General features: G+C 41.4%; 6 protein-coding genes and 1 long non-coding RNA gene across 18 annotated transcripts; 4 read left to right on the plus strand and 3 right to left on the minus strand.

Moving 5' to 3' along the window:
* Positions 1-3180: 3180 nt before the first annotated feature.
* On the minus strand, positions 3181-6390 carry LOC107280674 (uncharacterized). Its single transcript, XR_001545197.3, has 6 exons — positions 6094-6390; positions 5269-5329; positions 4255-5153; positions 4027-4156; positions 3756-3882; positions 3181-3619 (listed from the first exon to the last, which is right to left on the minus strand). It is a non-coding gene; the product is annotated as an uncharacterized lncRNA (long non-coding RNA).
* A 6881-nt stretch (positions 6391-13271) lies between these two features.
* On the plus strand, positions 13272-19358 carry LOC4336359 (receptor-like serine/threonine-protein kinase ALE2). Its single transcript, XM_015780514.3, has 8 exons — positions 13272-13490; positions 14476-14604; positions 14764-14856; positions 14959-15330; positions 15414-15665; positions 16112-16495; positions 16620-16860; positions 18363-19358. The coding sequence occupies exons 1-8, from the start codon at positions 13442-13444 to the stop codon at positions 19111-19113; spliced, it is 2271 nt and encodes a 756-aa protein (XP_015636000.1). The 5' UTR covers positions 13272-13441; the 3' UTR covers positions 19114-19358.
* A 666-nt stretch (positions 19359-20024) lies between these two features.
* LOC4336360 (uncharacterized) lies at positions 20025-28385 on the plus strand. Of its 6 annotated transcripts, none has more exons than XR_010740699.1 (19): positions 20025-20384; positions 20495-20553; positions 20722-20803; positions 21168-21235; positions 21430-21499; positions 22127-22208; positions 23136-23200; positions 23618-24685; positions 24761-24823; positions 24927-24973; positions 25111-25156; positions 25248-25327; positions 25427-25543; positions 26219-26300; positions 26533-26658; positions 26792-26866; positions 27101-27245; positions 27476-27580; positions 27919-28385. XR_010740699.1 is itself a non-coding variant. In XM_015780508.3 (19 exons), exons 1-18 carry the CDS (start codon positions 20055-20057, stop codon positions 27539-27541), a joined length of 2652 nt encoding a protein of 883 aa, XP_015635994.1. In that variant the 5' UTR covers positions 20025-20054; the 3' UTR covers positions 27542-27580; positions 27919-28385. The 6 variants fall into 6 exon arrangements, 5 of the variants coding, with proteins under 5 accessions (XP_015635994.1, XP_015635995.1, XP_015635996.1 ...); XM_015780508.3 differs by having other exon boundaries at positions 27120-27245; XM_015780509.3 differs by having other exon boundaries at positions 27120-27245; positions 27912-28056.
* Positions 28386-28485: 100 nt separating this feature from the next.
* LOC4336361 (uncharacterized) lies at positions 28486-31363 on the minus strand. 4 transcript variants are annotated; one of them, XR_001545438.3, is made up of 7 exons: positions 31007-31363; positions 30030-30162; positions 29741-29866; positions 29597-29661; positions 28981-29068; positions 28723-28893; positions 28486-28632 (listed from the first exon to the last, which is right to left on the minus strand). XR_001545438.3 is itself a non-coding variant. In XM_015780516.3 (6 exons), exons 1-6 carry the CDS (start codon positions 31199-31201, stop codon positions 28817-28819), a joined length of 684 nt encoding a protein of 227 aa, XP_015636002.1. In that variant the 5' UTR covers positions 31202-31363; the 3' UTR covers positions 28486-28816. The 4 variants fall into 4 exon arrangements, 2 of the variants coding, with proteins under 2 accessions (XP_015636002.1, XP_015636001.1); XR_001545437.3 differs by having other exon boundaries at positions 29597-29664; XM_015780516.3 differs by having other exon boundaries at positions 28486-28893.
* A 2535-nt stretch (positions 31364-33898) lies between these two features.
* Positions 33899-49010, minus strand: LOC4336362 (endoribonuclease Dicer homolog 4-like). 3 transcript variants are annotated; one of them, NM_001402397.1, is made up of 25 exons: positions 48716-49010; positions 47570-47747; positions 47151-47261; positions 46673-46813; positions 46251-46326; positions 44925-44989; positions 44691-44825; positions 44450-44578; positions 43614-43749; positions 42534-42627; positions 42117-42309; positions 41497-41657; positions 41185-41391; positions 40812-41077; positions 40462-40736; positions 39960-40384; positions 39680-39780; positions 38993-39204; positions 38683-38892; positions 37847-38305; positions 37466-37738; positions 36675-37004; positions 35917-36253; positions 35392-35506; positions 33899-34321 (listed from the first exon to the last, which is right to left on the minus strand). In NM_001402397.1, exons 1-25 carry the CDS (start codon positions 48808-48810, stop codon positions 34150-34152), a joined length of 4896 nt encoding a protein of 1631 aa, NP_001389326.1. In that variant the 5' UTR covers positions 48811-49010; the 3' UTR covers positions 33899-34149. The 3 variants fall into 3 exon arrangements, 2 of the variants coding, with proteins under 2 accessions (NP_001389326.1, XP_015636294.1); XR_010740491.1 differs by having other exon boundaries at positions 33905-34321; positions 36675-36967; positions 48716-48955; XM_015780808.3 differs by lacking the exons at positions 47151-47261; positions 47570-47747; positions 48716-49010 and adding an exon at positions 46457-46504 and having other exon boundaries at positions 33905-34321; positions 46673-46693.
* A 2898-nt stretch (positions 49011-51908) lies between these two features.
* On the plus strand, positions 51909-52927 carry LOC4336363 (uncharacterized). Of its 2 annotated transcripts, XM_015778753.3 has the most exons (3): positions 51988-52129; positions 52245-52401; positions 52531-52927. In XM_015778753.3, exons 2-3 carry the CDS (start codon positions 52280-52282, stop codon positions 52736-52738), a joined length of 330 nt encoding a protein of 109 aa, XP_015634239.1. In that variant the 5' UTR covers positions 51988-52129; positions 52245-52279; the 3' UTR covers positions 52739-52927. The 2 variants fall into 2 exon arrangements, with proteins under 2 accessions (XP_015634238.1, XP_015634239.1); XM_015778752.3 differs by having other exon boundaries at positions 51909-52401.
* A 7395-nt stretch (positions 52928-60322) lies between these two features.
* On the plus strand, positions 60323-62437 carry LOC4336365 (ammonium transporter 1 member 1-like). The gene has a single exon (NM_001402398.1). The coding sequence runs from the start codon at positions 60405-60407 to the stop codon at positions 61899-61901; it is 1497 nt and encodes a 498-aa protein (NP_001389327.1). The 5' UTR covers positions 60323-60404; the 3' UTR covers positions 61902-62437.
* Positions 62438-69609: the final 7172 nt, after the last annotated feature.

Genomic DNA, 69609 nt, shown 5'->3' on the forward strand with positions numbered 1-69609 from the left:
AGTTCATGCGATCTGTAAGTATTTATACTATAAATTCATCTCTATAGTTTATATCATCGACATGGTTGACTGGTCGACATCGCATCTAATGCGCGAATGTATCCATGTCTCATGTGCCACGCTTTTGTTATACAGGTGTCGCTGATAATATCTTCGACAGACTTTGCAGTACTAGGTTCCAATGCTGCAGTTCCACGGTTGTTGTTCTGTGCTTCTGTTGTAATGCCACTGATGACAGCTAAGCTAGGACTAATCCTAATTCCAATCAAAACCTTAAGATGTTCCTAGTTTCCTACAGATCAGCTAACTTCAGAAGGATGAAAGTACAGTCTGATATTTTCCATGCCTCTTGAAATGTGCACTTCATCTTCATGCATGTTCATCAATCTGTTATCTGTGAATAAACTTGATGCATTCTTCATCGCATTGTGATCCTTGACTTATGTTTAGAAGATTTTCATCTCTAGACTTCGGGGTCTTTCTGAAGATCAGGTAAGGCCGAGTTTAGTTCTAAACTTTTTTTTAAACTTTTAACTTTTTTATCACATTAAAACTTTTCTATACACATAAACTTTTAACTTTTCAGTCACATCATTTCAATTTTAACCAAACTTTTAATTTTGACGTGAACTAAACACACCCTGACTTCAGTAGGATGAAAGTAGTCTGATATTTTCCCTGCCTCTTGAAATGTGCACTTCATCTTCATGCATGTTCCTCTGTTATCTGTGAATAAACTTGATGCATTTTCCATCACAAGTATCATTTAGGCCTTGTTTAGATCTAAAAAATTTTAGCCAAAAACATCATATCAAATGTTTGGACACATGCATAGGACATTAAATGTGGAAAAAAAATCAATTGTACAGTTTGTATGTAAATTGCGAGACGAATCTTTTAAGCCTAATTACGCCATGATTTGACAATGTGATGCTATAACAAACATTTGCTAATGACAGATTAATTAGACTTAATAAATTCGTCTCGCAGTTTACATACGGAATTTGTAATTTGTTTTGTTATTAGTCTACGTTTAATACTTTAAATGTGCGTTCATATACTTTAAAAACTTTACACTCAAATAAAAACACATCCTTAGCTTATGTTTGGAAGAGTTTCTAGACTTTGGGGTCTTTCTGAAGATCTCTTCTGGCAATCGTTGAGAAGCACAGCAACCTCTGTGCAATAATAGGCCTGGAACTATGCGGTGATGTTCTTTTCTCCTTTTCTCTTAAAGATAAAGATGAAAATTAATTTTTTTACGCAAAAACGAGATGATATTAACGTATGTTGATTGAGTTTTAATTATTACAAACTTTAAAAATAGATTAATATGATATTTTATAGCAACTTTCATACAGAAAGTTTTCGCACGAAGCGCATCGTTTAGCAGTTTGAAAAATATGCCACGAAAATCTTAATCTTCATCCTGTTGTGTATGTCAATCAGCTGTACTAGTCATCTCCTTTCAGAAATTTTCAGAGCAGCGTTTGGCTCTTGTGTGTGGTAGTCTTGGGCTATTGGCTCTCTTCAGAAACTTGCAGAGCAACTTCAATTCGTACAAGCAGACTGTATCAATGAGCATAAATGGTTGGCAGTACTCTTCCAGCCTTTGTCCTCAGCTGCTTATCCATGCTCATTTTCCACACATAAACCTATCCCTCCTCCTCTTGCAAGTTCCCTTCCTTCGGCAACCGTTTCTGCAAATCTGCCAACCACAGGTCAGACCTTGGCTCTGCATCAGCCTCCAGGTCCAGGAATTCAATGTCCTCAAAGATGTGTTCATCACCAGTGTTGGAGCGTCCCTATTGCAGACAGTACAACTGATGCCCCGTGTGTTTTTTTCCGAGGACTTTCCCCCTGTCACATCGAACGTTTGAACACATGTACGTATTATTAAATATAGGCTAAAAAATAACTAATTACATAGATTATGACTAATTCGCGAGACGAATCTTTTAAGCTTAATTGCTCCATGATTTGACAATGTAGTGCTACAATAAACATTTACTAATGATATATTAATTAGGCTTAATAAATTCGTCTCGTGGTTTACTGACGGATTATATAATTAGCTTTTTTATTAGTGTCCGAACACTCCATGCGACACCCTATATAATACCCGATGTGACACGCTAAAACCACCCCTGATCTAAACACCCCCTAAAACTTATAATAGGAGTATTTTCTAAAAACATTCTAGTAGGAGAGTATGAGTATTTCATCTTCTAATGAATTGACGTGTAAAACTTTCTGATTATGGCTTACACTTAAAAATATGACTTAAATATTTCTTTTTACTTCTTATTAGCTCTCACTGAAAAACAAACACCTACACAATAATAGTAAGATATGATTGTATAAAGATAAATCGATGACTGACAACTGATGATATATAAATATGTTATATTAGTTATTTAAAGTTGTTTGTTTAAGCTTATGATATGTGCAAAACCACCATCCAAAACTATTTTAAGGGCAAGTGGATAGTATGACAAAGTTCAAACTTTAGAGGGTTGGATGTCCGATTTCAAAGCTCAGGGTGTTAGACGATCTTCCATCTAAAGTTTAGGAAGTATTTGGATTCTTTCCCTTCATCTTATATCAACACTAGGGGTGGCGCGCGCCGTTGCCGCGCTGCCGGCAACAAGACAGGTAAAAAAACAGAGGTTACATGAAAGTTAGATATGTATAGAAAACAAGCATGCGAGAAATAAATTAAACAAAGGCAGGTAGTCATACATACATAAAATAAAAAAGAACACATTTTATTACAAATAAACCCTACGACCTCAGCAATAAATACTATATTTTGTGGTATAAATTTGGTTCTAGTCTGGATATAATAGTCATGGATTTGACTAAACATCTTGCAGAATATCACCAAAAAGATTATATTGACCAATGGAACAGAACTTGTCGCTTGCAGTTTTCAGTAAAGAAAATCTACAATTCTGAGCAGAAAACCCAAGGAAATTTAACACTTGAACCACATCAATGAAAAACTGATATAGAAACTTTGAAACCCACCTATGCAAGACCACCACGCCACCTTTTTTATAACTCTGCATGATCAAACTGTGGACAAATGCAATGCAGTATATTATAAACTGTCACATACAAGATAAATATGGTGCTGCATGGAATTAATCAATTACCATTAGGCTGGCCAGTAGCATCTAGCAAACAGAGGAACACATCTCTCTTATTTTCAGAGGAGTGTTGTTATTGCTATCAGTTAGTAAAACTCTGTCTAACAGCCCATATTTAGAGGGAAAAAAAGAAAGTGAAAAAGTCTTCTAGCTCTAGCCTTTCCTCTCTGACCAACTATTGTACATAGTGCATAAAAGGAGAAATCCAATAAAATATAATACATGTGCAACCCAACATCAGGATGGCCTCAATTCATTCATTGTGCCTTGTTTATATCATCTAACTCATCATATCCCTCAATTATTAACATCCATCATTGCAAAAAATACACCCATGTAAAAAAATTTACTGCACTCCTAGCACTGCAATCAACATACATGTGTACTGCATTTTGTTCTATAAATGGTGCTTCTTGTTGTAGAAATTGTTGTAGCATGTCCACTTTGTCAGTTGTGTGCTTCAAAATCTTTGGTGTTGGCATTTTCAGAAAATAAACATGAAGCACCATGGCCATGTGTAGATATAAGCAAAATAAGGGCAACAAATGATTAAAGATAGTTGTGGTTTGTAGAGTATAAAGGATTTAAGGTGGGGATTTCTACCAGATCATTTGAAGTGTGCATCTCGATTTCCTGAGTTTGTTGCCTGGTTAAAACAACAACAATTAGGCATGACATTCATGACTTGTTCCACTTTGTTTATTATATACTTTAAGCCCACCTGTAAGATCTGCAACAAATGAAAGCAGTCACTATACAACAATAATTAAATTCTGTAGAACAGAGATAACATATCTCAGAAAAATATAGTATTGTAGTGCCAGCTAATTAAGATGAGTTAATTAGGATGTTGATGGTACTAATAACAACGTACATGGTGATGTCTAAGTTGATTCTCTAATGTTTTCATGACCAAAGGCTGGCAGTGTTGTATTGGCACCGAAAGTTCTTGCTCTTAGTTTTGTACCATTCTTAGGCATTCCAATATCTTGCCAGTTATTTATCTGCACAAAAGGGGAAAGCATACAAGAAAATGCAGATAGAGAACATCAAAACGTGCACTTATGCTCAAGAAAATTATCACAGAACCTCATCTACTCACAGAATTAGTTTCACATTTAGGCTGTGTTTAGATCCAAAGTTTGGATCCAAACTTCAGTCCTTTTCCATCACATCAACCTGTCATACACACACAACTTTTCAGTCACATCATCTCCAATTTCAACCAAAATCCAAACTTTGCGCTGAACTAAACACAGCCTCAGGCTATAAAAGCTCGCTCTATGTTTTGTTTTTCCTATTGAGGTAGTAAAATGATTATTACAAATGAACTTTCCATCGTTGTAAGAAGATCCTGTGGCAATTTCTATTTATCCCTTGGTTGTTAGGCCAATTGAGCAAAAAGAAGGCATAGGATAAAAGGTTTTGCAACATGAAAAAGGGATCAGTATAGCTGATCAACAATTGTTTGGGGCTGAACAGCCCTACCTACCTTCCCAAAGACATCGTCTTCTAATTATAGCCTCTGGCTAACCATAAGAATCTACAAAGGACATAATACTTTTTATGCATAAACATTCATGTTGAGTGTTCAACTGTTCACTAACCACCAAATCAAGATTCAGTTTCCTTTTAAATAAACAGATTATATCTAAACAGATTATATCTGTGTGCACCAAGGTAATCAAGAGGTCTAATGGCAAACAAAACCAGCAGTATCTACTGTTAGCCAATCTAAACTGCAGGAAAACACATTGGCGCATTGCCAAATACTTTTTGTGCGTAAACACATTCATGTCGAGTGTTCATCTGTAAAGTAGTCACCGAATCGAAATTTAGTTTTCTTTCAAATAAACAGATGATATCATGTGCACCAAGGTAATCAAGATGACTGATGGCAAACAAAACCAGCATCATCTACTGGTATACAATTGCCGCTAAGCTGTGGAGCTTCATTCGTGGCTCGTGTGAGAGGCAAAGCAACTATAGATGGTCGACCACCTAAAAGAATGAAGCAAACAAACGTATGAATCTCGGTAACTAAAGATTCACAAAGACCAAATCTAAAGAATGCAGTACATCAGTAACAGAGGTTGAAACAAAACAGAAAGCCAACCTCTTATGCTTTTTATCCTGAAATGATATGCTCAAGGAAATCTGAGTTATTTGCTAAGAACCTGCACAAATTCAGAAATACATGATAGTGAGAACCTGCAAGGCTGCAACACACATACAAAGGGAGAAAGAGAAAGCATGACAAAAAAGGAAAGGAGTGGTGGTAAGAGGCAAGCAGGCAGCCATCTGAAACATTGTCTGTGCCGCTGCCCACTGGTCACCGTCACATATGAGAACGACTTCATAACGGCGGCAACGACAGCAAGGGACTCAGATACACATGAATCCTGTATGGCTTTGGCAGTGGAGAGGCACATGGAGACGACCTTTTTTGGCCGCATACAATGCTACTCTTGCTTGATGCCGTCGCCGCCGGTCGGAGCGGCTTCAAGCTTCCGTGCAGCACCGTATTACTCATCTCGCCAAATCTAGCATGGTGTTGGAATACTCAGAGTAGCGTGCAACCAGACAGAGAGAACCGTCGCTGGATCGACGAACTCATCATTGACCGCCCAACACGCCAAATCGAGCTGTGCGGCACCGGATAGAGCACCTGGTCATGGAGCTCCAGCGCAACCGCCGAATCAAGGTACTCGTCGTTCGCTGACTGAGCGTCTCACCATTGAGCTCAAGCCAGCAACACCGATGACACGAAATGTCTGAGATTGGTGCCACATCGCCGCCGCCAAGATCAACAGATCCAGTGGCTCTGGATCTATCGCCGTCTCTAGATCAAAGAGAGAGAGAGAGGGAGGGGGAGGGGGGGAGGAAGGAGAGCAACAAGAAAGATGAGGGTGGGGAGCAGAGATTTCCCCATGGAGCTTACCGCGACACTGCCGATGAGCCTCATGTGCTAGCCCTGCCCTTGCCTCCGGGTGACCGGATCCGCCGGCAAGGAGGTCGTGGCTACCCGAATCCGGCGAGCACGGTCTACCCTCCGCCGGAACTGGCCTCGCGGTGGCAAGGGGGAGGTGCGGCGATTTGGCTGGGTGCAAGAAGAGTGGTCGGAGGCGGAGGCGGATGCGGCGGTGTGGTCTAGGGAGAGCGAGCGAGAAGAGAGAGGTGACGGAACGGCGGCGGCTAGGGTTTCGTGGGGTGAGGGACCGGGATAGGGATGCAAGTTGTTGCAGAAAACCCCCTTAGTTTCTATGTTTTCGAGCGCAGTCCTATTTTCTGTTTTTTGCTTCTTTGATTAGAATATTTCTTTTTTAGAGGTCCTATACGTAATAACGTAGAACGTAGAAACTGTATACCAGAGATCTAAAACCAAATTATCAATTAGTTTAAGGGCTTTTTTGCAAAATGATCAGCGTCGGGCAGGCATGGACGCACGATGGGCATCCAACGACGGAGGAAGCAAGCAACGCGCAGCCTCCAAATTCAGCTCCGGAGAAGGGCCGGACGACGTGTCACGCCCCGGCAAGGGCCACGCCAGCGGCAAACGCTGATTTGAGGCTCAATTCTTGGCAGCTTTGTATATAAGCGATTTGTAAACGGACCCTTAGTCTGCTATATAGAGACAGATATATACGGAGTACTAGTACATACAAGATCGATACGGTTGATGCAGGCATATAGCAACTGCACCTTAAGGCATTGGATCGAGCAAATAAAAGGAGATATCTGTGCCCACAGTGGAAACAAACAGTAATTGCCACGGTACATGTTTGCAGTGTTGGCTACTTTCATGAGCAGTACAAGCAAGATCTGCACCATACAACCAAGATCCAACGGTGGCTAAAGCAACCGCTAAAAGTCGCAGTTGCTAGTTGCTACAGCCACTGTACTTTGATCCTGATGATTCACATATCATGCATTCATGCTGGCCTGGGATGCTACAGTGGGTAAACTTGTGGCATCTTTCACCGCTGCCATGGTCTTCGTGTCTATGCAAGATGACTTCATAACGAAACGGCAACAGAAGCGTGTGATGGCCTACAGCAATTAAGGCCTCACATGACGCTGCGTTTTGTACTTGAGCTCCCAGCGCTGGCCATCTTGATCTGGCCGTTTAATCCACTCGCTACTGGTAAACGGTAGTAGGAGAATGATTCCATATTAGTGTATCAAATGATGATCAATCCAACCCGGTGATGAACGATCGATCGTTTGGTGATTTTGTTGCGGTTGAAGTGCTCTCGGAGGTTCAGAGTTCAATGCGTAAAGCCAAAATTGTTTTCGATCCTCTCAAGAAATCATGACGATGATGCGACGCGTTTAACTAGGGATCGCACTGCCGGAAACCATCCGAAACTGACTGATTGGCACCTTGTACCATGGGATGGCACTTTATCAGAAGTTGGTTGGCACAACGAACGATCTAGAAACACTTTATCGAAAGCGAAAATTTATGGACGATAGGCAATGACCTGATTCCTATTCTGGGCTGTGTTTAGTTGCTTCTAAAGTTAGAAGTTTGAGTTGAAATTGGTACGATGTGATTGAAAAATTATGTGTGTATGACATGTTGATGTGATGAAAAAAAGTTAAAAGTTTGGATCTAAACACAGCCCTGATATCTGAACATCTGTTCCTTTTTTTTCTTGAATAACAGCTACCTCGCCCAAATTCGACAGAAACATAAGCTGTGAATTATCCGCATCCCCGTAGGCAAGCAAATCTAGCTTGCTGCCGTACAAATCCACTGGAAATTGCCTTTTGTCCTGATCGCGAGCAGCGCGGCCACCGCCCGTGTCCCACTTGCAATTTAATCCGCATCCGCGGGCGGCGAGATGGACCGAGGAAGAAGTGAAGACGAACCAAAAAAAAAAAAACACGCATTTCCTGCCTTGTAATCCAACCATCCCATCGACGACGCAACGCCTTTGATCGTCGATTGCTTCCTTTCTTTCCTTGTTTTTCTATTGAATTGCTTGCTTTGGCTGAGTTTATTTCCTAACTTTTTCTTTAAACATTTAACCTTTTTATCGCATCAAAATTTTTCTACACACATAAAAACTTCTAACTTTTTTTTTAAATTTTCAATTTTAGTCAAACTTTCAATTTTAACGTGAAACTAAACACAGCCTTTGTCGCAGACGAGATATCGGAGCGGTCGACGGCGGTAGTTGCATATATACTCAAGCTCTATTATCTCCTGCATTTCAGTTAAGGCCGAGTTTAGTTTCAAATTTTTTTCTTCAAACTTTCAACTTTTGCATCACATTAAAACTTTTCTACACACATAAACTTCTAATTTTTTTCGTCACATCATTTTAATTTCAACCAAACTTTTAATTTTAGCGTGAACTAAACACACCCTAAGGGACGAGGCTACTGGCTACGTACAAATGCACAGGCAGCACAGTACAGGTCACTAGCGGCAATAACCGGTGACGGTGACGCGTAATGCTTTTCTTGGCCTGTCATTCACTCAGGTTGCCGGTGTGTTCCTCGACATGTAGTCATGTTGCCGATCTGTCTAAGAGAAAAGCAGGGAGAATAGAAGAAGGCAACTCAGAGACCAGAGTACAGCACGGTGAAATTCAGAGTTAAGAAGGCGATCTGTCTAAGAAAGGGGAACGGAAGATGGAGATTCAGAATTTCAGAAGTTATTGAAGTGTTAAGCAGCATGGTGAAATCCAGAGTTAAGAAGAGATGGCAGTTGTGGAATTCGACCAATGTAGGGTCACAAAAGTCATAACTAGTCGTAGGTCAAGTGAACATCAGAATAACATTTATGCTCACAGTTCATGTTCATGCTAACTTCGGAGTAGTAGTACTCTACTTTGGCCCTGTTTAGTTCACACCAAACTTCTAATTTTCCATCACATCACGTCACATCTAAAATTTTTCTACACATATAAATTCTCAAACTTTTTTTTTCCAAACTATCAACTTTTCCTAAACTTCTCTCCAATTTTAGAAACTAAACACAGCCTTTGTTGTAGATATACTCATATCTACTCCTACTAGTAATGTGGCTATGTTTTGGTGTAACCGAAAGATGATCAAAATTTATTGCCCTTTTTACCAGCTTTGTGCCAATGGATGAGGTGGTGGGCCTGGGGATTTTCATGCTCTTCCTTTAAGCTTACTCCTCTCTGGTCTGCGGTGTATGCATCGGCCGGGCAGCCGGCTGGATGGCACGATGGAATTTTAGTTGCCACTGCCCTGACTGCCAGCACGGGCGGCACCGCTGAATTTTGTTTGTCTCCCGTGAAAGCTTGTACGTAATCTTTGCTCTACGGCCACCGTGTGGCGTCACCCAGTCGTCAGCCCGTCACACACAGCGTCTGCAGTTCTGCAGTTTGCGCTAGTAACGATTGGCCCATTTCTCGGGTTACCTGATTCACGTTTTCAGCAAGGTTAAAAATCAAATAAATTAAACTTAAAATATTAATTACTTTTAAATTATTCAGTTTAAAAACACTAGAACCTGATATATGGATTAGTCTTAATTTTTTTAATAAAGTTAAATATTCATTTTTTAATATCATAATAGAAAAATACTGTTAAAGATATGTTTTGAGCACCGTGTTATTGATCAAACCATCAAGATTATGAAATCAGAAAAGTAAGTTTTAGTTGTAGAGTTCAAAATAATTTACTAGTTTTAGTTGAAGTGCTCCCTCTGTCCTAAAATTTAGCAATCTTGTACTGGATGGGACACATACTAGATTTGTTGTACTAGAATGTGCCCCTATCTAGTACAAGGTTATTATATTTTTGGGACGGAGGGAGTAGAACCGTTAAGTACGGGTTGACATGCACCCATCGTCAACACCCTATGACAACTCAAAGACTCGTATCTTTTTTGAAGTAATTGTACATCAATACTCTTTTAAAATTATACAAAGAAAAATCACTTCCTTAAAATAGACCCCTTTTTGAAATATATGCAGTCAAATAGCAAAATATAACTCCCTACCACTCCCTCCGTTCCATGTTACAAGTCGTTTGACTTTTTCTCAGTCAAAATGTGTTAAGTTTGATCAACTCTATAGAAAAAATTAACATCTAAAATATGAAACTAGTTTTTTTTATTAAATCTACCATTGAATATGTTTTAATAATATATTTATTTTGTGTTGAAAGCACCACTATACTCTATTAAGTATTTATCTACAAACTCAGTTAAACTTAAACATATTTAACTATAAAAAGTCAAACGAATTTTAATATGAACGTTGCAATGTGGGCTACAACATGGAGTGATCAATTTTGTTCCTGCATACTGCAAGTAGTGTTTAGGGGATTTCATGATTTACCGCACTTTAGTCATTGACTCAGAGGGGTCTCATCACCGCGAAAATGTCACGTGGAGTAGCCATCAACAATCTACTACCTCCATTTTTTTAATAGATAACGGCCGTTGACTTTTTCTTACATGTTTGACCATTCGTCTTATTCAAAAATTTATGTAATTATAATTTATTTTGTTATGAGTTATTTTATCACTCATACTTTAAGTGTGATTTATATCTTATACATTTGTATAAAAATCTATTATATTATTAAAGGAATAGAAAAAAGAGCCTCCACGTTCGCTCTCATGTCCTACAAATTCTTACATTAATCGGAGAAAAAGAAAAAACATAGTTCATATAGAAATACAATTTAGAAATAGCTGAAATTCGGAATTAAAAAATAAGTAATATTAGAATAGGAGACTAGAGTCCATATAGAAATACAATTTAGAAATAGTTGAAATTCGGAATTAAAAAATAAGGAATATTAGAAGAGGAGACTAGAGTCCATATAGAAATACAATTATGAAATAACTGAAATTCGGAATTAAAAATAAGGAATATTAGAAGAGGAGACTAGAGTTCATATATATAGAAATACAATTATGAAATAACTGAAATTCGGAATTAAAAATAAGGAATATTAGAAGTAGAGTATAGAGTCTGACGGAGCGTGGGGCTCCTCACCGGGAGACCGCGCAGGCCCCCCTTTGCCGGTTCGGCCGGGGGCGCTAAGTGAGGTTCTTCGCTCTCGATCTGAGGAACGTCAGCGGGAGAGGAAGTGCACAAGACACGGGCGACGTAGACAAGTTCGGGCCGCTGAGAAGCGTAACACCCTACTCCTGTGTTCTGGTGGATCTGTATGTGAAGGAATACAAAGAACCGGAGAGCGAGAGTGAGTTCAGGCTCTAGAACCCCTTCCCCAGAGTCCCAAAACCCCCCTTTCTCCTAGGCCTGGGCCTCCTTTTTATCTGGTCAGGGGTCACCACATGGGCCTCTCTCTGCCTAAGAAGGGAAACATGCTTTTTACAATGAGGGCTAGTCTACAGCCGGAAGTGACCTCTGACAAGCAGAGCACACGCCTCCTGCCCTGCTCGCCTGCTTTTCCGGTGGACGCCCCTTTCAACCTTCATTTAATGGCCAGCGACTTCATTGCCATACTTGCGCTGAAGTCTGGAATGGATCTGACCGGGACTAACATACCAACTCCAGGAGTTAGCACGCCGGCTCCGGCTAGGGACGAGAGCCAGGAAACTCTCATCATTCCGACGGGACGGGGCGAGGCGTGTGACAGGCCGCCTGTTGCCACCTAACCCGCGATCTGACCGGTCTGTGACCGGTCACACACCGCGACCGGTCACGGACCGGATAAGCGTGCGCTGCGCCGCATTAAATGCGGCGTGGCACGCTCGTCCAACCTGCTATAAATGCGGTTAGTGAGCCCCGCTGTGCTCACCTAACCCACACACGTGGCGCCAAAACCACAGGGGGTCGGGGCGCCCCAGCCCTCGGGGCCGAAACGGGGGCGCCCCAGCCCTCGGGGCCGAAACGGGAGCGGCCCGACCCCTCGGGGAGACAGAGGGAGGGGTGGCCACGTCACCTTCGGGCCCGACCCCCCCGAGGGGGTCAGGCCACGTGGGTGACCGCGGCTACCCAAGCCTCTAGTCACGATACCCCCGGCCCCATGTCACCGACAGAGTCCATATAGAAATACAATTAGGAAATAATAGAAATTCAGAATTAAAAATAAGGAATATTAGAAGTAGAGTATAGAGTTCATATAGAAATACAATTAAGAAAAAAAATAGAAATTCGGAATTAAAAAAAAAGGAATATTAGAAGTAGAGTCTAGAGTCCATATAGGAATTTAAAACTAACTAAAATTCAGAATAAACATAATAAAATGAAAAGTAGTGTTTAGAGTCCATATAAAAATACATTTTACAAATAACTAAAATTCAAAATTAAGAAAAACATGGGAAGAAGAGTTTAAAAACAATATAGGAATACAATTTAGAAGTAACTGAAATTTGAAATTAAAAATTAAAGAATATTGAAAAATGAGTTTACAGTCCACATAGGAATACAATTAGAAATAATAAAAATTCAGAATTAAAAAATATATTAAAAGACGAGTCTAGAGTCCATATAGAAATATATATAATTTACAAATAACTAAAATTTGATATTAAAAATAATTAATAACTAACACGTATATAAAATACAATATGAATATTAAACATTAATAGTTTCGTAAAGTTATTGTAAAATTTAAAATTATGTTATCATTGTAATATATTTTAATAATATAATGAGAAAACATATATGCTATTATATGAGAGAAAATATAATGATGCTAGCCGTGCAATCTGCGTGGGCCATCATGCTAGTTTTGAATAAGACGAATGATTAAATATATAAGAAAAAATCAACGGCGTCATCTATTAAAAAACGGAGGGAGTATTTGGCTTGATAACACAACACAGATAGCAGCACGAAATGGAAACATACTGTACAAAGCAAGAAAAGGAAAATTTTGTGTGAAAAGGGTGCATCACTCACACGACACATGTTACTGTCAGTTACTTCCCGAAGTATACTACAGTACACTTGGAGAAAAATACATGTTATGCACGGATGAAGGAAAAAAAAATACAGAAACAAAAAATAACCCGAAGACACACTTGGGAGAAAAAGGTTTCAAAGACCCAGATGTATCTCCCACCCGCCAATTAATGCTCCCTCCTCGGGACCAGCGTCATCACTTCAATACAAGGAACCAAAAAAGAGAAGAAGAAGTAAAAAAAAAAACCTTGGAAGAAAGGCACAGCAGTACAGCAGCCAGCAGCCTCAGCTCCCTCGCCAAGCAGAGAGCGCGAGGAAGAAGAAGGAAGAAGGCGCGGACCGGGATCCCCCCGTCGGGCCCCACATGGCCGCGCCTTGAGCCCCGCCCCGTCCCGCCCACTCCGGACCCAGGGCACCGAGATGCCGCCGCGGCGAGCGGCGCTGCTCCTCCTCGCTCTCGCCGTGTATGGTATGTTCCTTCAAGATTGTGTGTTTCTTTTCTTTTTTTTTTCTTTCTACCCGCTGTTCTTCTTGCCCGGCCGGGCGGGCGATTTCTTCGGGGTTTGAGGTTGCAATGCGGAGTGGAATTGTTGTCTGGTTTGTTTCGTTGCAATGGGATCGCCGGCCTGGAAGAAGAGCGGTCATGGCTGGCTGGCTTGCGTGGCACGTTCCCCAGGGGTTGTGGAAAGATGGTTTCGCCTTTGCTTCATGGAGCTGTTCCTCCTGTGATTCGTCCGAGCGCATCGGCATCTGAATCCAGTAGGCGTGGACATGGCGTAGATTCCCGTCAATTTTCTCCTTTTGATTCTCCTCTCTTTCCCTTTCTTGAATCAACCCATGCCGAGTCTGAGAAAGTTTGGAATTTTTATGCAAATCTGTTGTTAAAAATTTGCTGCATTGGCGCTGCCCGCAGCGATTTTCGGTGGGCTTTTACTACGCTTGATTTGCCGGCTTAAACCCACCGCGTTTCAGTACTGCACCAGCTGTAGTGGTTGGTGTGCATTTGCCTTTCTGTTGTATTGAACCGAAAAAGTTAACAAGCTTTTGGTGCAATGCTCGATTAGTGGTCAAGGTTTTTGGCGAGGTTCCTGCTGTTCTGTTCTCGTCTTGCAATCTTGCAGACACATAGTTTTCGTTGCACTCTGCATTGCTCATCTATAGTAATTTTCTTGTTTTTAATCAAACTGTAATTTTGTAGTAATTCGCACTCATTCGTCCTGCATTATCTGTAATATTTGGCTGTAGTTTCTTCAAAACAAAGGCCGGAATGAATTCCATTATCTAAAAAAAATATATACAGTGGCGTGCAAAACCGTGTGAGTTACTGCATTAGTATTCCAGTTTCCACTCCATGAAACATATGTTCATTGTAGTTATGCTGAAGTAATAGTTAAGAGTATACAGATGTTATGTATCATATGAACAGCATTTTTTTTGGGTCAATATCCTTGCAGTGCCACTGGGAACGGCAAGCTCAACAACTATCGCGTCGTACTTACTTGGGTTATGGAGTAGAGCACATCGGCATTCTCTTCCTGCCCCTGCTCCAGCTCCAGCTCCAGCTCCAGCCCCTGAAACTCACCGTAAGTAGAAATACTGTTGAAATTTGTACACTTAAATAGTAATTCAGGTGTAACATGTTCTGCAAACTTAAATATTTATTTCATCAGTATTCTTACATTCAATGATTTTCTTGTTGTCTTGAACCGTCTTGTAATTTTGTCGATCATTTTGGTTCTCAGGACCTGGTATTAGACACCCAGTGCCTAGGCATCACAGGAAAAGGCCTCATGTTGCCCCACCACTACCACCACCATCATCATCAGAAAGACAAGGTTCTACTTTTCTCTACTGACCAATTGAGATTGCAAATCTTAGTATTGTTAGCACTGAAGGACACAACAATAATAGACGCGTTTGTGCCTGCAATGTAACAGATTGCAGTGGGATTTCCTGTACTGCTCCACTCACATCTACTCCAATCGGCTCCCCCTGTGGCTGCGTATATCCCATGCAAATTCAACTTGATCTTGTAGTAGCACCATATCAGTTGTTTCCAAGAATTGATGAGTTAGAAATTGAGATTGCAGCAGGAACATTTCTGAAACAGAGTCAAGTTCGGATAATGGGTGCTGGGAGTAGTCTTCAAGATCCTGAAAAAACTACTGTCACCGTTGATTTGGTGCCACTAGGTCAGAAGTTTGATAGGACTTCAGCCTTACTGACTAGCAACAGATTTTTGCAAAAGAAGGTGCCAATAAACTCGTCCATATTTGGTGATTATAACGTAATATATGTTCATTATCCTGGTGAGTGACATATTTTTTTGTTGACATCAACTTCAATAGTATAATTCCCAGTATTGCTGTATGTAATCATAGAAATTTTGCAGGCCTGCCTTCTTTGGTCCCTAGTGTTCCAGGATCCTTGGGCCCAATAAGCAGTAGCCAATACCCCTTTAGTGCAAATGTACACAATAGAAGACATCAGAAGATTAACTCTAAAAGTGTTGCCATAATTGCATTATCAGCTGTTGTGCTTGTATTAATGAGCTTTGGCATTTGCATCATATGGAAATATAAAGGATTTGAAAAGTCTCGTGGCACTGGTCGTGTTTCGAATTCGTCAGCCACAAGAAAAACAGGTAACTTTTGGCAGTCCTGGTACATATGCTACCGTTATAATATGTCCTGTTATATCCATTTTGCATTTAGACACCCTCTGTTCTCGAATAACTAATACTGTTGAACTGTTGACTATTGGCATCTCACTTTGATCACAAATTACTTTTAAACTATGAGATTACGATGAATGAAATTTGTATGTTTATACTTGTGATGCCACACACTTTGACAATATAACATATTTTCAAGTATTTATTTTATTTTATTTTATTTTTTGCTAAAGGAAGAAGTGGTCAAAGTTTGAAAATAAATAGTTCCAGTATCAGTTATTCGAGAATGCAGATAATGTTAATTTGCAAGTTCAATTTTGGCCCTTTTTTTGTGTGATTCAACATGAATAGTAAAACCTTACTTTTTGACTGTGTAATTCCCTTGCTGTTTGTATAACATCTTGTTTCTGTTTCAGGTATGAGGTCATCATTCTCCAGTATGACCAGCTCGACGGCATCTTTTGTTTCAACAATTGCAACATGCCCACCTACAGTTAAGACATTCTCTATTTCTGAGCTTGAAAAGGCCACAGAAAACTTCAGCTTCAACAAAATAATAGGTGAAGGAGGGTATGGCCGTGTTTATCGAGGTACAATTGATGATGAAGTTGATGTTGCAGTCAAATTGCTTACAAGAAAACATCAAAACAGAGATCGTGAGTTTATTGCCGAGGTTGAGATGCTAAGTCGTTTGCATCATCGTAATCTTGTCAAGCTGATCGGTATATGCATTGAACGGAGCACAAGGTGCTTGGTGTTTGAGCTTGTTCCAAACGGAAGTGTGGAGTCTCATCTGCACGGTATGTACACTTATTTAGTCTACACCATTGGCATATAAGAATCTTTGGTACATTTTCAGCACTTTCCTATGCTTCATTATACATTGTTGTGATCTGCATATTTACTTCTGTTTTGATGTTTCAGGTTCTGATAAAATATACGGCCCACTTGATTTTGATACTAGAATGAAAATAGCCCTTGGTGCAGCAAGGGGTCTGGCCTACCTACATGAGGATGCCAATCCCCATGTTATACACCGTGATTTCAAGGCCAGCAACGTTCTTTTGGAAAATGATTTCACTCCCAAGGTTGCGGATTTCGGGTTGGCAAAGGAAGCCTCAGAAGGAATGGACCATATTTCTACTCAGGTCATGGGGACTTTTGGGTAAGTCGCATTCTTACCATATTCACCTGTGGCTATTATATCACCCCAAAACACACTAAATTTGTAAGGAGAAAAAGAAGAAGATAATTTAGTCATACACTAGTACACCACAGTAGATTATCAATCTTGTAGGATCGAATCACAAGAACTAAGCCAACCAGAGGGGGGGCGGGGGTGAATGGTTGGTATACCCCAAAACCCAAACTTTTAGCGGAAATAAAAGTTACCCTCAAATTCGATGTAGATCGGACTGAACGAGGTTGATCCGCCGGTCTGACCGCGCTTGTGCCGCTGGTCTGACCAGTGTTGATCGCCCGGTTCAAAAGCCTGAAGATCGCCTGCCGCGCCTGAAGTCGTAGCAGGTCTGACTGCCTCTCCTCCGTCGGTCTGACCGTCGCTATGTCGTCGGTTAGACCGCCGAACCTGATGAAACACAAATCGAAGAACTCTTAAAATAGATGACAACTTTATTGCTTCCCTCTGTGTTTACAAAGTGCACCAACAACACTCCTTACAAAAATTTCGACTAAACTCGAAACCCTAACTAAACTATCAACTCAATTGCTCTCAACAGCGATACCGGGAAACCTCACACTCCCTCTCTATTTATACCCAAGGTAGGCAGCCTAAAGCCACGAACCAAATTCATACTAGAAGTCCTAATCACCTTAGGAAACCCTCTAGTACAAGAAACAAACTTTACATAACCAATCATACCAAATTTGGACTCCTTTCAAATTCGACTCCGCATCCCATACGCACACAATACCTCCATCGTATGCCATATGGAATCTTTACCAACCACGTGCATTGAACTCTAGCCTTAGTATCTCGCATGATATCTGACCACCACGGACATCGCCTTACCACCAAGTCGACTCCCGGTCCAACTTGACTCTCTCGAGGCATCGAGTCACCTACACATGAAACAAACAAAGAAACCATATTCCGAGACCAAGCTATCCCCAACTTGACTCATTAGTAGCAAACAACAGTATTACATACGCATAGTATCCTTCTAGAAGCCATAACCATGAAACAATCACGGATATCCAAACAAACAAACTAAAACCGACACAGTGTCGGCCGGCCAGACTGCGGGCTAGCCGGTCTGACTGCTCAATCATCACCGGTCCGACCGGCACACACTGCCCGGTCTGACCGGACCCAAAACACAGCAGATCACCTGTGAAATCCAATCATCTTCAAAACCACTTCGTAAATAAATTTCAAATATCAAAACCAATAAACGTCAATGCCAATTGTTCATCACAGAATAACAATCAAAAACACATTTGATTTTACAAATCTTGATTGTAGTGATAAATTAAATATTTCAATAAATAAATTAATAATTAATAAAGCTGTGATCTAAACAATACAATAGACGAAAGCTTTCTGAGAAATCGTATTAGCAAATAATTAACGGCGATGATATTGTGAATAATAAGCTGAAAAGAAAGTTTAACTTTTGATCGATTTCTTTTTGTCATGGTCTTCAGGTACGTTGCCCCGGAGTATGCGATGACCGGGCATCTCCTGGTGAAAAGCGACGTGTACAGCTACGGTGTCGTGCTGCTGGAGCTCCTCTCGGGGAGGAAGCCGGTGGACATGACGCAGCCGCCGGGGTCGGAGAACCTCGTCACCTGGGCGCGCCCCCTCCTCACCGACCGGGACGGCCTCCAGCAGCTGGTCGACCCGTCGATGCCGGCGGCGAGCTACGGCTTCGAGAAGCTGGCCAAGGCGGCGGCCATCGCGTCCATGTGCGTGCACGTCGAGGCGTCGCACCGGCCGTTCATGGGCGAGGTCGTGCAGGCCCTGAAGCTCATCTACAACGGCAACAACGACGACACCTGCACCAGCGGCTCGTTCGGCGGCGGCGGCGGCGAGGAGTACGAGGACGAGGAGGCGTCGTCGCCGTGGAACAACCGCTCGTGGAGCCACGACTTCGCCGCGACGCCGCCGCCGGCGTCGCGCAGGCTGGCGTTCCCGCGGGCTCCGGCCCGCCCGACGACGATGGACTACAGCTCGGACCCGGCCGACGGGGCGGCGGGGACGTCGTCGGCGTCGGCGCGGCGGCAGCGGTCGACGTCGAGCCTGGTGCTGGACAAGATCGAGTCGCTGGCGGCGTACGACTGGTCCGGCCCGCTGAGGGCCAGCAGGGGGAGGAACTTCTACAGGCTGAGGGGAAGCATGAGCGAGCATGGCGGCCATCCTTCCGAAGATTGCTCCATGGAGGGCTACTGGATGTAGTAGCTAAAGCTGAGTGATGATGATGATGATCAGATGTTGTCTGCAGAATTGCAGATTGCCTTCCATTTCTTGTCATGTTCTTCAGTTAACTGTATAGTTTTCTGCTCATTTGATGATGATAGGATTTTGATATGATTGATGCCATGCTCTGAACAACAATCACCACACCACCCCTGGTCTGGCCCTCATTTTTTCCATGTAGTGGATGAACGCACTAATCATCATATCATTATGGCATTTTGCAACATTCATTGCACTAGAATTTAGCATTAGTCTAGGCAGTATCAAACAAGACATTAGAGCATGTTGCCATGTACATGAACAAATGGATAGCACAACAAAAAAAAGTGCCTTAACTACTCAACTAGCTAGTTTGTTTTCGTCTCAATCCATCTGTTCGGCAGCGGAAGATTGAGATGAAAACACACTGATTTTTGGTCGTTCGTTTTATTTAAATCATTTTTATGATTAATATTTTTGTTGTTATTAAATGATAAAATATGAATAATATTTTTATGGTGACTTATGTTTTTTTTATTTTTTAAAAGATTTTTAAACAAGACGGATGAAAAGTTGGATATAGAAACTCATGATTACGTTTAAAATGGGACGTAGTAGTATTCTCCTATATTCTCTTAAACACTCTTTAGGTTTGTTTAGGAACACATGCCTCTGTACACGAAAAACGGAGTAGCTATTATTTTAAAAAAGGTTCAATATAATTTTTTTAAGTAATAGTTTGAAAAAACGTGCGCGTGAGGGAGAGGGTTGGGAACCTGAGAAAAGACGGGCCACAGGGTGCTGGGGCCCACTGGTCAGAGACCGGGCACTCGAACCATCTAGTGCAGACGTGGTAACTGGCGCGCCTTTCTCCCCTCTTTATCAACACCACACGCAGGTCGACCTCGACTGGAAGCGCCTCCTCGAATCGAAGAAGTGTCATGGCTTTCGCTGCTCCCGCGACATGCGCGTGCCGCATGGCGCCGCCGCCGCCGCTCGCGGCCGCCTCCGTCTCCGGGCGTGGGCGCTCGCCGTCGTCGGCGTCGAGCTATAGGGCGGCGGCGCGGTGGTGGCCGGGCGCGAGGAGGGGGAGGCGGAGGAGGTGGGCGGGGTTGAGGGCGAGGTGCGCCGGGCAGTCCGTCGTGAAGCCCGGGTCGGAGAGCGCCGCCGGGGAGGGTTTGGTCGGGGAGGACCCGCCGCGGCCGCCGTTCGATCTCAACCTCGCCGTCGTGCTCGCCGGGTTCGCGTTCGAGGCCTACACCAGCCCACCCGTGAGCCCCTCCTGCTTCACCCGTTCACCTCACCCTCATCCTTAAGGTTAGCTTCATTAGTCCTTGTAAATTCGCGAGTCATTTGGAGAATTGTTCTTCGTGTTTGGCAGGAGGATGTGGGCTGGCGCGAGATTGATGCGGCTGAATGTCAGACGGTGTTCCTATCTGAGTGAGTTGTGCGCTTATCCTTCTTTTTTTTATTATTAATTTGTTAATTTTGATAGAAATATCTCCCTAGCCGCTGTGGTGCTAAACTGGAAAGGGAATGGAATTCTGAACGCATTGATATGGTCATCACTGTAAATTTTGTGAATTGTACCGTGCCTATGTATTGCAGTTCATTTCTCCGTGAAGTATATGATGGCCAATTGGTTGTGAGGCTGAAGAAAGGCGTAAATCTTCCCGTGATGGATCCTTGGGTACGGTGATGTATTTGTTGGCGAAAAACCATTTATTATCCTACTTAAGTTATTACCGACTTCTTGTTGATCTATAGGTGAAACAAAATAAATCTCTGCAGGTCATACTTATATGAGTTAAATTTACCTTTTCTTAGATGAGAGTTAAATGTACTTCAATTAAGGGATATCTGAACTTATCTAAAAACCCATTGCTTCTCATAATAATCCCGGATTATGAATGTAGCCCAAACAGGCAAACACCCAATGATTTAACCTGCATGTTGCAATATAGGGTCGAGCTTGCCCAATCTAACTACTGTTAAGCAGACCTCTTCCTCCAGTTTATTAACAACTTCGTTTTCTCTAACCATTTCAATTGCAGGGCACAAGTGACCCTTACGTAGTTCTACAACTGAATGGTCAAACTGCAAAAAGCAATATTAAATGGGCGTGAGTAACCTTTTCCCTTTTCTATGTATGCTGGGGTCTTGGCGGAGGAGGATATTGCTGTTTTTTTTTCACACATTTTGGAATATTTTGCCAACTAATGGTTTAATTTCTCTAAGCAATATTTGATATGCTTGAAGATGTTATTTTTCTCCATCATTGATGCAGATTGTGATTTCAGTAATTGATCAACGTAGGACGAAGGAACCAACATGGAATGAAGAATTCACATTTAACATTAGTTTATCTCGAGAAAATCTACTACAGGTATGAGCAAGCTCATTTTCGTACAAGTATAATAATAAACACTAGAGATTAGAGTCTTAGGGTGTATCATTCTACATACCATGTCTTCATAACTTGTTGTCCTAGGCTCCTAGCCCTATTATTATGGCCTCTCTCAGCAAACCAACTGAAGGGACACACTACATATCTTATATGCTCATATTTGATTATTATTCTTGTTTTATAATTCGTAGAACTCTGCATCTTGGAAGTGGCTATTGCTCTTCGAGAATCTTGTTCATTAGGAGTGGATCACTGAGATTACTATTTTAAATAAAACCATTTGAGAAATTTGGCATGTCAACCTCTGAAAAAAGCTTAAGCTGAATGAACAATATTAATGCCAGACATCTTGACAAATCGAAATAAACATATATGACTCAATATGGTTCTAGAGGACACGGCAAGTAGTTTTATTTAGTTAACAGGACATACATAAGCAAACTAGACGTATCATTCTAGCAAGTTATGGTAAGCTGCCTCGCAAATCATAGTAATAATAGCATGCAATTCTGTGCAGCATTACTCTTCCTTTTTTATCAACTTTATTACATATTGGTACATACAGTATCAGTAAATGATTATTTGTTTAATCATTTTCCTCAACAGGTTGCTGCTTGGGATGCAAACCTTGTTACCCCACACAAACGCATGGGAAATGCTGGATTGTGCCTTGAATCGCTTTGTGATGGTAACTATTTTTATTGACGTAAAAAATAAAAATGCACGCTGTTTGACATTTCCTTTTGTTATAGAAAGAGCTTGGAACCTATTTCTGTGATGGCATGGATGCTGGTTTCTTTTAATTCTGAGCAGGAAATTCTCCATAAAGAATCATGGCCAAAATACATATGGAACATTCTGGAATTGGTCAGAAACCATAGGAGCTAATCACTTTTATATATGATGGCATATGAGAAATGAGCACTTCTCTTTTCATTAGTGATGCTTTCAGAGTACTGATTAATCAAAAACTAACAGAACGATGTTCTAGAACAAACTTGATTTAGCAAAACGAATTTTGAATATGTAACATGCCCCCAGCATTTCTGATATCAAGCGGTTCATATCTTATTTGTTGGGGACTTGGTGTCAACTCACAGTTGCGCACTTACTCCCTCCGTCCCATAATATAAAGGATTTTGGGTGGATGTGACACATTCATTGTACTAGGATGTGTCACATCCACCCAAAATCCCTTATATTATGGGACGGAGGGAGTACATGTTTCTCAGTTGCATGTAATTTTGCCGATTTAAAGTACTTGTGATTTATGAACCTTCCTGTGGGAAAAAAAATTACACTGACTAGTTTACTCATTTCTCCTCCCACCTTTGTATTAAAACTAGTTCCATGTATTAACAATGACTATTTACTCATATCCACGTCATTTCTGGTGTCATAGTTCATTTCTTATTATGAAGAACTCGCATGTGAGAATTATTGATATTAGCAGTCAGGCTTTATCTTTTCAGATAATATTTAATATGAATTTATTTTATGACTTGCCCTTGGGAGAAACTTACAATGCCCTCCCAACCTTTTCCAGGATCTTTAATATGATTCATTTTAAGGCTTACTCTTGGGAGAAACTTACAATGTTCTTCCAACTTTATAGGAAGTAATCACAACGTTACGGTTGAATTAGAAGGCCTAGGTGGTGGTGGGACTATTGATGTGGAGGTAAATCCTTACCTCTTCTTTTTTTTTTGGCACCAGTATACTCTAGCAAAGGTGCATGTAGTGAACTAATTGTGACCTCTCAGAGAGAAAAACTAAGTACCTTTCTAATGACAAGAATCTTACTCCCTTTGCACAGCACAGCAAGTTGTACATATATGGAGTAGTTAGCATCTTCCCCTTGCACAATCTTAATAAGTGGGAAATCCTTTGTGCTATAGTTGTAAGTAAAATGACCATGTTGCTCACATGTGATGCTATGCAATATATGTCGCGGTTTCCCTAGCAAAAAACAGTTCTGATGATATATTGACAGCCACCTGTTATGTTGCATCAATATCAATGGTTTCATGCTTTGACGAAACTGTAGGCTTTATTTTGTTATAATTGTTAATCTAAGCTCTAAGTATAACATATCAGGTCAGGTATAAGAGTTATGATGACATTGAGCGTGAAAAACAATGGTGGAGAATACCTTTTGTGTCTGACTTTCTTGTGAAGAGCAGCCTAGGATCTGCTCTTAGAACGGTCCTTGGATCTGAAAGTATAAATGCAAGTCAGTTTGTGCAATCTGCATTTGGGCAACTAAGTTCTTTCACTTACACATATCTTCCAAAGCCACCATCTTTGGATATTAGAGCTGAGGCCCCTAAAAGGGCTGAACAATCTGTAGATAACTCGGCTGGATCAAATGAACTTGAACAGTACAAGATGGATTCAAAAGCTTCTGGAGATGATTCAGATTGTTGCAGTGAAGCTGAATCTACTGCTACAGTTGTGAACACTGAAGGAAGCAGCTCGCCAAATATGAAGGAAACAGATGAATACTTCTGGAAAGCTTTCACCAGTGTACTCAACCAAAATGTTCTCCAAAATTTTGGATTTTCTCTTCCTGAGGTCAAGCAATTGGATGGATTTGACCTATTGAGTTCACTTGGCTTAAAATCAAGTGAAATCGCTGAAAAGGAATATTTAGAATCTGGACTAGCAACAGTAGATGCATCAATCAGTGAAGGCCATGAAACAACTCCTAAAGATGCAATCGATGTTGACAAAGAAGATGGCACTATTCCAATTAAAGAGAACTTGCCTAAAGAGGAGGTGCAGGCTCCCTTTCCAGACGTTAGTAAAGTTTCTCGGGATGTATTATCTCAAACTGAGAATATACTAGGAGCTTTGATGCTTCTTTCTAGAAGCTTATCACCACAAGACAAGGAGTCAGTAATGGTGGATGATGGAAGTAATAAAGAAGATTCGGTCAAAGAGGAACAATGTGCTTCTGATTATACAGATAATGATGATGATGCTGTATCTACTGAAGTGTTCACTGATGCACAGAAAGCAGAGGATAGGCAACGACTGTTTGAGAGTGCAGAGACTGCCATGGAGGCATGGGCTATGCTTGCCACTTCATTGGGGCGTAACAGTTTTATAAAATCAGACTTTGAGAAGATATGTTTTCTCGACAATGTTTCAACAGATACCCAGGTGAGATATTGTTGTACTATTAAGAGTTTTGCTGTTTCCTTGTTGGTTGGTTGTCTCAAGTTAAAATCTCTGAAGGTTGCCATTTGGCGTGATTGTTCACGAAGAAGGTTGGTTGTTGCCTTTAGAGGAACTGAACAAGTATGTTGTAACATCATGGCATCCCTTGTGTTTTGTGAATAAAAATTCATTGTTTGATATGTCTCCTTTGTTATTTACTTTACTTTTCTATTTGTTGTTTCAGTCAAAATGGAAGGATTTGCTAACTGACCTTATGCTAGTGCCTGCTGGGTAGGACTCGATAGTCAACATTATGTTCTCTTTCATTCATTTACAGTTTGCCAAATGCCTGGTTTCAAAGAGTGCTAGCATTGTGGTACATTTTGATTTATGTTATGTTTACCTGAATATTTCCAAATTGAATGCAGACTAAATCCTGAGAGGTTGGGTGGTGACTTCAAACAAGAAATTCAAGTTAGTCATCTATATCTTTATTCACTTGCTTCTGTATTTCACCTCACTTTATGCTATCTGGTATCCAACTTCTTGACATATTACATTTCAGGTTCACAGCGGATTCTTGAGTGCATATGACTCTGTTAGGAATAGAATCATCGCTCTTGTTAAATATGCCGTAGGATACCAGTAAGTATTTCTATAATGAAACAGTTTCTACCACAAACATATATCTCCTGCCAAGTATTAAGTAATCTTTCTTTGTTTCTATTCATTTTTCCACTGCAGGGATGAAGAAGACGGAGAAAACATACCTAAGTGGCATGTCTATGTGACTGGACATAGTTTAGGTGGAGCACTAGCAACCCTTCTTGCTCTTGAACTTTCATCAAGTCTAATGGCCAAGTAAGAAGCTCTGAATCTGATATCTGATCTTATTTGCTGGATATGAGAGGAAAGACTCTCATATTGAAATTTATTAAGACAGGGGTGAGGCTCGAACCCAACCCAGGTCGGCTAGCCCACACCTTGTGGTGCTAGCCGGAAGACCCTTGGGCCTTTATCATATCTGACCTTATTTCATACAGACCTTATCATACCATTAAGTTCAGGCTTAATGTGGGAATAGGTTTCAGTTAAACATTTAACGACTCATAAGAAACTCTTTGGTTGTGAAAGATCAGATGAACTTGGCAGGTCTCTGACCCAATTTAATTGTCACGCTCTAGCAAACCTTTGCAGGAAGGAAGATTATATGTGCTTTGACCCAGTTCAATTGTCGTTCTCTAGCACAACTTCCATTTTAGTATGAATAGTGGCATTTAATAGAATTGAATGAACTTATTTTGAAAGATACTCCATTGTTGTAATAACAATAACAATAATCCATTATTGTTGTTGTTGTTGTTGTTGTTGAAAGCTCCCAGTTTTATATGATTGTGCTATAAAGCAACAAATATATGTTTGTATAGCTCTTCTTCTGCAATTGACAATCTGTAAAATTGCATTAAAGACAGCTTCTATTTCCCTACATCCTTTTCTACGATCATTCGTTCATATTTATCCGTTCACCTTTTATAGGAGTGGGGTCATATTTGTGACAATGTACAACTTTGGCTCTCCTAGAGTTGGAAATAGAAGGTTCGCTGAAGTCTACAATGCGGTAACTAAGAATTTCAAATTGAAATAGGCTTGCATTCATTGATTTTGCATATCACTCTGTCGTTCAAAGTTCAAACCGGTTTTCCTTAAATCAGTATCTAATCATTTCATCATATGGACAAGGTTGATAGTGCAAATACCATCTCTCATAATTTGAAACAAAAATTGAAAGCAGTCTGCAATACCACAATCTGCCTTTTGAAACCATTGTGATTTTGGACTAATTTCTGCAGAAAGTGAAAGACAGCTGGAGAGTTGTCAATCACCGTGATATCATTCCTACAGTACCACGTCTTATGGGCTATTGCCATGTGGAAGCACCAGTTTATCTTAAATTTGGAGATCTAAAAGATGCACTGGTGATTAGTATTCTTATCCTATTTCAATCAACTTTGTTGTAGGAATGTTTTTTAGTTCCATTCAAAGTTCCGTGTTTTTATCCATAAGATTCTAAAGTTCTCAACTGAAACCATTGTATGTATTTTGATATAGGTAGATGAGGAGACTATAGATGATGAAGGTGATTCCATAGGGGAGTACACCCCTGATGTTCTTGTCAGTGAATTTGTGAGTGTCTTGTGAACTTAATACATTTGTCTGTAGACTCTTGACTAGCTAGATTCTCTTGATTCTGATGATAAGATGAGGATTCTAGTTTTCTAAAAATAAAAAGAGACACTTAGTTGTTTTAATTAGTTTCTTCACAATGTTCTGTTGAACTCATAATACCGATGTAAGTTGAAGAGGATAAATGATTCTTGAATAAACAAATGATTTTGCTCAAATTGCAATTGAAATCAGGTGTATTAAATCCCTGCAGATGAAAGGAGAAAAGCAACTTGTGGAAAAACTACTTCAGACAGAAATAAATTTGCTCCGATCAATCAGGGATGGTTCAGCTCTTATGCAGCACATGGAAGACTTTTACTACGTCACACTGCTAGAGGTTTCTTACCTTGCTTATTTTTATTTTCAAACACACAGTTTGTATTAAAGAGGAAGAAAGGGGCAGAACCATGAGCACACAAACAAACCTGCACACTTACCTTGCCTAATTACTTGTCCTTGATAAATATTCTGTTTTTCACATCATCTCTGCTTTTCATTTCACTTGTTATATATCGAAAGCTTCCTCCAAGTAAATTTAACCAACAAAATACACTTAAACTTTTGCAGAGAGTGAGGTCAAGGTACCAAACAGGTGACGGTGCAAATGAAGACTACCATCAGTTAACCGCCTGATCTTAGTACATGCTTGAAACTCCCAAACCTGGGTTGCCTGTAAGTACCACTCTTCTAAGCGCACACAGCTTGTACTTGTCTTATGGATATATTTGGAGTTGTTGGACGGTACTGTAGTTTAGGGGATAATTCGGACAAAGAAGAAAGTTTTTTTGGGGGTGTTTGAGGGGGGATTGGAGTTTGCCCTACTGTTATATGCGTAAACAAATAGGCTTTGCTTGCCCAACATTCTTTTACTAGCAACCTAGCAATTATCCAAAAACTTCAGTGGCACTAGTGCATTACCCTTACTTGGTGATTGGTGATCGCCACAAAGTTGGTTAACCCCAAAATCATTTGTTCTGACTCTGTGTCTGATGTCCGTTTTGAGTTTTCAGGGCTACTGCCGTTCAGCTTCTTTGGCTGATAGATATCAAGAAACATTGCAAACAATGGAACCTGTGCAGGACCAGTTTAGGGGTTATGGTCGAACTCGGAAGTAAGAGGACGCATTGCCCTTGGTAGTCAGTTTGTATGATAAAGCTTCAAGTAATCAGGACAGTTATCTGAGGATCCTCATCTGCGCAAATTGCAAATGGACTTAGAATGCAAAGACCTTCATTCCCCGGCCGTAAGTGGTGTGATTGACACGCACATCCTTCCTCGTGTGTGGTAAATTCGTGTAATCAAACATAAGGCTTGGAAAATGCCCTTTTATCCTCAAGTGCTTTGAACTGTAAATTATATAAGCTCTATGATCCTTAGGCTAAGCAGTTAGTAAACGTGGCAAAAAAAAGTGTGGAGGTATACCAAAAGATGTACCAAAAAGGGTGAAATAAGGGGAATAAATGCATATTTTGGGTCACTGTTTTGGAATCTTGATCAACAAAAGGATTTGTTCAGTTGTTTCATCTGGGCCAATATGCACGCAAGTCTCAAACGAGGACAACACACAATTTTCAAGGTACAAGAGCAAATATGTTTATGACCAGAGGCATCTCGATTCATATCAACATCTAAATAAAGTTTTCTACAATTGCTGCTGTTTGTTAAAAAAAAAAAAAACTAAGATGAGAATAGCAACGTTCCGTTTGCTCATTAGCTCTGGCACACTGCAAAGCACGAAAAAATTCATCGGACAAATCTACAGAGATAAAAGTCTTGCCCATAATGAAGGTCTGATGTATGGAATTATTGATTACCGTAGTGAAGTAGTTGGTATATAGATGACAGATCAAACAGCAGCACGGAAATGCTTCTGAACATGATGTGTTGCACGCGTGGCTGAATCAACAGTCACTCCCCCTTTATTTGAGAGAAACTAGATAACATGTCTGACCTAGAATTTGCTAATTCCACAATTAATTCAAGTGCTGCATGAAATAAATATAGAGTTAGACCAACACACAAACTGAGGGGTTCAAACTGACGGTGCATGTTCCTGTTAGAAAGAACCGAACCTGTTTCAAAGGACATCTGGGCCGATCGTAGTTTTGGAGATACCAGTGCTCCAAAGGTTGATAGTGCTTTTGATCTTGCCTTCTGAACCTAAGGTGCAAAATATCAAGAAAAAGTTCGGTAAAATTTTGAAGTCCAAGAATATAGTACTACCTCCGTTTTAGGTTATAAAATTTTCTAGCATTTCCCACATTCATATAGATATTAATGAATCTAGACACACATATATGTTTAGATTCATTAACATATATATGAATGTGGGCAATGCTAGAAAGTTTTATAACCTGAAACGGAGGAAGTAGCACATAGTAAGAAACTAGTTGGTCAATGGGGGGAAGATTGGTCAAATGAACTAGTCAATGCACAAAGAAAACTCTGGCTTTGTTGGCATTTACAAATTAGAATAGTGACTGCTCTACTTTTGTTGTTATAAGAGACACCATCAATTATGCTCTAATGTTTTCTTCCCTAGATGAAGCAATATAGCTTGGTAGGTGGACAACTCCAATTTATAACGGTTACAAAACGTTTTACAAAAAAGAGCTATAATGTATATATGCGAGTTCCAGTCTTCTATCCTTCATCATGTATATAATGTAGGCTTCATATTAAACTTACATGGCTACTAGTGTCCACACTAGTAGCAGACTCTGCCGGAGTTGCATCTGAATCATGGCTGCCATCTTCTTAACACGAGAAGATACGATGTGAGCAAGGAGAACTAAGAAATATTACTAATTATGGATTGTGGAATGCTAATACCTGGCGTTGCTGCTGACCCTCGGTACCTTAATTTTGGCTTAGTAGTATCTCGCACACCGACAGCGTCATTGGAGTTGGATTTTTCTTGCAAGCACCACTTTGACAGGATAAAATGTGGGTTTGGCTCTGAAACATGATCTTAGATTAGTTCATGACGTGCAACATGGAACTACCAGAATACTTAGATATACAAGACAAAAAAGATAACACGAGGGCTTCTGGAGAAAACAATGATGTTTGCAAATACGTTTTGACATTGCTAGCAAGGATTAATAGAGAGATGTTTCACCTGATGACTGCGAGTCTGCAGAATCAACCACTTGCAGCTTGCTAGCTGCAGATTGCTCTTTGTGATCGAAGAGTGTACTCGAAACACGTGATGTACCCATCGAGTGACGGGCACTTGCCAGATCAAGCCACCCCTAGAGACAAAACAAAACCATTGTTCATGCTAATCTGTGAACTCTGCTACTGTTCAGTAAATCAGACAAAGACTAAACAGCAATAAAGGACCTCACTCTTTCCTAATCAGTACATGAACAAGGCAGCCAAAAGAGTTCAGTTACTGAAAATTATCGAGCTAAAGTGTTAGGAGCTCTAATGGGCCATGTCATCCATTCTCCAAAGCAAGCCCAAGCCAGCCCAAGCAACAGTAAAGAAAGTGAAGGCTGCTGCTCCTGCAGCACACATCGATTGATCAATTGGATTGGCGGAGCTGAAGCTCCCGGCGGCGGCGGCGACTTGGGCGGCCGGTGGGCACCCTTGTCGATCTCTTTCCCCTACCTCTCCTCCTACCTCCAACCTTCTCTCTCTCAGTTCTAGAAGCTTCTAGAACTTGTAATCCCTAGTTTCTTCTTCTCTTTTCACCCCAAAACACTTGTTGCTTGTATGGTGGATGTTTGCTATTGAGTTGGAAGAAGTGGGTTCTTAACATAAAGGTAAAAATCAGCATCCACACAAGTTTCAGGGCACTTCACTCGGTGGTTGTTGGTGCAATACGAGCAAAATAATCTGAACAAGCATTCTTCTCCAGAACAGGATTAGGAGCTGATTCTAAGTGACATGCAGTTGGCTAGAATTCAAAGATCACGAACTCGTTTCTTTTCCCCTCCCGATAGTTAACTGCATGCTACTCCTGTAATAACTATCGCTTCATCTGGAGTTAAAACTACATCGCAGAGCAAAGGAAATCCAAGAAAAAAAACACGAATCACAACAAACCAAGAAAGAGGTCGGGGGTGGATGAGCGGAGAGCGGGAGCCGTACCGGGCGGAGAACGGAGGACAGTGAATCCATGAGGAGGAGGTAGCCGTCCACAGAGTCCATGAACCGCAGGATCTCGTCGTCGTCGCCTCGCCCAAGTCGTCCCCCCTCTGTGGCCTCGTCGACCTCTTCCACTTCCCCGACTCCAGGGACGACGGATCCCGTGATTCGCAGCTGCTCCTCCGTCGCCGCCGCCATCGTACCCGGGGATCCCGTGCAAACCCTCGCTGTCGAAGCTCACTGGTGAGTGGCGGAGGCCGAGCCGCCGCGGCGGCCGGGGAGGATGCGCGTGGGTCTCGAGTCCTCTGCTCGTGCGATGCGGGTGTGTGCGCTTGCCCCGACTCGTGAGCGCTAATACACGGCCGGATCTCGGGCCTACGGCGGCACGCTTTTGTTGATTGATCGTTTCGGTGTGATACCGAAACAGGAGATAAAATTTAGGAAAAGTTTATACTTACTAAAGTTTTATTTCGGTTTTACTATACTATAGTACTTGCGATAGTTTTTTAGTCGTAAAAACTTTCAAATCATGAACTTCACATCAAGATTCATCAGATAATAAAAATTCTCGCAAAACCTGCGGAAGCGAGGAGTCGAACCTACACTGAACGGAGCTAAATTTATTTTATCTTGCTGAAACTCTTATTAAATTTTATTTTAGTGAACTCTTATTAAGAATAAGTGTCATGCTTTGAGTACATACAGAAAATTGACGCGCCAATAGGCGCACCCATGACTTCTTATATCTGCACTATAAAAATTAAATATTTGATAGAACCTATTAATAGCATTTTTAGGTAGTACTCCCTCCTTCCAAAAATCTGAGTCATATTTCTTTTTCATCAAGACCAAGAAGCAATTAATTTATTCACCATGTGACAAAACCAATAAATATGCAACCAATAAGTATTAAAATGGCTTCAACAATTTAATTTAACACATAATGACTACAAATAGGACTTAGACTTTTGGAAAAACCAAAGAATGAAATATGTCTTAGACTTTTGAAAGGAGGTATTTATTACTTCATTTGTTCCAAAATATATATAATAATTTTTAGCTTTTATAATTTGTTCCAAAATATAACAAATTCTCCGCATACTATTCTGAAAATAAATTTCAAGAAAGCATACGATCATAACCTACGAACATCCTATTCCTAACCATTCACAACCCTTTACAATTCTTTTTTTACCTACCTCCACTTTCCATCCAATCACATTCTTCCCCATTTAATTCTACCAAATTTCTTAATAACCATGTTCAACTATAAAATTTCTTCTATTCTAGGTTGAAGGTAGTAAAAGATTTACAGTGCCATATATTTCTATAAATGTAAAAGTTTTGAATGAAACAAAACTTTTATATGTTTTCACGGTTTTATCCATATTTGTATTATATTTCCATGTTCTTATTTGAAGTATTGTATTTGTCTTTCCCGAATATAGTAACATAAATATTTAAGCACATTAAATATTTGACTTATTTTGTTTTTCTCATCAACTAAAATACAGACAAGTAATTATTTATTTGATAAAATCATCCTATGAGTATATAATTGCATATAATTGGTTGGAGGTACTATTATGAACCTTAAAAGAATTACAAGGATCATTCTATAAATATGAAGTGGAGATGCAGTTAGGCATGCACATAGACCGTTTTCTCTCACGCTTTTCTCGTCTCACGTCCGCGCACCGTTTTCCCCCTTCTTCACAGTTCACACTCTCCTCCAAGAATGTTCGTGTTTTTTTTCCCTAATCACATATGAACCCAGCCCAACCAAAGTGCAACCGTTTAGACTCAAGGAATCAAGGCCTAGCTGCCTGGAGTGCACACGTGGGCGATGGCCGAGGGGCTGCTGCCATTCCATTGCACGTGAGGGGCAATCCGTGAATCACGCCGCGTCACTTGGTAGAGCTCTCTGCCCGAGAACGTGCACGAAATTCGTATTATAGAGATAGATTTTCTAAAATTTTTATCTAGTTAAATTAAACGGTTAATCGGTTAATATCATTATTTGTAGGGTTTGTTTGGCACAACTCTAGCTCCAGCTCCACCCCTCCTAGAGTTGGAGCTCAGCCAAACAGTTTCAGCTCCACCAAAACTAGGAGTGGAGTTAGGTGGAGCTCTCTCATAAAATATACTAGAGTTGTGGAGCTTGATTTAGACAGCTCCACAACTCCACTCCAGACTCAACTCTTGAAGCAATATTTAGGAGTTGGAGCTGTACCAAACATGCCTTCAGGAGTTGGAGCTGTACCAAACATGCCCGTAATAGTGTTAAATTAAACGGCTAATATCATTATTTGTAAGTTTTATATGAAAAATTAGTCGGGATTAGTCCCTAAGCCTCACAAGCACCGTCTATTATAAGAAAAGAATTAAGAGGAGCAGTAGGACAACTATTTCTTCTATCACCAATTTTAAAACCTAAGAGAGGGCTCCATCGATCTCTAAAACCGGTGATCTCGAAGCCAAACATAAGTGCATAAACACTAGTCCATAAAGAAAGAAACCGGGAGAAGATTGAAGTGGCTTCAGTGGCATCTCAAAACGGTTATAGATCAAATTTCACATAAGCAAGAAGTGATCATGTTAGGCTAAGATTCAATTTATATAATTAGAGACAACATTGTGGTATCAGAGCAGAAACTTAGCCATTATGTTCCCATCATTCCGTTTAGATGCCATATATGCCTATGTCTTGATGTAAATTATCAGTAAATGAAGCAATTAGCTTCGGATTAACTCAGGAAAAGGAGTTTCGGGATAAAGCAAAATTTTCCAGCAATTCAATTCAGCAAGTTTGGGAAGATTGGGATAAACTAGAATGAAATTCCCAAGTTTTCCCAAACTCGTGAACCTACGACCGAAAATCCCCAAGTTTTCAAATGGAACTTGAAAGAATACTATATGCGTCTATTGAAGAATAAAACTATATACCAATATACGTCTCATGGAAAATAATGGACTAGCTATACAACTCTAGCCATTCAAAGGGCACTGGAGAAGTGAAAATTTATACACGTCCCTTAATAAGGGAGGTTGGACATCAGAGCAAAAGAGAGAAAGGCACGTTTATCTCTGGACAAACAAATATCACTGTACTTTCGCACTGTGACCCCCAAAACATGACAATGTTGCTATACACGAACGTCCTCTTCTTTTGGTAGGTGCCCAAGTTGCTTGAGACACCAGAGCGCCCCTTGTGCCGCATGCTCTTGTGCAGCCTTCTTCTGAAGCTTACCATCGCTATGACACTCCAAAAGGGTCGCCGAAGCACCCTTGATCTCAACAACCACCTTGTAAGTGAACCTGTATCATTCCTCCAGGGAAGTTAGCAAGCATGTGTACATATGCAAGTGGCAACAGAGATAGTTGTGTACTCCCTCCGTTTCACAATGTAAGTCATTCTAGCATTTCCCATATTCATATTGATGTTAATGAATCTAGACATATATATTTATCTAGATTCATTAACATGAATATGAATGTGGGAAAAGCTAGAATGACTTACATTGTGAAACGGAGGAAGTACAATATTACTAAAAAATGTATAAGCCATGTGTCATCTAGTTCCCTAGGCATAGAAATTATTATATGACAGAATCGTGCTTAATAGTTCTGCTTGTCAGTTAAACGATTGCTGCTCCAGCTTATACCAAGCTTTAGTATGAGAATGGCATTATGTATAATCCACATTTTAGAACACCATGTTTAACCTAAAAGCCAAGGTGCATCATCGAAATTCTGATCATAAAATGTACAAGCTAATTTGCGTTCTGGATAGACTATAAAGAACTTAAATATGAGCATCTACTACTCTGGGTAGGCCATGTATATATTACTGCACAAAGGAAAGGAAACAGTACAGGTAGGACGTAAGTTTCATCGTAACACGTAAAGGTTATTATTTCACCCTTAGAGCAAGTTTAATAGTATAGCCCACTATTAGCTCCAATTTATCTATAGTCAATCTAATAGCCAATTCATACAATAGTTGCTTACTATACTACTAATATATGGTCCCACCTATTATATACACATTGCGTCTTAGAGTCCGTGCTGTAGCTGGCTACAAATATGTTTACAGCTGGCTAATAGCCTGCTATTGTACCTGCTATAGGCTCTCTACAAGACATCCATGTCAGCATATTTTCCTACTTGGAAGATATTAAATGAAGAGAGAGAGCAAAACTATCTACTAACCTAGAAATAGTCTATAGAGAAAAACAATGCAATGGATTAGAGAGTTATATATACCCATATAGACATACCATTGAAGTGGTTTACTATTAATCTAGCCTATTGCTGAGATGTACATGTTTTATAGATAGCACCTTACTTTACTATTGCGGGTGCTCTCAGTAAGAAGATGAACTTACTTCCGAAGGTGGCTTGGCCCTTCCTCTTTACATAACTTGAATTCAGGAGGTTTCCAATAATTTGCAGCACATAGTTCAAAAAGGAATGATCTTGCTGTTTTGTGTACCATGTCACCTACCAAGATGATTGACAGTGTTAAGGCATTTCCTCTAAAATTAAACAATCAAAACTGTGAAGTGTGAACCCAGTATTTGGTAAACACATAGTTTAAAATGATGTTAGTACAACGACACGGTTGCCAATCTCGTACATTTTAGCACATAAAGTTAAAAAGAGATAACATATATTATGTGTCCACTTGTGCGGTTGTGCCCAACAGAACAAAATTAAGTTATTTTTCGCGTACACGCAACAAAATTAAGTCAAATGTACACTACAAAGTTGAATGGAATATGTAATTGCTTAGTTTGAGCTACACCACAATATTGTAACTGTAAATCTGAATATGTAGGTAACTGTTTAGACTTCCACCAGGTTTCAAATTTTCTAATGGTAGCACTTTAAAGTAAGAAATTTTAGCATACCATGATACACCTTTTTATTGCTTTTCTCTGTTGCTTCACTAGGCAGACGACCACTCTGTGTTGCCAACTTGGGTTGATTGTTCCTTCCATTATTGACATCATGTTTGCCAGACCCTGCTATAATTTGATTGTGGAATTTAGAACTCCTAGTGAAAGATGTTTCTGTATTTTGAAAAGGTATGTTCTCTTCATGTATATGTGGACTCTTCATTTTTACAGATATGTCAGCCTCAACATCGATTGGATCTTCATTATATCCTATCAGTTCTGATTCCCTCTTCCTGGCAACAATCAAAATCTCCTCAAGGGACTTGTTTCTGTGCTTATAACCGTAATTCTGCATAATTTACAAAAGGACCAGTAAGCTGGTTGTGGCATGCATTTTAAGAAACAGGGTATTTGAATGGACAGATTAACACAAACAACAAAGAGATATTGTGTAAATTTGGCAAGTTGGACTGGAAAGCAATGAACACAATGAATAGTTTCTTTCCAATCTATTAAATCAATGATCTTTCACATTCATGTCAACAATTAAGCAAAATAAAATAGATCGTTGTAATGGCTGAGGTTCTGATACTCACATTCTAATAATAAAATAAATAGTGTTCCCGCAAAAAAGTAAAGCAAATGGAAAAATCACAAAAAATATATCTTCTGTATAGACTACAGAGAGTGCTTCGTGCAGCTAACTGAAAGCAAAGCATTCGTGTTGCATGGTAATTGCAGAAGAAAATGCTAAGGGAACAAAATTGTACCTTCAGTTTAGAAAGTGTTTCTTGTGCAGCAAACTTTCTAGCGGCTTTTGAATTCCGATTTGCTGCAGTACAAATGATAATTTTGCTCTTTATGTTAACTTCTACTTTGACATGGTACTCTCCATCAGCTTTCATAGGTTTCGGAAGGCCTAACTCAAATCCATGACACTGACAAAGCTCTCGAAGTTCTCTCATCGGATTAGTGTGCATGTTGGCGAAGGTCAATACTGGCTTTAGAAGCATAAGCATTACCTTCCAAACATAGTTCAGGTTGAAGCCTGAATCTAAAAGCACTGCGCCAATACAAGATTCAACAATATCACCAAGAGCCTGTATTGTTGTAGATAAAACTTATAAGCTTTTGCCATAAAAAAAATCAATCAATCAATTACATATAACTAATTGCTTACAGAAAAGATCACAATCATGGTAATGAGCTATGATTAATAATTCTCTAATACACTTGCAATTATTGATAACACTTTTGCTCATTTTGTAGAACTTATAAATCTCCCCTATCATATTGAATATTAAACAGTATCCTTGAGGAGTACTCCTTCCGTCCCATAAAAAGCCAACCTAGTATTGGATATTGACACATCCTAGTACTAGGAATCTAGACAGAGACATGTCCAGATTTGTAGTACTATGATGCATCAACATCAAGTACTAGGTTGAGTTTTGTGGGACAGAGGGAGCAACCACAAGACCATGGTCTTTCTTCCTCTCGGCTAAAAAAGGGTTACTACAAAGGTGCAGATGGAAAAAAATCTCTGCAATAACGTCAATACCTTGGGACATGCTGGTTCTTCAAGCAAGTCTTTCTCTGAATTGGAGAGCTTCACATACATCTCAAATTTACTTATTGCTGACGTGAGATGGTTTGAATCCTTTATAAGATGCTTATGGATAGATTTCTCAACCGCCGCATAAGCAAGCGAATCATTACCAACAGCTAACGATCTTAGATCTGTTATTTGACCAGGTTTTATATCCGGATAAGTAGAGTAGAGGTACGAAGTTATCACATACTCCAAAACAGCGTCTCCAAGAAACTCCAGTCTCTGACCAGAAATGAAAAGAACATAGCAGGTGAGCAACTATCAAGAATCACAGCACCTGTGCAATCAGAGAGAGAGAGAGAGAGAGAGAGAGAGAGGGGCAACTCTGACCTGGTAGCAGCCTCCAGAATGTTGACTAAATGAAGGGTGTACGAATGCTTGGAGAAGTAGACCCTTATGTTTGAACTTGTAACCTATCAATTCTTCAAGCCCGGCAATGTCAGTGTAGTCCATAAGAGATAAATTGATGGAGCTTGAATCTAATACCCTATAGAGAGCTGGATTATTAAAATCAACGTCTATTCCAATCCAATGCAGGAAAGCAAATGCAGCTTTGAATCCACCCTCAACAAGAAATGCTCCAATAAGCGATTCGACAACATCTGCAATCACTTTCCTATGCAGCCAATGATGTGACCTTGTACATCTCAGGTTACAGTTTTCTCTGTTATCTGGATGAATATCCATCTGGTGTAGTCTCACTTCCACGTCAGTATTGCAAACAACTTTACAAGGCCTTCCTGGAGCAAAGAACTGAGTCGGTTCAAACTGTTGATCCCGTATGTATACCTAAATTTCACGAGAAAGCATTGCTGATTAAGAATTTTGCAATAAATACTTGACAGGAAAGTTGTATCTTCTACAGCGATAAAAGGAATCCATCTAAAAATAAACGGAAAGGGAACCGTTGTATAAATAAGCAGACAAAATTAATAGATCACAAGTGTCACAAAATGTTTGTCAATATTGCTACTACCTCCGCCCCAAAATATAAGCATGTCTAGCTCTGAATCTGGACACTAGATTCAGAGCCAGAAATGCTTATATTTTGGTACCGAGGTAGTAGATCATAATGAAAGAGCCAGATAGTGCAGAATATGATGATTCTGGTAGAATTGTAGATCATACAACTTAGCAATAAAAAAATGGGTTCAAGGTTAACTAACCTGCAATTTTTTTCTGATCGATAACTCATATAAATGTGAATTGTTCACTACATCAGAACGTCTCCTGGTCAATTGCCCTTCATCAAGTCCTTCATATGTAATAAACTTGTGACGTCCAACTACGTACTTCAAGAAAGCATCGCCTAGGACTTCAAATCGCTCCAAAGATATCCTCTCCAAACATTTCTCAGTAGTAAGCGCTTCAAGTATCTGAAATGAACCCGTCTAAGATCACAACTATTTTCGGCATGGATAAGCAAATTCAAACTAGATGTTCAGGATCAAAGGTACAAAAGATGGTGCAACTTACACCAGAAGCACTAATTTGAGATGCCTCTGGAAAAGAAGATAACATCACATCCTTCAACTCAATAGCCACCAGCAAATTCTCCAAACGATACATTAAAGAAGGTAACAAGGACAGGGAACTGCCCATATCTTTTGAAAACCCAATGACCTTCAAAGAGCATAATTCTGGAGGTAACTCCACGAAGTGCTCTAGTAATTCACGGCCCTCCGATTCTTAAAAATAATAATAACAAAAGATGTAACAACATTAGAAGTACTATACCTGGATCAGAACCATGCAAAGATTCACAGCAGAGTAAGATATTCAAAATAGGATTCAGTAATGCATTGGGTCCCAAGATTATAAATGTACTACTAGTCTACTATAGTAATCCCAGTATACAAAAGCCGGAGAAGGAAATAGGAAAAATAACAGATCCAACTGATTCCCAAGCAGTTTCCAAACTCTAAAGCAATCCACAAGCAGTTCAATAATTTTGAAACAATAAATAATAGAAGTTTACAAAGCAACTTCTCCGCGACATATATGTAGTTATATAAAATTTATTATGCTCTTTCTGAGCTGTGGTCTAATGGATGACAAAACATTCTTGGTAGCATAATGATATACTGATTACATTTTTTATCATGTCATAATAATCAGAAGTAATGAATAAGGTGTCTTGTTACGGTGGGACAACGGAATAACCTGTGGTCTCCGGTAACCGATTATGAAGCAAATTTCGCAGGTTGAAGATCTGTTTAGCCTTCAAAAGTGGCTGTTCAGGATGTGATAGCTCAATACGAAACCTAATTAATGCATAAGTTCATCAGGACATGTATAAAGCTCTTAAACTTGATTGTGTTGCTATATCTACCTTAAAGAATGCTCAATAGAGGTATTGCAATGTTGTACTTTATTTAGTAAAATCCCATTAAAAAAACATGTAAACCAGGAAGGTGAGCACGGATAATAATTGACTTATTACCTTTCCTTGAAGTGTTCTGCATAAGTTGCACCACTGTGCTCGCTCCAAGCATTTATTTCGTCCAGAATGCCATCAACAAAGAAAAAGATATTGTTGTGGGGACTAAAGACTACACTGCCAACTACATCGGTTTTACTGAAGATTCCATCAAGAAGTCTCAGAGACTCATTTGATGAATATGAGGCATGCACAGACACATCTATAGGGTCTTTAAAAATCGGTGATGATAAACAGCGCTCAACTGCTGGCCAGTCAATCATAAATCTATCACCATAACACTTTTGCTTGATGGGAAGCAGAAGGTAAAATGTTGAATTGATTTCTAATGTAACATCATTGCCCAATTTAACATGGGGTGAAGTAAACTCAGATCTGTCCAGGAGAATCTTCAGACACATCTCTTGAAACTTGTGTGCAAGCATCATCTGAAAATAAAAGAATATTAAATAATATCCAACAAACAATCATGTGTTATCAATTGAACAGATGAGCAGGATGATGCCTTCTCTTTCTCAAATGCTATTTTCCCCAAATGCTTAATTCCTGCTTTCACAATCCTGCCACGAGCAAGATGCAAATCAACTTGCAATGTTTCAGCTTCCACAGGAAGGGGATTGATCACAAAGAGACCAAACATCTGATATCGCCTATCTTCTGGTATGGGAATAAATTTAACATAGTAGAAATGCAAGTTCGATAAAGAATCCAACTTTAATCCCGAAGGTTTGAGAACTGCAGGAATTAACATCTCATGAAGCTCTTCTCTTAGACTATCATCTGAAACAAGGAAACAAGAGTTAAGCCAGAGCCAGCATTATGCGCTTATGGTACTGTATGAACAAGTGAAAATACCTTCAACTTTGTTGTTTGATGAATTATTTGTTACTGATACTTTATTCTTTCTTGAACCTGGACCCGGCAGAAGAAAATCTGTCAAAGCACCCAATTTATGAAGTTTTACGCATGCCTTTAAGCATGCATCTCTCTTAGCTTCATCTTTTGACAGACATGGTTGACCATCTGCTTGACGGAAAGCAGCATTTGGTGGAAGAATTAGTCTGCAGATTATTCCCTCGATGCCATCAATGTAGAAGAACACTGGGGAAGGAGTAAAAAACCTTCATAAAAAGGAGTTATATTAGCATCGCAAAGAACTAATCAATAAATCATTGTCATGGCGAGTTGGTGACAGACTGAAGAGCAAAAAAAAAAAATCTTGACATACATATCCCTAGGAAGGTTGTCGCAGTAGCAATGTAGTAGAGATACACTACAAGCAGTGCTAATGGAAGCACCGGTGTTATCCACTTGATAAATGTTCTCCTCGAGGCAATCAAACATATCATTTGAAGTTCTTGAGTCTATCTCTTCATTCATAATGCTTTCACCAGCAATATAACCATTAAGCAACTTTTCATGAGACTGATTTTCTCTGGCATGTATCAAAATGAGTTAGGTCTTGGACCATAATTAAGGACTAAAATACAGTTGAATCTTACAATATGAATAACACTTATACGTAGGGGAAAAAAATCACCTCTCTAGGAGAACAACGTATTTAGATTTAGTCATCCGGGCACGCCCCCTTGATTGGATAAAACTAGCAACAGTTTCTGGAAGATCAAATCGCACAACAAGACAACACGTCTGAATATCAAGTCCCTCTTCACCTACGCTTGTAGCAACCAAAAGATTCACCTGCAAACATCAGACGAATTTTGATGCAAGAAATACAATATATGAACAGCATAATTTAGATTCAAGTGGTCACCACAATTACTTTACCAGTATATTTCTTAAACATATGAAATATAAAATGCAGAACTAAAGACCTTAGGCCCACACATTCAAATGAAGGATTATTTGTACACTAACTATGCTATGAAATCAACGACCTTAGGCCTGCTTGAATAAAATCAACGACCAAAACAACCTTATGTAATTATTAGTAAACTAACTATGCTATGAAAGTCAATAATCCATCCCTTTTGCTTTGAGACAATAAGGATGATAACTTAAACTCAGTAAGAAAAAAAAATGAATTAATGCAGGCTGTCACATATTCAAAATACATAGCCAAAGAAGTGTTAGAAGAAATTGTAAAAAGAAAACAAAAAAAGAGGAAATATCAAGAAAGGAATGGATATTTAATTATACCTCACCAGAAGAAAACCTTTGAACAATAGCATCCATCTTATTCCTTGACATGTTCTTTGATCCTGAGTGGCAGCCCACAAGAAACTCACATTTCCAAAATTCAAGACACTTCAAGTTTTGGAGAATGTTTGATATTGCTCTTGCAACAGTTATTCTTTTCACAAAAACAATGCATTTCATGTTTTCCTGCAACCTGTTTACGGAAGTGGTCAACGCAGAAGAACCAGCATGATCAGAAAAGACACAGACCAAAAGTTTCTGGAAGCTATAAGCTAAAATTGAGATGAACAAACTGTTTGGTTCTCCCTAACACTTCAAGTGGAAACAGCTAAATCAATGGAAAACCTAAAAAATAATGGCATTGGTAGGAGAAGGTATGTTCAAGAAAGATATGATACCAAACATAATTACACTTACCCGTATCTCGAAAGAACATTGATAAGAACAGAAAATTTATTTGAGAAGAAAGGTTCTTCAAGCTTCTCAAGGTCAAATGAACCAGCGTGGGAACCTAAGAAGCACTTCTTGTCAGATTCAATCATTTTTTATAAAAACAAATGTATATCAGCTGACAATTATTTCATCACAAGTCCTCTGAAGAAACAAAAAAGACCATATCCTTACAATTCCAATACTGAATGTTGTTTAAAAAATTGAGCAGCCCTAAAAGCAGACCCTGCCAATTCTGGTTTTTTTCAGATGAAATTTCGCACTTTTTCCATACAACTCTCACTCTGATTTTCAACCCCCAACCACAGTGTCAGGTGCTATCTCCAACGATAGATTCTATGCGTCCAAGGCCTGGTGTAGGCACTCTATTACAATAGAATGAGCGATGCCATGCTGACTGTAGCACCATGACAATTAGTTCCCTTGGAGATAAATAGATTAGTACTATCTATTTCCATATGATATTAAATAGTAGTTTGGTACCTAAGTGTCAGTTAAGAAGTTTATGGGTACAGTTAGGAAGTTAGAGATATGGTTTGTTAGGGAAGTTTAGATTATATTCTTAAAGGGTAACGTTACTGTTGATAGAATTTTTTTTCCAGGGAACAAACTAAATATTTGCATATCATTGCATTAAGGGAAAGAATGTTAGGTTACAACCCCTGCCCAGCTGAAACAGCCAGCAACAACCACAAGACAATCACATGCTGACTCCTCGCAAAAGAATGAGCGACCTAAACTCGCTAAGAACAGTAGGCAACCTGATGGACCAATCTAGATCCAGAGACGGAAACATTACATGAGGCACTGTAGCAGCATCCATGTTATGTAACCCAATTAACATTAAGCAAAGAGATCAAGAGTTGAACTAAACCCAGTCTCTACCACATCAGGGAGAAGCCCTGCCATTAGCTAGAAAAGGGCGAGTGCCCTACCCAGCCAAAGATCATATCAAACTTGAACTAGGAAGATGGGAGATATTGGACCCAACATAGGTTCACAGACAAGCATCAAAGAATAACAAACCCAACTTGAGAAAGCGCTCACCATCTGTTTTGTTGCGACTAAGAATAGAAGTTGCTCCGTTCAGGTAGTGATGTGCGAAGCTGGAAGTACTGCCGTTAAGATCGACCTCCCTTCTATCTAGCTTATCACCATCAAAGGACAAAAAGGTCCTCGCAGCCTGTGCTACAATGAAACAAATAAGGGATAACTGATGTGCAGCCTACCTTAACTGACATGCGACATCTGTCTGTTTAAAAGGGGCGAAACAGAATAGGATACTAAATTCAAGAATCACATGAACGAGAACAAATATTATCTACGAAGAAATATCCAGAATGACCTTTCATCAATGTACACTTAGCCTACAAAAAATGCCCAGCAATTTGAAGGCTTGGTAACCTAATCAGCATAATGACACTGACAGAAAATAAGGAAAGGAAATCTTTTTTCACAAGCACATGCAACACAGACACAGATAGACACACATAGAGATATTCATAGTGGGTCAATGATCCTAACTTTTCTCCTAAATTAAGTTAATCATCACATTTCAACAGGACATGTGATGCCAACCAAAATCGTACATGATGAAATAGTGGGGAGCCACTTCCACTTTATCATTAAACACATGTTTTCGCTGCTGCAGCCATAGTTTGCAACTTTGCAAGAAATTGAGTGATTCGGGTTATACAGGGGTGTGTTGACGCAAAATTGTCTAGTGGTTTCATATCAACATGTTGCCAGGTGCAAAAAAGCACTACAGCTTATTTAGGCAAAATGAGAGCAAGATCCAGGAAAGAAATATCCTCAAAAACAAACAAACATTGAGCATCGAGCTAAGTAAACATGTAAGTTGCTCCCACATAGATTAAACTCACTTGCAGAGCTCCGAAAGAACCAAGTTCTTGCAAACAGAAAATAATATTTTCATGCAACCTCCATAAGGACTTCAGTTTCTTCTGAGAATCCTTGAAATCGCATAGGCTCGCTCTTAGCATGCGCTCGCTCTGTATTAAGCCCAATAAAAATAATGAGAAGGGAAAAAAGGAAACAGAACACATAAGGTTTTGTCAATTGGAGTAATGACAATTTCAGCATAATGGTGGAACAAAACTTTACCTGAAGCTTTAAGCTATCAAGCTCTTTGATGCATATTGTGGTAAGGTTAGAGTGATTAACTGGGCCATAAAAGTACACCTCCATATCAGGAGATGCAACCACACTTTCAAGTTCTTCATTATCAACTGAACAAACCTATCCAACATGAGAGTGAAAAGTTTTACAGAGAAGAATATCACTGAGTAATTTCCCCCAATCCCTAGAAATCTTGCCATGAGCACCAGCAATATGTACCTTTGCATGAAGTAATTCCTCAAGACTGTTGATACATTTCGTGTAGTTAAGTTTATTAGACCCACCTGCCATATAAAACATATGTACATTAATCGACCAGACATGCTTAATATAAAAGATAATCGAAGCAACCAAAAATAATTTTAGGGTAAGACTACTTCTATTCTTAGCGGTCCAAAAGGCAAGGCTGAAAAAGAGAAAAACCCCAAAATTAACTCTAAAATTAAGTTCTAAAAGGAATTCAACGGGCCAACCTAATTTATTAAGATTGGAGCAGAAGAAAACTCAAAGGTGCTCAACAACAGGGTTGTTGAAGGTACATATGCTACAATTACAACCGCAGGCAGGCGACCACACATTTAGCACTAGGTAGCCACAGAACAACAGAAAGCTCTACACTCCAGCATCAGGAGGGTCAAGGAACTTCTAGAATTCAAATGCTGGCTGAGGCTTATAAACCAACGCGCAGCTAATATTTCAAAGTGTTACATAAGTTACTCCAGCAAACATTTTTTTGAGCCCTGACCATAACATTTTAGCATTAAATTTCAAAAGATATCTCAGGTAATCATGTTTTAACTTATAATGTACTAATGGTGTAAATCACAAACATTTGTTCATAACTCATCCAGCTTTGACCTTTTGGAAGAAAAAATATTAGAGGCTGACAAGGAGACCTTCCTCCTTTTTCTGTAAAGCTGTGTGAAGGCATGACACCTGGGATGGTGAAGATGGTTACAGAAGCACCCACGCAAACATGACATGCACATGAGTTGAATACTCAATATATGCAGAATTTCAATGCGTAAAGCAAAACTTCAGTGCGTCAAGAATTTATTTTATGTGTTTTTGGTCCAATTTTCCTCTTTGCTTTGGTACTATGAGGCTTCAAGTGCAATTTCTGACCAACTGTAGTGGAGCAGAGACATTTTATATTTGAGCACATTTCCGTTCGGTTTTTAGAACTAGGAGTTGATATAATGATAAATACTCTTTGATCCCAATTTCTTGTTCAATTATGAGTTTCAGAAAACCTTTGGTGTTTCTCTTCCAATGGATCATATTTTTTTTCAACCACTGACAACATAAAGATTTAAGGATTTAAAATGATCCCAAAAAATTTAGTGGCATTTACCCTGTGTTGTAAATTTAAAAGCATACCAAGAAATAGAATAGTATCCAAGAATTGATTGTATGTAATGAGGCAAGGTTATGTCCTAACTCTTAGATAAATAAAGAAGATAATATACGTCAGGAGCATATTGACTGTACAAAATGCATTACAGAAGAAAAGTGGTATGCAGTACTGGTAGAAAGAATCATTACCTTTCCCAATAATTGGTGAAGCAGTCATGCCAAAAACCCGAGGGAATTTCTCAACACTGTTACTATTATAGAATTCCTGAAACATTGTCATAAATATTTTTAATCCAGAAAAATTGCAGTTCATTGAATTAACTACAGGTACTATTTAATATAAGAAGCTGTCCTACAATCCTATAGGTTTACTTATGTATGAACAATTTGCTCACCTATTGATACAACAGGAGCAACAAGCAACTGGACCCAAAAGCCTACTCCTACCATGTGGATATAGTTTATAAGAAACAATTTAAATGAAAAGAGTATCAATGATGTACTGCAGCATGAGGTTTAATGGGTTAAAAACTAAACAACTAAGTATTCCAATAGATGTAGATTACCAAGAATTCAAAAGTTGTAATAAAGCAAGAAAATCATGAACTTGCCTTCATAATTTGCGCATATGGATGCCGTTTTTGCGGTTGTGCATGATGGCACTCATCAAGTATCAGAAGTGCAATTGAGTTCATCTTGATGAAGCAATGACGCAAACTTTGCAATAATATTTGGGGAGTCATTACAAGGACCTGACGTGGCAGAGGAAGTACAAAAGTTACGCAAAGAACTAATGTACAGAGTAGAAGAAAAGATGAATTCAAATGGATTATATTTGAAAAAAATGAATACAATAATGATATATGTGCTGTCTACATGTTCTCGGAGTCAGACCTCTAGTTTCAGAATAAATTAGGCAGGATTAAGCAGGACCTTTTAGCTGAAGATTCTTCTCCATCGTGTGCATCTTAAATTAGTTTATGATAAGTCAACTAGTTATCTACAAAGCTTCTCTTTCGTTTACAAATACTTTTCATGCTGGAATAATAATTTGACTGGTCTGCAGAGGTAATGTACTGCAAAGTGTACCTCAAACTCCCTCATGTCGTTCTCCCATTCCTGATGATCTCTCGAGTTTTTACCATTCCCATAATAACATTGAACTTTGAAATCGGTGGAACTTGCGATCACCACAGCTTGCTGTATAATATAATAAAGAATACTTACTTTTTTAGTGAGCAAGAGCACAGATTAACCATGGTTTTTCTTTTTTGATAATACACTGATTAACCATGTAAAGTTTTATTTGATTCTGAAAGGTGGAGCTATAACCATTCATAAGCAAATTGAGATGCACACTTCTAGTGAGAAATTAAGAACCCATGTTCCCAATTCAAATCGGTTACCCTGACATATTGCAAATTGGAAACTTAATGGTAACAAATGATTGGGAGCAGCTGCAAGTTGATGTAAACCTACAGTGCGGACCAGGAAAGGAGGATATCTACCTGGCGTACAAGGGGGATGGTTGGGGCAAGGAAGATGCAGACCTCGCGGCTTGGCTTGCGGATGAGATGACCAAGCTCATAAATCAGCAGCACGGCAATGTGCGTCTTACCGCATCCTGTCCCAAGGTACACTATGATGTTCTCCTCCACAGCCCTCTTGCAGAGATCCAATTGATACCTAAATACACAAAATTAAAACAATCTTCAATGCTATTCTATAAATTACGCCCTCACAAAAAAAAACATAAATTACACATAGTTGAACAAAGCGGAGGAATGGATTAAAAAAGCTAAAGAAATGCAACAAAACAAGATAGTTCGCCAGGTGCTGCACCATTCTGAACTCGATGAAAGGGTGCCGTGTCCTGCCAGAGTATGGGTGCAAGGGAGCTAAAATGGGTGCAAATGCCACAGAATCTTTTCTCTTCTCTTTTTTTTTTTTTGACAAAGAGAGGCAGATCTCTCCCGCTTCCATTGCAGAAACGAGGCAAATGGCACACAATCTGGTATAATAAAGGGAATGTAGTTCATTTATGCATGGAGATGATATTACTACTACAGATTATCTGGCACACTGCATTGCCACCGAGTAACGGCGCAGTCTACATAAACACAGGCTTTGAATGCGCATCAACAGCCATCAATATGTGAAGAGTAGTACCAATTATTAGCAGATATGCAACCGCTTCCCCTGAGAAAGCATCTGACAGTATCGAATCGTAGGCAATAAAAACGGGGATTGCTTTGCAAATTACGAGTAGTAAAACCTTAAAATTAACTAATAGAAAAACATTTTACGGACTCACTGTCTCCTTAAGATTGATCCGCTGACCTATGCTTGAATCAGATCGGTCTACCAGACAGCAGAGAATAGAGCATGAAAATGCTCCACACAAAAAAAAAAACGCTCCATAAAACCCACCTAAAACCTCCCAATACTCCCGAGTAACAAAAACCACGAATCAATCACGAAACGCGAAGGTATCGTCGTTTCGAGGGAACAAACAGCAGCGATTTCACTTCGTCCCACCCACCACCATCCACGACGCATCAAAAATCCCCCACAAAATAACCAAAAAAAAAAACTAACGAGGAAGACGCGGACGCGGTAGTAGTAGGAGGAGGAGGAGGACGGGCGGTACTCACTTGCGCGCGATCGTCCTCGGATCCTTCGGCTCCCCCCGCGTGCTGCTCGGCCCCGCCGCCGCGGCTGCCGGGGCGGCGGCGGCGGCGTCGCCCATGGCTGGCGGCGGAAGCTTCGAGCCGAAGCAACCCGCTTCCCCTTCCCCCTCCCGAAGTCACCCCCCACACACTTGGGCGCTGGACACGAGACGTAACTGTGCTCCGCGACCGCCGCTGCGGCGGAAAGCGTGGGAGGGAGAGAGCAAGGGAGGAGGGGGGCCCGTGGCCGAGGAGGAGAGGGGAAGAGGAGGAAGAGCGTGCGCCGTTGCGTGCGTAAAAGAGCATGTATAATAACAGGCTATAGCATGTACAATAGCTGGGCTATTAGCTAGCTACTAAATGTAATTCATTCTAGCATTTTTCACATTTATATTAATATTAATAAATCTAGACATATATATCTATCTAGATTTATTAACATCAATATAAATATGGGAAATACTGGATGACTTACATTGTAAAACGGAGGGAGTATAAACATATTTTAATAAGATAAAAGATGAGAGAGAAAAGCAGCAGGCTACAGATCTATAGCCAGCTGCAGCACGGAGTCTAAGACGTAATGTGTGTATAACAGGTGGGACCGGCTACAGATATGTAGCTAGCTGCAGTACAGACTCTAAGACGTAATGTGTGTATAACATGTGGGACCAGGTATTAATAGTATAGTAAGCAACTATTGTATGAATTGGCTATTACATTGTCTATAGATGATTTGAAGTTAGTAGTGAGATTAGAGCAGGTACAATAGCAGACTATTAGCCAGCTACAAATATATTTTAATGAGATAAAAGATAAGGGAGAAGAGCAGCGGGCTACAGATATGTAGTCAGCTACAGCACGGACTCCAAGACGCAATATGTATATGACAATGGGACCATATACTAATAGTATAGTAAGCAACTATTGTATAAATTGGCTATTAGATTAGTTATAAATAAATTGGAGCTAGTAATTGGCTATATTATTAACCTTTGCTCTTATCAATCAATTAAACTTGCTCTAAACGAGGCAAGCGAAGCGAGGAGCGGGTCGAGTCGCGTCAGGAGTCAGGACGGCGTTTGTTTCCGGCGCACGAGAGCGGCGGCAGCGTTGGGAGAGTCGGAGAGAGAGAGAGAGGGGGACCCACCTGGCGTCACTGCAGAGGTGGGGCCCACTCGTGCGGTAGGGGGACGGACTGTCCTCTCCTCCGGGCTTTTGGTCTGGTCGTTTTCGTCTATACTGTGCGCGAGCGGAGCGTGTGGTGCGGTTTGGGTTGGGACTTGGGGTACGACGAGGTGACGAAGTATTGAGAGATGACTCTAGCCGGTGTAGTACTGCTGGTGTGTGGCGTGTGTGGCGACGAGGAATCTGAGCCCGCGTGGGCGTCATCAGTGTGCACGACGTGCCTTGGGCAGTTGGGCTCGGTGGATGGGAGCGCGGTAAGAACTGCAACGTGTACCCAGCGTGGTTTTCCCAGGTGTTACATACACCGTCTGTAAAAAAAATTAATTTGAACATGAACTTGTCCATGCGTATTGCTTAGAATTGGATTTTTTTTTCCGGATAGAGTATAGGTCGGTATGTGGGCCGTAAATTCCAATACTTGTTTGGTTTACATCTAATCTCATCTAAATTATACGTCTTTCATTTGGTTTATAAAAATACTCCTTTGATAGCTAGCCAGACAAGAGGATAGCCAAATTTTCCCAAAAAAAAAGAGTAGCAACAACCAACTTCATATCACTCTGAGAAAGAGATGGTTGCACCACGTGATATACCAGTGCATTTTATATAATAAACAAATGTAATGGTATAATGAGATGATTGGTTACCGAATAGGAAAAGGTAGCATATCTCGTTTTCACCATAGGTCGAGGACAACGGTGGTGGTAGTCACACATAGGTTGGCTACAAATCAAGAGACTTCTATTTATAATGGTTGTAAACCATAGTACACAAAATTATCAGATGAGTTGGAACTTGTAAAACGTAAGGCAAGCAATGGATGGTTAATAGAGGTTTTATTGAACTACTTGATTTGTTGACGGGTCTATTTCTAGGGGAACACACTACCAAAGACAACTTATGAAGAAAAAAATGTATCATGTCCACTGAGGCTAGGGTACAGAGAATTCACGCATACCCAATTGACTGTATATTGTAATACAAGGATAATGTCGGCTTAGAAGCATGTCCTTCGTGCAAAGCTACTTGATACGAGAGAAAAGGTACTAGCATAGAAGACAAGAATGAATTCGAAGAAGAGTGTCTAACAAATCTTTTATACTATTTGCCTATAAAAATTCATTTGAGGCCATCATATATGGGCCGGTATGTGCTAGTGTCATAAGTTTACATTACATCAACAAGAACTCAGCAACAACTAACCAATGAACAATGATATAGTGGTAGGTTATTTTTGTAATTCCTACGTTGGTGGCATGTATCATCTTGTAAATAACATGTACTCAATAAGTTACTATTACTCTTACTTCTGTTGTGTACACAAATAATAGTGTGGTTGGGTTAAACCAAATATTGGCTAAATTACATGCATTGGATCCAGGGTGAATCAAATGGCTTGGTGATCAGCCCGAGCAACCACTCGGCTCGTAAGTAATGACACTATGATGACATATATTTTCAGTGTTCAATAATATCTATCATTGTCCGCGCATGTATATGTCTAGCATATCTAAATTCCTCTACCTTTTTAGATAATGGATATAAAACCCGATATTTGCTTCAATTGAAGCTACAACCACTTATTACAAAGTTATTGGCACGAAGCCTAAACACACTAGAAATAACACAATGGTAGATGAAAAGACGACACAACCACACCAACCAAAGGAAAATAGCTTATCAAAGTTCATAAATTCCTCCACTGGTAGGGATAAGGCGCACTCAACCTAGCGATTTTCCTTTGATAACCTAGTTCATAAATATATCTAAAAACTAAAAGAAATAAAAACAATTTAAGAGATGTTCAACACTATAACATCTACCACGACAAAAAAAAAGATACTCAATATACTATGTATGTAGGGAGGGAAAAAAAAGATAAATCTCAGGTGAATAATAAGGTGATATGTTTGAACACTACGTACTAGAGCACAATTTTTTTTCTTGTATATGAATCCGGACATCTAAACTAGGCATAAATCCAAGCCGCCCCTTAATTTGCTGCGACCAACCCGTGGCAGCAAGAAAACCTCGCTCCTCGCTCAGTAATCGCCTCATCGATCGGGCTAGTCCGTTCGACGACGGGTGTGTACGTGGGTGCAATAAAGAACAAGAAAATCGCGCACAGATTCCTTCCCTCCCTTGCCCTCCATACCAGAAGCTCTCTCTGATCCCACCCCCAAAGTGCGCTTGGAGCCTCTCCACCTCCAGGTGACGCTACTGGCTGCGCGTCCCTTTTTGTTTCTCTTTCTCCTAGCAACAAGCTATAGATCACCTAGCTAGTGATGCCCCAGCCTTTTAACTAGCTTCGGACTCGATCGTATAGTAGCTGCGAGCTCGTCGGACAGTACAGCCTCGATCATGGGGACGACGTCGAGTCCGGACACCATGGCGGCGGCGGCCGGCCCCAGCCTGTCCATCACCGTCGAGAAGAACCCGCCGGAGGCGCGCTTGCTTCAGCTCGGCATCAAGTCGTGGCCCAAGTATGTACATGCATAAGCCTGGCTCTTCCTTAATTAATCTCCTCGTTATTTGGTTGTTAATTTCCATCCGGTGTGATTTGATTTGTAAAACTAAGTTAGTTTAATTTTGGATGTGATTGGTTATATAAGATGGGGGTGTCCGCCGGGGAAGTTCCCGCTCAAGTTCGACGCGAGGCTGACGTGCTACCTCCTCAAGGGCAGGGTGAGGGCCTCCGTGAAGGGCACCGGGAGGTGCGTCGAGTTCGGCGCCGGCGACCTCGTCGTCTTCCCCAAGGGCCTCAGCTGCACATGGGACGTCGTCGTCGGCATCGACAAGCACTACAACTTCGACTCCTAGTCAGTTAAACACCAAGCTAGACATGCATGCATCATTCATGCTTCGCTCGATCGTCTCTTCTTAATTAATTTGTAGCGTTACATCTTTGTTAATCATCTCCTCACTTCACAGTTTAGTGACACGCTAAGCTTGCAGCAAGTGTTTTGTTCTTGGCAAAGTCGGTAAATACTAAATACCTCCATTTGTGTATGATTTTTATGCTCTTTTCTTTTGTAAAATACGACGATGCCACATGGTGATCTAGCTAGGTAGCAAGATTTTGTGTCAGCCGTTATTAGTTTTCAGAACTCACATGAGTGGAAACAAACAAAAATTCACTGGCTGCTAAGTTCAGAAGCCCTCACATGCCATCTGTTAACGAATATCAAAACTGCAAAGATGTTTTTGGATGCTTTATTTGACCGTCACGGCTCTCATCAATCATCATCGTCATAGGACCAAAAAGCAATTAAGCAAAGCAGCAGCACTGTCTCTAGTTCAGTGCACCTGTGAGGTTCCTGCACTAGCAAGCTTTGAGCTTAATGATGATCATTGGCCGTTTTTACCGGCTGCTTTTGGCGATGCGCCTCTCTTTTTTTTCCACCTCCTTTTGATTCAGTGGTCTCGAACCCAGCTTTGGACCGGGCGGCCGGGTGGTGACTGGTGAGTGCACCGGGCGGAAATGCGCGTGCAATGTTGCTGTCACTGATGGAGCTAGCGAAAGGGATGGTCCACGACGCAGTCCTCGGCGTGGTGGTGGTGATGAATTGGCTTCACACATAACGCTCTCATCACGCAGAAAAGACCAATCTTGTGTTAGATTTAATTGGGTAATTAATCCATTTAAATCAATTAAATCAAATAAATTCCAAGGCTCATTATGCTAGGAATTCATGTGAATTCATTCTTCTATGGGATATCAATGGGATGAAGAGTTTTGAGAATTAATCCATTTGATTCAGGAATTGATAACTTATATCAATTAGTCCTAATTGATGGATGGTTGATGGTTGTGTAGTGGAGGATGGTTCATGGCTAGTTGATGACAATTAGTTGCTCTATTCCTCTTCCTATTCCATTGGTAACTTACATCAATTACTCTTAATTGATTGTTGGTTGATGGTTGTGTAGTGGAGGATGGTTCATGGCTAGTTGATGACAATTAGTTGCTCCATTCCTCTTCCTATTCCATGACTCTTACTCTTCATCTTCCATTCCTCTTATAAAATGAGAATGGATTTGATCTCCCGCGAGAAGAAGAAGACACACTTTCATCCATTTTCAAAAGCTGTTGCTGCTACGGTAATCCCATCCCGACGAGTGTGTGCACACGCGTTGGGAGAGTAGGCCTCCGAAACCACGCGTTGCTGCGACGTTTGCACAGACGGGCGGGCGATCAGGTTTTTGGGGAGCGCAAGGCGCGACTACTCACTGTTCGTCAACATCTACTTCATCTTCACCAACATTTCGAACACTGGAGACAAGGAGAAGGAGACTCCCGTCAACACCAACGGAGGCAATACTGCCTCAAACTCCAGCGGAGGAACATTCTTGGGGTATAACCTTATTACATTATTTCAATTAGAAGTTTTACTGTTAATGTTCATCGCAATGTCAACATTGTGTCATTATGTGATTGTTGATGCTTATTCAACGTTAAGCATGCTCATGTTGATTACATTCACCACTATCACTGGATCAAATCCTATTGTAAATATCATGTTTATTATCTTGTTATTTTGGATTAAAATATGCCGAATTATGACCAAATTTCCAACATCTTGGTGACCTGTGGGCGTTAAATTTCCAGATTCTTTGAATTTTGATAACACTGTTTGGGGTGTCTAATCTTTAAATCAAATCATTTTCTAAAAAAGCTAAATCAAATACCCAGTGTGGTGCCAGGCTAGCTTTGAAGCTGAATATATACAGAAACACGTATATCTATATGCATGCTCTAATCTTCTTTCTTTTCCCCTTTATGACACAAGTCTGAAATTGATTCCTGCCGAGCATTGCATGATCCGTCATTGGTTTGTAGCTTGGCCCAGCAAAGATGAAACACCGCCGCTGCCCGCACGAGCCGGTGATGGATGATCAGCGGATGCAGGCCGGTTCATCGGAGATGGGTCGTTCTGTCGAAAATGTCGGGAATAAGTTCACTCCGACTCCGGGTTCAATCTAATCCATATCTTGACCCCTAAACTATAAAAACCAGTGTAAAATGACTCTCTTGGTGGTCTTAAGCGTGGTTTTTGATGAGGTGGCTCAATAATGTAACCTAATCGGCTGAGTCAGTATGTAGGACCCATATGTCAGCATGAAGATTTTCTTTTTTCTTTCCTTGTCCTCTCGTCGTTGAACAGGCTCTCCTTCCCGTCCAGTCTCCTCGTGTATGACAGCCCGAGCCGCGACCGCACGCTGCAAAGGTCGCTAGTGCTGGAGTCGAGCCCCATGAACTCCCCCATCACGGCGGTGAGCGGTGGCCCGATGAGCGGTCTGTCGAGGGATATTGTGGTTGAGGGATATTGTCGCTATTGTGGTTGAGGGATATGATCAGATTGGCATATTTAAGGGAGTGAAAGTAAACTTATTCTAAAATGTCGGCCTAGACAGGAGTCCGAGACAGCCGGCCCGGCCTACCAAATAACACGTAAGACGGCAGAATTGGGCCGTTGGATTAGGGGGCCTATAGGCCTTGCATGCAGCCCTGCACGAAGTCTTTCACCGCGAGGCGGTAGAACTAAGAAAACGGAATACACGCTTCCTTCCAGTAAATAAAATAAAACAAAATGAAGGAAAATAAAGAAAAAACATAATAGAACGTGATAACCGTTGAGGTGTGGTGTAGTATATGCGCTGACGTCACCCCCAACGTCATACCGTCCGCTTGCTCGCAAAAAAAAAATGGAAGTAATTTTCAGAGAGAGAAAAATGTAGTGCTACGTATTACCACTAGTCAGTCAGAGTTGCTGCAGTGTAGGTTAGCACAAAATATTGCGGCGTGGTGAGCTGATTAACTCTGATAATCCAATCCTCTTAGATCCAGAAAGCGAGTTCATCACGCATTCACGCGACAGCCGACGGCGCCAGTTCGCGAAAAGAAAATTTTTAGGTGTCATGTCGGATGTTTACTAGATGTTGAAAGGGGTTTTCGAACACTAATGAAAATACTAATTTTATAACTCACCTGGAAATCGCGAGACGAATCTTTTGAGACTAATTAATCCATCATTAGCATATGTGGGTTACTGTAACACTTATGACTAATCATTGACTAATTAGGCTCAAAAGATTCGTCTCGCGATTTCTCCCTTAACTGTGTAATTAGTTTTTCTTTTAATCTATATTTAATGATTCATGCATATGTTAAAGATTCGGTGTGATATTTTTGAGGGAAAAAATTGGGCAACTATTCAAACTTCTAACTTTTTTCATCACATCAAAACTTTCCTACATACAGATTAGGAAAGTTTTGATGTGATAGAAAAATTGAAAGTTTGAAGAAAAAGTTGTGAACTAAACCAAGCATGAGTATGAACATTTAAACCCTGTGGAGGAAAAAAAGACCGCACCTTCTGCAAGTCTCAACCACTAGTATCAGGATTCAAGATCCCCTATTTTTGACCAGGAAATATCAAAGCCATAAATGAATGGGTGATACGTTCATTCACGCTCTAATCTTGAGCCTCTATCTCCCCCCAAAAAAAGGTCAGCTCTGACTTTAAGATGCAGGAAGATTAAATGCAATGGCTCCGACCGTACGACGGTAGCAGTAGCAGCAGCAGCAGGACATCGACATCTGGTCGACACGGAGGAAACTCTGGTTATGCAAGTGAGACACGCAGGAATCAATGAGGATCTCTATCAGATAAATCACCCTCGTTGACACATTGGACAGCTAGATCTGCACGGAAATGGAAATTAACACCTGTAATGTCCGAGAAAAAGAGTGAATTAACATCAGAAGAAAGAACATAGTCTTGAGTGACATTGAGTGCTGGGTGCTGTTGATGTTCTTCCATTCGATCAATTCTGTGATTGATCCTGTTTACTTGTACAATACGATGACAAAAATCACTTTCTAGAATACAATCGAGCATTGACTAGTACTTTGTAAGAACTTGTCTCCTGGGAAAATAAATCATTGATCGAGAGGGGAACTTTGCTAAGCATCTTTCAGCATGTCATCAGTTTTTGACAGCACAACGTCAGACCAGCTAGGATACTTGTGCGTACTTGTGTAGAGAAACGCTGACTTTGCATCTTATGGAGTATATACTACTGATTTCTGTCCCTTTTAACTGAATCTTAATTAGTATTTCAACAGCTCGGCTCGAAATGGAAGCCATTGTTCTTCCAAAAAGAAATGGAAGTCATTAGTTGTCCAGAAGGCCGAGAGCGACATTTGATTATTAATTAGCTCAACCATGATTTTTTTTACAAGGAATCTAATACAATTATTTGGCCAAATGAACTGTATCTGAATCAACAGACGTAAACATTTGAGTATTTGGCAGAAGAGAGGTTAGCTACCATTTCCTCTACTCCTCTTTGGTGCATTGACTATGTGACATTCCCTGTGATACCTTAGGTAGGTATCTGTATCCCTGGTTATCTCATAAACTATACTATGTTCCGAAGAATCTCCACCAATCATGCATTCAGTGCCTAATCGATCAATTACCTTCATTCTAATGAAACATTCAACTTCCCGCACGGTGTCGAGCTTCCAACTTGGAGATTTAGACAGTCTTGGATAATTATAAATGGGGAGCTAGCGAGCAACAGCAACCAGACAACTCATAAATCATTTTGTTACATTGCCTAAAAATAACCCTCTAGTCTATCTTAGAATAAACAAGAAAGCGACAACGCATTCAGGAATCAAGAACATGCGTACAACAGAAACCCCTTTGAAGTAGATGCAATGCAATCCGTCATCAAAGTGCACCTTATCAATTTATAACGACTAAGCTGCCTTTAAAGCTTGTAACATTTATCTTCAGTCTGTATAGATAAGATTTCAGAGCCAAAGCACCACAGATATATCTTCAGGACACTCTCAGAATTCAGAAAGAAACACCATGAGTGAGGTATAAAAACAGGTCATTCTAGATTAATCCATGCCTACATGCAACGTGATCCATGCCACTAGATCATTAACCAAACTAGATTCCAAGCAAATGCATAGCTGTTTCTTTCCGGCGGGAATCACCCAGATCAGCATGATCCAAAAGAGATTCAGGTCAATGCGAAGCTGTTAGCCCATGGGATTCTGAATTTCGTATTGCCGCCAAATTAACATGTCAAATGTCACTGAAACTCATAAACTAGGGGGGCACACAACGGTATGAAAACATGCTTGGCTGCTTGCAGGAATGTATCACATTACAGGCATAGAATAGTAGAAAATACTTTCCCTTGTAGAAATATTCTCCTTGTTTTCTTTTCCTGCTCACATGGCACACTAATCTAATCTTGTCAGGATGAACAGCTAGAACAGAAACTGATAGAAGATAACTCTGGCGAATGGGAGTGGAGGACAACATCAAGCGGAACTCAGATATCGCTTTAATCTATCCAAGAAGCAGGTAGATCAGATGCTATCGCGTTACGTCTCACCCGATTTCTTAAAACAGAAACCCGATTTAACTAAACCAAAGTCAGAATATCCACGCGTAGATGCAACAATCATGTAGTGATTCTTCACATAAGCATAAGCAACACGAAGAGAAATAGCAGATTAATCAGCGAACATGCAAAGCGGAATTTGGCAACGGGAGATGCGGCAAGTGGGGAAGTTTCTTACTCTGAATATGTTTACCTGCAGAGTTCATTTTTTTTCTCTCTCACCCCAACAAGTGCATATTAGTCCATCCTTGCTGATGGCGATTTAATAAGGAATCCGATAGGTGACAGGGAGATAAACAAATCGGACGCTGACCTTGCTGTGGCGAACTGGGTGATCATCGATGGCGATGCGAGACATCACCCAACTGCGTCGGGTCTCCACAGGAGGGAGTTGCTTGTGCTTGGTCCGTTTGGGGATCGTTAACTTAAACACTTTTACGGCGACCTCGACACAGCTAAACCCTAAACTAATTGCGAGTTAGAGGCTTATCTCGATCTCTTCTATGCAGATGTTTGACAACTTGGGAGTAGTTTACTGCTGGTTTGGAGTATCTTCTCAACTTGCAATTTGATTATGTTTAAACGGGGAGTGCATGATTGGTGTTCGCATGGTTTTAAATCAGATTTTATAAACTGATGCTCGTCAAGAGACGACAAGGGGCCAGATTAGGGCAGCAGAGTACGTGCTTGCTTGAATTCTGAAGCATGTACGAAATAAATACGATAGAAATTTCTTAAGAAATTATGTATTTTTCTGAACCTCCAATAAGATCGCGTGGTTGCCAGTATTGCACGTCGACTACTACATATCTGAATTCAGAACAATCCAGAAGAGATGTTACTGTTGATATTTCTACGTATAAAAAAAACATCAAAATGCTTTGTATATTACGAAAACAGAGCGAGTTCCCTTATTGACCAGAGCAAAAAGGTTGAGCCTGATTAAACAAAGTCTATGAGCTTGCAGGATGCGTCTCTTCCCAAATTTATTCACACCAAAGTCCTCTTCGATGACATCGCCCTATTTGAATCTTATCGTTGACATTGCTCATTTTGCTCTTTAGTTAATCTGGGCAAATGATTGGCGGTGGTACTTCGTGATGTGGAACAGTGAAACTGTTTGTCAATCTGTGCGCTCGAGGTACAACCAGGTCGGTTCCTTTGCTGTTTTATTAATAAAAGGAGCATAAATTAGCGCCAAAACTCAAGTTTTACCACAAAAAAACAGTCAGTTTTAATAAAGATTAAGCAAACCCTTGAATTGCACTCTGTAAAATGTTTGTTTCCCCTCAAAAGCTGATAAGGACGGACGCCGATGTGAAACGAAACCTGCTATTTCAACCATGTACATATATAATCAAGAATTTCCTACACGACTTCCATTTTTTGTGTGTTGACTAGTTTCTCTCCTTCCTGGAGGTGTTAAAAGAGTTCCGATTCTGTCAAAACTTCCATACAGATAAATCCAACCTGTCAAACTACCAGCTGTTTAATTATTCCTTTTCCCATTTTGTTATGGTACACAAAGGCACATAACCATTTACACGGAGCAGAACAGAATAGGATATGTATTAAAAAAACAGAATGGAGAAAAATCCTGAGTCACAAGCACGAAAAATGAAGGCGAGATTAATTCGAAACCATACACATCATCATCCACATCTCGTCGTTTGTCTCACAGGACATGACACAGGGAGCGAAAACCACATCATTAATCGCGGCCTACAGCTACACATCCAGATTCTCCCGGGATCCCCGAAACGGCTCCCACCCCGCAACCGCCGCAAGCCGACCCAGCCAAAGGAGATCCCCCTCCACCACGGAAGATTCACTGCGCGGTGGGCCCCGCCGCCAAAAACCAAAACGACGAAACCATTCCGCGTCATCTCTCCCGCACGGCGAGCGAGCGAGCGAGCGACCTGACCTCCTCCTCCTATAAATCCGGCGCCAGCGTTTCTCCCCAACCTCCCACGCCCAATCCTGCCGCCGTTTCAGCAGCTCTAGTTTGAACGAGGGATCGTAGAGAGGAGGGTTTGGTGAGGGAGGGAGGAAGATGGCGACGTGCGCGGCGGACCTGGCGCCGCTGCTGGGGCCGGTGGCGGCGAACGCGACGGACTACCTGTGCAACCGGTTCGCCGACACGACGTCGGCGGTGGACGCGACGTACCTGCTCTTCTCGGCGTACCTCGTGTTCGCCATGCAGCTCGGGTTCGCGATGCTCTGCGCCGGGTCGGTGCGGGCCAAGAACACGATGAACATCATGCTCACCAACGTGCTCGACGCCGCGGCCGGGGCGCTCTTCTACTACCTCTTCGGCTTCGCCTTCGCCTTCGGCACGCCGTCCAACGGCTTCATCGGGAAGCAGTTCTTCGGCCTCAAGCACATGCCGCAGACCGGGTTCGACTACGACTTCTTCCTCTTCCAGTGGGCCTTCGCCATCGCCGCCGCCGGGATCACGTCGGGCTCCATCGCCGAGAGGACGCAGTTCGTCGCCTACCTCATCTACTCCGCCTTCCTCACCGGGTTCGTCTACCCGGTGGTGTCCCACTGGATCTGGTCCGCCGATGGGTGGGCCTCTGCCTCCCGCACGTCCGGACCTCTGCTGTTCGGCTCCGGTGTCATCGACTTCGCCGGCTCCGGCGTCGTCCACATGGTCGGCGGTGTCGCCGGGCTCTGGGGCGCGCTCATCGAGGGCCCCCGCATCGGGAGGTTCGACCACGCCGGCCGATCGGTGGCGCTCAAGGGCCACAGCGCGTCGCTCGTCGTGCTTGGCACCTTCCTGCTGTGGTTCGGCTGGTACGGATTCAACCCCGGGTCGTTCACCACCATCCTCAAGACGTACGGCCCGGCCGGCGGCATCAACGGGCAGTGGTCCGGAGTCGGCCGCACCGCCGTGACGACGACCCTGGCCGGCAGCGTGGCGGCGCTCACCACGCTGTTCGGGAAGCGGCTCCAGACGGGGCACTGGAACGTGGTCGACGTCTGCAACGGCCTCCTCGGCGGGTTCGCCGCCATCACCGCCGGGTGCAGCGTCGTCGACCCGTGGGCCGCGATCATCTGCGGGTTCGTCTCGGCGTGGGTGCTCATCGGCCTCAACGCGCTCGCCGCGCGCCTCAAGTTCGACGACCCGCTCGAGGCCGCCCAGCTCCACGGCGGGTGCGGCGCGTGGGGGATCCTCTTCACCGCGCTCTTCGCGAGGCAGAAGTACGTCGAGGAGATCTACGGCGCCGGCCGGCCGTACGGCCTGTTCATGGGCGGCGGCGGCAAGCTGCTCGCCGCGCACGTCATCCAGATCCTGGTCATCTTCGGGTGGGTCAGCTGCACCATGGGACCTCTCTTCTACGGGCTCAAGAAGCTCGGCCTGCTCCGCATCTCCGCCGAGGACGAGACGTCCGGCATGGACCTGACACGGCACGGCGGGTTCGCGTACGTCTACCACGACGAGGACGAGCACGACAAGTCTGGGGTTGGTGGGTTCATGCTCCGGTCCGCGCAGACCCGCGTCGAGCCGGCGGCGGCGGCTGCCTCCAACAGCAACAACCAAGTGTAACCAATCCAGAACGAACGACGTCACAGCGAAGGAAGAAATCACGGGTTTCTCTCCCTCTCCGATCTCGATCGTCACGTCATAAATTTGATCCCCATATTTGATTGCCAGTTTCTGTTTGGGCCAAATGCTTTTGCCGCTCTCTCTGGTGTTGCAAGACTGTAAAAACACTGTAGGATGGACGAGTGTCTTTCACTTTTGCTGGGCTTCTCTTGTGTACAGGCATGCGTACGTGTCTTAGAATGTGTGGTGTGAAGGTGGGAAGAATCAGAGGTTAGGGTTTAATTTTCTTTTGCACAATGGTTACTGCTATTATTGTTTTATTTTGTGGTCGAATTTTATCGTCATAAGGGTGTGGTGGAATGGTGGTCAAGATAGGTGGCTGTGCAGGGCTCAAAGACTTTGCGTGGGTCCTTTTGTCCTGCAGTGCTCTACCTCTCTATCAAAACTTTGGCTTATTTCCTGGAATCTAGTGGTTTGAGAGTGTTTGTTTTATACTCAGTTCTGCATTATGTTTACGATATATATTTTTTTTTACCAAAAGCATTTCATTTAAACTCTACCGAGAGTACTTGTTTATGCTGAATCAGTACATCTACACTGAGTGATATTTAGAGCCTTATACTAATTGAAGATTAAATAGTCAAAGTCCATGTGCACATTTCTACTCGCCAGTTAGTCTGAAAGAAAAGATTCCTGTGTGCAATTGTGCATATCAGCATATGCCACCTGGCGATAAAGTAAACATACTATAGTTGTGAACTGTGCGATGACAACGACCAAATTAAGCAGCCTGATCTTTACAACGACCGCTGTATAGAGAACAGACTATATCAAGTTTTGGTCCGCTGTTCTTCTTTTGGGATTGTGAAGCATGAAAATACTACAGTTTTGCATTTCTTTTTCCCGTAAATGTGGAATGCATCTCGATATGATATGGCTATTTTAGCAATTGATCTGTCTCCTTTTTTTTTCCCAAAATACAATTGATCTCTCATCTGTCGCACACAGCCACGATATGGTATAGAGTTAATTTTGGCATTTTTGGCAATATAGCACATTACTATTATCCCCTTAAATATTGTGATATCTGTTTTTCAATATATCTGCTCGTTGCACTGATTAGTCCGCAAAATGAGGTCTGCAAATTGCTCGGTACAGCTTTTGACTATATATATTAGGATAAACGGATGCTTTCTCGTCTTGTAGTTCTGAATTGCAATATGTTTTCCTCTTTTTTTAATCGACGACAATATATTATCCATTCAATCATGGTCTGTAGTACCTTCCTGCAGTACACTCCCTACCTGTAAATTTCAAACATGTATGCACCACAGTACATACTCCTACATCTCTCTTTCACCAATGCTGCCAAATAAGACGCTAGGAGATTGAAAGAGATTGGATAGCACAACATGCGCTTGCCTCACCTCTCTCACCAGTCACCACTCACGACAATACAGGTTGATACGCACGGCTAGCACTGATCCGCAAACACCCCGCATAATTAATTAGCAAAGTAGCCAATATCATCAGGTGAGTACGTTACTAATCTGACTGCTTGAATCTGTGACAAAGAAGAAACGACTGGTTGGGGGGGAGAGAACATAGATCGAGACCTATAGCTATCATATCCCACCGTAAGATTCCCACACTGCGCGGCTGCCGATCAAAAGGCTGTGGAAAAAACTAGGAATAATTGAACTTTCGCAGCACTGAACGTCAAAAAAACTTTCGCAGCAGAAGATATAAAATGAGTGTACCGTATCGTTTTCACGACAGAAAGCCGATACTAGTCCTCTATATTTTACTCCTGTTATGTATGCCCACGATCGAAGTTCCGGTTAATCTCTCCAAGCTAATCAGTATACGGTCTTATCAATTGCAAATTGAGATTTTTTTTTACGTGAAGAAAACTACCTTAGATACTCCCTTTACCTAAGCGCGCACGGGTACGGAAAAGGACACGCGCGCACTTCCCTCGTAGAAGGAGCAGGAGGATGAGCGCGGCCGCAAAGCTGGGCGCGCACCCTTTGTGATGTCACCGCCTCACGAGACGGGCCCGAGGAAATCGGAACTCGAAAGGCACGCCACACTCGAGCGCACCGGCGCGCCACCGCTCGCATCGCGCGGACGGGGGGAAGCCCGGAGGCGGACCCGCGCGCGCACTCAGCTCGGCGGTGACCGAGCCGCGCCCCCGCTCGCGTCTCAGTCCTCGCCTTTTTTTTTTTCCTTTCCTGACGTCTCAGAATCAGGAGACCCGAGCGGGCGCGCGCGCGCCGCACCACACGTCCACACGGCTCGGATCAGCAGCTAGCAGCAGCAGCAGCGCGCGCTCCCCTGCGAAACGGGGGTAGTCTCGCGGTCTCGGTGGATCACGAGGATCCCGTCGTCAAACCGTCGTCTGCCGCCCGATCGACTGCCCGCAGCCAAAGGCAACGACACGGCCGACGGCACGCGACGTGAGCAAAGTACATATACTAGAGTATACTAGTCGGGGTGCTGCGTGAGCGTGATGCGCACATCGATGTGATTGGTGTGCAGCCGCGCGGAGTCGATCGCATACTTGCATGCATGCATGTACACGATCATTGTTTAGCGAGAAGATAATGCCGCGTATGATTTTCGGAGAGATAATAATGTCTCGTGATACAGGCGTACAGCGCTCTGAGGTTGTCCCTACCTCTCGTCGCGTCAGCTAGCGGGGGAGCAGGATCCTCCCATCCATGTAGGTACAGTTGGGCTGGGAAGTTGTTTAATCCATCACCAAGATCTGCCCGTACAAAAAACGTTTGAAACTCGGGTTAAGATAATGGATGATCGAGCATCGAAAAGTTCCCCTTTTTGAGCGGGCGGGAGCGACAGCTTTTACGCCCCGAAAGATTAGTACACGTAATTTAATGGCTACGGTGGTTTCTCCGTTTTTTAACAAATTGGTCCTTTTCAAAAACTTATTTCAAAACTAATCCTTACAAAAAAAAACTTTAACCAAAAATAGAACTCAGAGCCATGGACCTTAGCGCTAAGCTCGAATCCGAGGTGGTAGGAATTTGCTAAGTTGTTTGGTACTGAGGTTCTAATGATTTAAATTACTGCGGAGGCATTTAGTTTAACAACCCACCGATAGTATAGTGGTAGTGGGCTTCTACTCTAACCTTATGGAGCAGGGTTCGATCCCTCATCTCTCCCATTTTTTTTCTTTTCTTCTTTTTCTTCTCTCTCTCTCTCTCTTTATTTTTTCTTTTTTTTTCTTCTTCCGATCCCCCATCTCTCCCTTTTTTTTTTCTTTTTCTTCTTTTTTCTTCTCTCTCTCGCTCTTTATTTTTTTTCTTTTTTTCTTTTTTGTTTGTCTCGTGATACTATCTTCAAAAGATATGTTTAAGTTGCAATTTTTTTGAATTAGGAAAAAATATTAAAGTGGTATATTATATGGCAATTGAGAACTTAAACTGAAATTTCAAATCAAATTCAAAATAAAACAAATTTACAAACGAAACTGTCATTTTGTAAAGAATAAGAGTGAGTAGTCGAGAGAAAAAAAACTTATTTTGTAAAACATATTAATTTTAAAAGAATGCTATGGGGAAGAGAAAAGGAAAAAACCCAAAATACAAAAAAATATTAAGTATTAATTTTAAAAGAATGCTATGAGGAAGAGAATGCTATGAGAAAGATAAAAGGAAAAAACCCAAAATAATTTTAAAAGAATGCTATGAGGAAGAGAAAAGGAAAAAACCCAAAATACAAAAAAGTATTAATTTAAAAGAATGCTATGAGGAAGAGAAAAGGAAAAAACCCAAAATAAAAAAAATAGAAAAGGAAAAACATATTAATTTTGAAAGAATGCTATGAGAAAGAGAAAAGGAAAAAACCCAAAATACAACAAAGAGAAAAGGAAAAAACATATTAATTTAAAAGAATGCTATGAGAAAGAGAAAAGGAAAAAAAACCCAAAATACAACAAAGAGAAAAGGAAAAAACCCCCCAAAAAATATTAATTTTAAAAGAATGCTATGAGAAAGAGAAAAGGAAAAAACCCAAAAAAAAAGGTGAGGTGGGATACCAGGATTCGAACCTGAAACCCAATGCCTAAAAGCTTGAGACATCAACCACTAGGCTATCACTATTTTGCTACACTTAGATGCTTGCGCCTCTATTTGAATCGTCAGGACCTCAGCGCCAAGTAGCAAATTCATGCCACCTAAGATTAGATGTTAGTGCCAACAATATTGACGTTGAGACGTTGTAGCTCAACGACAGGGTCTATGGCGCTGAGTCCACGGCCTATTTTTGGTTAAAGTTTTTTTGCAGGGACTAGTTTTGAAATAAGTTTTTGAAAAGGACCAATTTATTAAAAATACGGGTGGTTTCTTTCCCGCATCCAACCAGGATATAGAATTTGTACGCTACTCGCTGTAGGTACTACGTACTCTCTCGTTCTGTGTCACGAAAAGGTTCAGTCTAAACAACTCCAACATCGTGACTAGAATAATAGACTGAAATCAGCGGAAGAACAGGGGTTGGTGAAACCGCGAAACACTGATCGGTGAACAGTGGCTGGAATCTGATGTTGGACACTCAACCGATGCCCTCATGGTCAAATTCTGGAGTGGGACGCACATGCCGACGAGACCACCGGCTGGAATTGGAATCTGGGCGATACGCTTGCATTGCAGCAAGGGCGCAGCATTTGTTATTTCTTTTTTTTGCAGCTTGTACGGTTGCATCCTCACACCTGATGTGACCAACGTGTTTCTGTCCCGGCATGCTTCCATCGACGGTTGGTGTTGGGATCGTTGTGTGCCCGAAGACGCGGAGGGGCACCGGTTAAACTGAACCGACCTCTCTCGGTCGTGTACAAGTACAACAAGTCGCAATGCTGCTACGTACAGTGCCACGAACACGAGGCAAGTGTATGGTGGCGAAGCGGCCAGGTCGAGGGAAATTGCGTAGGCGAGCTGGGCTGCCGCCAAAGGGGAAAACGGCAAAAGCAGTCCTGTCTTCTTGCTTGTGAGAGGGTGAGGGTAGCTGCATGTGAGAAGATGATCGCTTATTCAATACTCCCCCGTTTCATAATGTAAGTCATTCTATTATTTTCCACATTTATATTGATGTTAATAAATATAGACATATATATCTATTTAGATTTATTAATATTAATATAAATGTGAGAAATACTAGAATGACTTAAATTGTGAAACGGAGAAAATACTAGCTAGGGAAAAGAAAGAGACTGCATTTACAAGACTTGTGTGAGCACGAAACGGTGACCATTGTCAAAGGCGACAACGGCCTGCCTGACTTCTTATCGTTTTGTTGAAAAGAAAAAGGAAGGGGACGTATACGGCTTGAAAGTAGAGATTGCATAGTCCCAAGCATAGTGAAGTACAGGAATTGGCCAGGCTCGAGTACGTGCAAGCTATAACACTCTCTTTCTTATCGCCCTTTCCTGCTGTAGTATTACGCTCTTATCTAGTTCCCAACTTTTTCTTTAAACTTTTAACTTTTTTATTACATCAAAACTTTCCTACACACATAAACTTTCAACTTTTTTCTTCAAACTTTCAATTTTAGTCAAACTTTCAATTTTGGCGTGGATCTAAACACACCTACGTATACCAAACTATTCTACTCCTATAATAACTACTATTCACTGCATAGTACTAAGGAATCAAGAATTTGTTCATGATAATTTCAGGGTTTAGGGTTTAGGGTAATACTCCCTTCATTTCAAAATACAAGAATCATCCACCTTTAATCCAAATATCAAAAAAATAATTATTATCATCTTATAGTTTGGATCATCTTAATAAATACAATTTATGCATCCAATATAATTAAAAATCTTAAGTATGGAAGATTTTAAACATAATATTTTAGCGGGAAAAAAGTGTTACTTAATAGCATGCATTCATGCATGCCTTATATTGTAAAACATCTAAAAAAAGTTATGTTTTATATTATAGAATTGATAGAGTAGCTTCTTTGTACTATAAAGGCAATAGCAATGCGGCGCATGTATTTGTCGAACCTCACATGCCACATGGGCTAAGGAACGGTGATAGACACGAGGTTCACAATGCTGTAACCTCAAGTGGGGTCTAAACAATAAAGTTTTTCCTTTTCTTTTCTCCACCTTTCCCCTCTCTCTCCCCCTTTCCTCGAGACCGACACTCTCCTCTCCGCCTTTCACCGCTCTGGCCACCACCACCGGACCACCCTTCCCTCTCCCATCCGGCCTCCTTCCTCGGCGGCGGTTAAGGAGGTCCTCACTGGCGTAGCTGCGTAGGGCAGATTGAGTTGTCGCCCTTCACGACCGCCCCTTCCTCGTCTACTCCGGTCTCCTCCCCAGGCTATCTCGAATCCACGCAGCGGTGGCGGTTGAGGAGCCCCAGGCAACACGGGCAATGAGCTCACCGACGGCCGCACGGGGCGGATCGAGCCGATGACGCCCCTCCCCGCCCCGCTCCGGCCACCACCGCCCCTTCATCTCCCCCTCCGGCTTCCTCACTTAGCTACCCCCAATCCACGCAGCAGTGGCAGTGGATGAGTCCCCCGGTGATGCGGCCGGCGGGGCAGATCGAGGACGACCGCCCCTCCCTCCCCACCCCTAGCCACCATCGCTCGATCAACCAGGGCCGGATCTAGCGGCGTTGGCGCCCTTACTGCTCTCCCCTCTCCAGCGCGGATCGAAGCAGGCCGGATCTAGCGGCGTTGGCGCCCTTACTGCTCTCCCCTCTCCAGCGCGGATCGAAGCAGGTGGGAGGCATGGGCTAGCGAGGGCACCTTCGTCGAGGTCGGGCTCTTCGATGCTTCACCACCTATGCACCCCTCTATAGCGAGCTTCACTGACACATATCGAGCTCTTTTCTTTAGTCGGACACCGTTATCCCTTCTCTCTCTCGCTCTCGCCACGCGTGGATGACCACTTTTTCTAACCGAACTGCTGCAAGGCTCTCATGATCAACTTTGGTCACGTGAAGCCGGTGAAGGAACGGTCTCCACTCCCCTCTCTTCTCCACACAAGCGACTTATGTACGTAGACCAACATTGCCACACGTCATGTGTGTGCACTGTGAATGACCTAATTACTACTGCCTCCGTCCCAAAATAAGTGTAGTTTTGCACTATTCACGTTTAATGTTTGACTGTTCGTCTTATTTGAAAAAAATTTATGATTAGTATCTGTATTGCTATTAGATGATAAAACATGAATAGTACTCTATGTGTGACTAAATATCTTCAAATTTTTCAAATAAGACGGATGGTCAAACGTTGGGCACGGATATCCACGGCTGCACTTATTTTGGGACGGAGGTAGTAATACAATTCGATTGTTTGTGTTTGTCGCGAACGTGCAGTGGTGTCGGAGCCTTGGAGCGCCCACTGGGAAATTAATGGGAACCTTAACGATGCTTCGAAAACCAGCAACACATCTGTCGTCCAAAGATGCCACACTCACCACATTTTACGCCAGCTTTGACCTGACATGATAAAGTGTCGAACTGTCGATCCACGCATACGTCAGAACCTACGACGGCGCTGTTCCGGATTGCACGAAATTCCAACTTGTCATGTAAACAGTAAACTAACCTACCTATAGAGTCGTAGCCATTGTACCCTACTACTCCTACTGTACTGACAGGCGTTGAAGTAAACGGCTGCATGCAGCTCGCTGCCAAAAACTGCAGCTCTCTATACGTAGAATCCA

This window comes from Oryza sativa, chromosome 4, assembly GCF_034140825.1.
Source record: "Oryza sativa Japonica Group chromosome 4, ASM3414082v1".
NCBI classification, from domain to species: Eukaryota; Viridiplantae; Streptophyta; class Magnoliopsida; order Poales; family Poaceae; genus Oryza; species Oryza sativa.

Bases quoted from the DNA above. Each gene is read 5' to 3' on its own strand.
- LOC4336359 (XM_015780514.3), top strand. From the start codon at position 13,442: ATGCCGCCGCGGCGAGCGGCGCTGCTCCTCCTCGCTCTCGCCGTGTAT. The intron at 14,857-14,958 runs GTTCTACTTTTC...GCAATGTAACAG, and splicing joins ATCATCATCAGAAAGACAAG to ATTGCAGTGGGATTTCCTGT. The intron at 16,496-16,619 runs GTATGTACACTT...TTGATGTTTCAG, and splicing joins TGTGGAGTCTCATCTGCACG to GTTCTGATAAAATATACGGC.
- LOC4336360 (XM_015780508.3), top strand. From the start codon at position 20,055: ATGGCTTTCGCTGCTCCCGCGACATGCGCGTGCCGCATGGCGCCGCCG. The intron at 21,500-22,126 runs GTATGAGCAAGC...TTTCCTCAACAG, and splicing joins CTCGAGAAAATCTACTACAG to GTTGCTGCTTGGGATGCAAA. The intron at 25,328-25,426 runs GTAAGTATTTCT...TTTCCACTGCAG, and splicing joins AAATATGCCGTAGGATACCA to GGATGAAGAAGACGGAGAAA.
- LOC4336361 (XM_015780515.3), bottom strand. From the start codon at position 31,201: ATGGCGGCGGCGACGGAGGAGCAGCTGCGAATCACGGGATCCGTCGTC. The intron at 29,665-29,740 runs GTATTAGCATTC...TCTCGTGTTAAG, and splicing joins AGGGTCAGCAGCAACGCCAG to AAGATGGCAGCCATGATTCA. The intron at 28,894-28,980 runs GTTCGGTTCTTT...TATTTCATGCAG, and splicing joins CCAGATGTCCTTTGAAACAG to CACTTGAATTAATTGTGGAA.
- LOC4336362 (NM_001402397.1), bottom strand. From the start codon at position 48,810: ATGGGCGACGCCGCCGCCGCCGCCCCGGCAGCCGCGGCGGCGGGGCCG. The intron at 47,262-47,569 runs GTAGATATCCTC...TATATTATACAG, and splicing joins CCATCCCCCTTGTACGCCAG to CAAGCTGTGGTGATCGCAAG. The intron at 39,781-39,959 runs GTAATAAGTCAA...TGCATTAATTAG, and splicing joins GCAGAACACTTCAAGGAAAG to GTTTCGTATTGAGCTATCAC.
- LOC4336363 (XM_015778752.3), top strand. From the start codon at position 52,280: ATGGGGACGACGTCGAGTCCGGACACCATGGCGGCGGCGGCCGGCCCC. The intron at 52,402-52,530 runs GTATGTACATGC...TGGTTATATAAG, and splicing joins GGCATCAAGTCGTGGCCCAA to ATGGGGGTGTCCGCCGGGGA.
- LOC4336365 (NM_001402398.1), top strand. From the start codon at position 60,405: ATGGCGACGTGCGCGGCGGACCTGGCGCCGCTGCTGGGGCCGGTGGCG.